This window comes from Ylistrum balloti, unplaced genomic scaffold (assembly GCF_031769215.1).
Source record: "Ylistrum balloti isolate Yb309-2 unplaced genomic scaffold, AGI_CSIRO_Ybal_v1 Utg370574, whole genome shotgun sequence".
Lineage (NCBI taxonomy): Eukaryota > Metazoa > Mollusca > Bivalvia > Pectinida > Pectinidae > Ylistrum > Ylistrum balloti.
Window position 1 is genome coordinate 583395 of NW_026782359.1, and position 61178 is coordinate 644572.

The 61178-nt window shown below is 37.1% G+C and overlaps 3 protein-coding genes across 4 annotated transcripts; 2 read left to right on the top strand and 1 right to left on the bottom strand.

Annotated features, from left to right (window-relative positions):
* The first annotated feature begins 8891 nt into the window (after positions 1–8891).
* On the top strand, positions 8892–19710 carry LOC132556511 (protein phosphatase 1 regulatory subunit 3B-like). Of its 2 annotated transcripts, none has more exons than XM_060220921.1 (2): positions 8892–8996; positions 16407–19710. In XM_060220921.1, the coding sequence occupies exon 2, from the start codon at positions 16415–16417 to the stop codon at positions 17435–17437; it is 1023 nt and encodes a 340-aa protein (XP_060076904.1). In that variant the 5' UTR covers positions 8892–8996; positions 16407–16414; the 3' UTR covers positions 17438–19710. The 2 variants fall into 2 exon arrangements, with proteins under 2 accessions (XP_060076904.1, XP_060076903.1); XM_060220920.1 differs by lacking the exon at positions 8892–8996 and adding an exon at positions 15370–15496.
* A 6483-nt stretch (positions 19711–26193) lies between these two features.
* Positions 26194–38601, bottom strand: LOC132556540 (stabilizer of axonemal microtubules 1-like). Its single transcript, XM_060220952.1, has 9 exons — positions 38552–38601; positions 33643–33733; positions 30542–30673; positions 30289–30384; positions 27950–28150; positions 27542–27683; positions 26858–27249; positions 26508–26742; positions 26194–26402 (listed from the first exon to the last, which is right to left on the bottom strand). The coding sequence occupies exons 1-9, from the start codon at positions 38599–38601 to the stop codon at positions 26194–26196; spliced, it is 1548 nt and encodes a 515-aa protein (XP_060076935.1).
* A 1022-nt stretch (positions 38602–39623) lies between these two features.
* Positions 39624–59855, top strand: LOC132556502 (GPI transamidase component PIG-S-like). Its single transcript, XM_060220909.1, has 16 exons — positions 39624–39658; positions 40372–40511; positions 40904–41000; positions 41756–41854; positions 42499–42642; positions 43082–43197; positions 44049–44169; positions 48537–48598; positions 48844–48958; positions 49657–49746; positions 50336–50511; positions 50953–51006; positions 51833–51961; positions 52878–52980; positions 53291–53348; positions 57797–59855. Exons 1-16 carry the CDS (start codon positions 39640–39642, stop codon positions 57903–57905), a joined length of 1632 nt encoding a protein of 543 aa, XP_060076892.1. The 5' UTR covers positions 39624–39639; the 3' UTR covers positions 57906–59855.
* The last annotated feature ends 1323 nt before the right edge of the window (positions 59856–61178 follow it).

The following is a 61178-nucleotide window of genomic DNA, read 5'->3' on the forward strand; positions in this document are numbered from 1 at the left end:
AAGAACTGTATCATCTAATTTAACAACCATACGACATACTTTGAAAACAATTACAGGAACACTTAACACAATACTCAAACAAAACGTAATTTTATGTGTGTTTTACAGCTTCGTCACCTCGTCAGGTGCACTTATTTACCATCTTCAGCGAAGATCTGTATTATCACATAAAACACACATACCACATATTAGTTAACAAAATGTCCATTCTGCAAAACTATACCGCACCCTGTCAAACATGTTTTACGTGTATTTTGCAGATTCGACACCTTTGCAGATGCACTTATTTATCATCTTGGGTGAAGATTTGTAATTTCACATAAAACACATACAAACACACACTAATAGTCAAATGGCTGAAATAAAACTACACATTTGTGGAACGATAAGGACCCAATACTAAACTCATAATCACAAAATATAAAAATTTAAAGATTGGAAAGTAAGCAGTTACGTGAAGCCAGAAACAGTGTAGATTTACAGAAAGTATGGACATTGATAAAGCGAACAGTTTATAAAATGGCACAGGGAAATGGAAAGATGATTTATATACATATGTATACCAAAAACAGATCAGTACCAGCACCTTACTAACTACTACCCACTAACCCACATTCCGTCGGACGGGACTTAAAATGATGGCCCGTGTCCAACTCGCCTGAAAAAGAACCCTCGATTTCGTTTTGTTTTGTTTTTGTTTTTGTTTGTGTTTTTAAAGGTAGGCGTGGTATAGCGAGTCCAGTGGTTAGGGCTAGATTAGCAATAGAGATTATTCATTAAAACAATTTGACGGACTTCTAAAACACTATCACCATATCGAAATTTATTTATTAAAGGATCATCCCTCTTTCTCTTTGTCCATAATCCAGTTCTCTTGCTGCGAAGTGCTTAGTATTGGACTAGGGCTAAAATTAGGCCACGTCGCCAGAACACTGACGTTCGTCGGTGAGACGATCCTTGGACACGGGAGGAGTCACGGAGACGGAAAACATGTCAATTAATCAATCGCTATAATTGGGCCAATGGATCTTAAAAATTATAGTTTAAGAACTTGTCAGGTAGTATCATCACTGTAACCCACTATCTCCTATTACTTTCTGCTTTTCCCTCTCTACTCATTTACCTGTCTATTTTCGTCAGCTGAACGACCGTAGTGAAAATTTAGCAAACCATTGATAAAGTCTAAATACAGTTTCGCGGATAAAGATCTACCTTGTAAGATTCCGCGTCTCATAATTACCTTGTCTGACTTAAAACCATTAAGCACATCACTGGTAAATCAATGATACATTTATTTCATAATATTCCATATTTTTACCTTTAATACTAATATAATAAAGTTGATTAAAAAGACATTTTACAATCTACATATGTAACGAGTTTCGAGAATCAACTGTCGAAAAGAAACGAACTCAAGATTATTCTTATCACATGATCGGTAAAAAGCGGACGTTTCTTCGTCAAACTTGAGGTTACATGGTATGTCCGCTCTCCCTCTTACCGAAAGATTTTGCTTCGAACACACAACCAGTGCCGTCAAGCGGAGAAAAGTTTATTGTAAAGGTAGAAACTTCAAACTATCCATTTCTATGCACTCCGTTGTTACAATGACATATGTGGATGTGTGATTTCACTTTATTACTTAAACTGGTGACACATGCTATTAAGCATGTGTATTACTCCAAAATTAACATTAGTATATCCACTGAATAAGGAGACACTACTGTGGTAAAAATAACTCTTCCAAAGCAGCCAAAAGAGGGTATAGAAAAAGGTAAGTGTTTCCAGTCAACCGCAACGAAAAAAAAAAAAGGAAGCGGGATTTCTTTTGGGCTATGATCGTCAATGTTCATTTTTGCTTAGAGAGAGAGTGCACGCGGTAATGTCTCGTCGCCGTCTTGTCAGATTAATTGATTGTTGACACGTTTGTTTTCTTGGTATGATGTAATTGTGCCCAGCATTGTCGGTGTCCCTATAGTGAGTCTCGAATGTACTCAATTGCTTCTTTAGGGCCATATCCAGAATCCTAATATCTCGTGGACAATTTATGGGTTAACGGGAGACCTTTACAAAGGTGAACACGAGATTTATGGTAAAATGACATTTAAGCAGACATAAAATTAATGGTGTTATGACAGGCTCAGAAATTCTAGTGCTCCGGGATAAAACTGTGCATCGTCCAATCATGCAAGATCCACGTGTCTACCGCCACTTGACCACGGCCATAGGTCAGATGTTTAGTGTAGGTCACCATGATACATAACACTGCCAGCTGCCTCAGTGAGGCAGAATATCCTTGTAGGTAACCGTAGTAAGCCCCGTGAAATACTAAATGTCCAAGTCGAGTAAGTTGTGGTTCCATGTTGGAACCCTACCGGAGACATTGAAATGTAACAATCTGGAGGGAATGGGGTGTCAACCCGTTAAAAAAGTCGTATTTCTTACAGATTTTGGTAGATGAGCTTGAGGATAAAGAAAAAAAATCAGACTGTAAAATCTTAGCGTATACTTAGGTACGTTTTTTAATAGTTGTTTTTATAGGATTGCAATGTTTTCCTTACGTACCACAAAGATAAACTTGTGCATCATTAAATAAAATCACGTAGCACTTATGTCACGACATTTGACAAAATCCCAAAGAATTGTGTCATAACGAACTGTTAATATATTACAACAATGATTGGTCCTGGACGCGTTGTTTTTTGGCGATATGTTGACCGGTCCATGACAAGTACTGCATGGTACCATCTTGTCAACTGATCTCTTGGCCAGGCCAGTCTGGGGCACTGAATAGCAGTCTATACAACTGTGTATTGTCATTTCATACTAACTAGCTTGTCACCAAAGTGTCAGCCTTGACCTTCTAGGGGAACACTACATGCTGACGTCATTGACTTGGCTACATCAATTCTCGATAATAGTTTAAACAAATGTATTGTCCAATAAAGTACATGAACCAATGAAATATGGCAACAGACATTACTTTTGTGACTGCAATAAGGATCATACTTTTGAATTCGAAATAAAGTAATTGAAGAAATAATATTAATTGCGCACATATTTGTGAAACTAAGTTGTACGGATTCATTTTGTTTGCTTTAAATGAAATCATCTCTTGTGCAACATACTCAGGATTCCCTTACCGCCGGGTTTTAGGATAAGGCGTATTTGGACACCGGTAAATCATGTATATCCCTCTGTGTTCTAAATATATTTGTACCAAATTTTCCACGGACAAAATAATTATTCTGCTCTGTTACATGATTACACATTTAATTACATATCACACTAGTGCTTAAACCCTGTCGTAATTCTATATCCGGAAGTCGGACACGATTACGTAATATGACCGGAAATATAACATTGTTTGTGTTTGAAGGTTTGACAGGTCGCCATGATTATGTAGCAATGTGTGGTAAAAGGTATGTTGCATTTGTAATCATTTGAAAGTATGTATCATGTTCCCCGTGGTTAGATTCGTGATAAATTGTTTGCATGCCTTTGAATAAGCATTTTGCCTTTGCACTGCTGGAACAAACTTCTGGACACTGCCGTAACGCAGAAACTCACCGTAACCTGGTTTAAAAGTAGAGTGAATTGATACAGAAGGATAGCACTGGTCAACTGTCCGAGACGACCATGTCAGCTATATAGTCGTCCCTTGTTTACACCACTGTTAGTTGTAAAGCTGTATAATCTGCATTTGTATTTAGTTTCAATAGTTATGTCGATAGTGTTATCTAATTATATGAAACATAATTTGCTGCAGACATACTGAAGTACCTGTCGGTGAATAATAAACAAGCAGGCGAGCACATGTTTCTGTTGTTCTTGACCACAGGTGCGGTCAGTGCTCACTTTGTCTGTGCTGTCAGAGGTCACTAACCTACTTAGTGCCGACTAAAGACAGGTAACTGTGTTCAAGAGTATGTGGTGTTTACGGAATGCTAATGAACTCGGACAGTCATCGACATTATGACACACTGTTGTATATAGACACACTGATGTTTACAGACACACTGATGTATACACGTATGTTCCAACGCAGGTGAGTCGTTATTTCTATATCAGAAGTTCATTAACACCCGTGCTCAAAACGTCTAAAGTCTGGTGTTGGTACTGTCAATTCGGACCCAACGATCATCTTCAGTTGGTGAGGGTTATCAAACACACACTCGTGTACCCCAGTAGTTGGTGAGGGTTATCAAACACACATTCGTGTACCCCAGTAGTTGGTGAGGGTTATCAAACACTCACTTGTGTACCCCAGTTGTTGGTGAGGGTTATCAAACACTCACTCATGTACCCTAGTAGTTGGTGAGTGTTACCAAACACTCACTCGTGTACCTCAGCAGATGATGAGGGTTATCAAAAACATTCACTCGTGTACCCCAGTAGTTTGTGAGGGTTGTAAAACACTCACTTGTGTATTCCAGTTGTTGGTGAGGGTTATCAAACACACACTCGTATACTCAAGTAGTTGGTGAGGGTTATCAAACACTCACTCGTGTACCCCAGTAGTTGGTGAGGGTTATCAAACACTCACTCGTGTACCCCAGTAGATGATGAGGGTTATCTAAACATTCACTCGTGTACCCCAGTGGTTGGTGAGGGTTGTAAAACACTCAGTCATGTAACCCAGATGGTGAGGATCTTTGTGTCGTGTCCTTACACTGTCATGTCGTCACCCTTCTACAATCTCTTCGTCACCAATCTCTGCACACATCGTTCGTTAATTTCAATTTTCCATGTCATTAAACTCTCCGTCTTGATATTTGAACGTCTCTCCGTCATTTCATCAGTCTCATTATCGAGATCTTCGTGTCCTTACGTTGGACCTTGTGCACATGTTAATCTTGCAGAGATCCCTATGGGGATTGGACCTTGTATGGTCAATCTGACCCCTGTCGTATAGGTCATCGATATCTATCTCGTTCCATTCGATTTTTCTATGGTGTGTGCCTGGTTTTTACATGTTTATCGTGTAGTCCGATGATATAAGGATTAGACATTGTACCATCACACTGTAATATCACATAACCCCTTAAGTCAAAACCGACATATTATGTAACTTCTGGCGTGTGGTTATCAGTATAACACGTTATACAAAGGCCTTAGATCGATATTCAGTCTCTGGCGTAACATTTTCAATATTTGCTAGATTTTCCATTTTTTCCATATTTTCATTAATTTGTTATGGCATGAAAGGCAACAAAATTAAATCACCTTATAAAATACTGACTTAAAAACGGCTGATAATGAAAATGTGAAAAATGAAATGATATTATAAAATAATGAAACATTGTCCAGAAACAGGCTACAAGGATCACATCAGTGGAAAATAAATCCCTTATTTCAATAACAATTGATCAACTTTGCTATGTAATATTGTAGGATTGTCTTTATATAGATATTAATTAATTACTCATATCTGTTGGCCATTATACCTGTCTATTTCAGTAAGTAGTCCGCTATATTGTATAGTTCTAGTTAGTTAGCTTGCTTGCTGGTGTTTGGTTTTACATCTCTGTGCTTTTTCCTATAGTTCTATATAATATTCAACAAAACAAAAGTATGAGATTAAGTTTCAGATATGGCTTGTTGTTACCGATAATTAACATTGAATCCACAGCGTTATCCTGATTACTAGTGTCAGATTTAGGAAGCCATCATTAGGAACTTCGTGCTTAGATCTACTACTTTAATACAAACAGGAAAGAAATGCAGCTCATCTGCGTGTGAGTTGCTTTATGGATTCCTTTTTCTTGGTATATTACAGCTAATCTTTGAGTATTTTACAACTCAATATTTAACATGAAACATTCTAGGGTTGAAATTGAATACATAAAACTGTCGGTATGTGATCAATATATTTAATCCGATACAAACGAGCCGCCGTTTCTACTTTCACGTATTCCTCCGATATACAAGGGTTCTTGTCCTCGGTGTACTATTCTTGTTTGTACCCTCGCTATATGTGGTACATAATTCGGAGTCACATTTTTGCATTGAAAATGCTCATTTCGACGTGACTGATGTAAAGATTGTACCCTTGCTATCTGTATTACAAAATTCGAAGTCATATTGTTACATCGAAAAAAAAACTCATTGTAACGGAAACGCATACCTCTTTAATCGCTTTGGTAAGGATTAAAAATGAATAACGCTGACTGTTCACCAGTAACGTGTCCGTTGGATATGTACATAGTCTATTGATTTATTAATATCTTTACCCACGCGATTCTCATATTTTGTTACGAAACCGTTAATGGCGATGTTATGTATAACGACTTATTAGTGTTTAAGGGATTATTTAGACAGTTACGCCATCTACCGGTGATCCAGTATCATTATTAACTCTGTAATCAGTATGATAATCCGAGGTCCATGCGATCATTGGGGCCGGACTACATATTTTATTGTATATAATTATCCCAAAGTGTCAGAATTCTCTAAAACAACTTCATAAACATACCTCACCTTTTTGAAATAATTTGATTTTATATAGATTTATATAAGATTATTCCTTTTGAAGATAACGAGCCAATTTGTTACACTTGTTATAATTTGCAATCACTGAATTGGTCAGTTTAGATTATTTAATTTGCGGCATTTCCTTACATGTCATGTCATAACCTATGATTGTACAGAACATGTCGATGCTCTGAATAACTTGTTTTAGAGTGGTAAAAACCGGTCACACAAACTTTTGATTGTTATGTATGATATTTATTTCTCTCGAGTTAGAAAGTTTTAATAACTTTTGAACAAAAGTAACCGGTATTATGGACTAAGATATGCCTCAGTCGGATAAAACACCAACCACAGGTTGTGTAACTTCTTTTTATTCAGTTTTGTATATCACGTGTATATGCCGATATGTAAATATCTGTTTTATATAACACAATGCACTTAGTGTTGTGACCTGATAAGCTGTACATTCCTTCGAACCTGTAGAAGTTGGCTGGCCCTGCAGTCAAGCGGTAGAGCGTACGGCTAATGACCAGAAGGTGACTAGTTTGAACCCCTTCGGTGGCAGGCTATTTCTCACTACTCCTCCCTGTTTGAAAATTGGTGCCTTTGTAGAAGTTGAGGGCTATTGGCTGGTAACATTAGTACCTCTTCTACACTCCATCCCACATCTTTTATAAATGTGGCTCTCCTACACCAAGAACTAACAGCCCATGCAGTATCTGTTCTATACCCCAACAAACAATTTACATTTTTATTACCTGTTCTGCACTCAAACGAACAATTTACATTATAGTACCTGTCCTACACTCAAACCCACTGTTTACATTGTAGTACCTGTCTTACAGTCGACACGAAAGTTCATACATAGTACATCTACAACACTCGAACCTACAGCCAGCATTCAACCTGTCCTTCACTTGAACCTACAGCCAGCATTATAACTGCCCTTCACTTGAACCTACAGCCAACATTCTACCTGTCCTTTACTCCAACCTACAGCCAACATTCTACCTGTCCTTAACTCGAACCCACAGCTCAACATTCTACCTGTCCTTAACTCGAACCCACAACTCAACATTCTACCTGTCCGTCACTTGAACCCACAGCCAACAGTATAACACCTATCCCACATTCGGCGTCATTATCTCACATTACTTAACGCGATGTCCTGTCCTATTGATCGAAACGTCACCCAGTACATATTATAAGTATATCGATGAGTTCAGAGCGATACATTCGGTTTCACAACATAGACAAATGTATAGCTATTCGATTTTTTGTTAGCAGCCAAATGATACATGGTAAATTACGCTGACTCATCACTTCTGTATCCGTATATTCCACCAGTGGCAGTCATTGGTCACCGTAAATAAGCAAAACATCACACAGATGCATCCGCGACACTCATTAATTATTGAGACAATAGACAGAGTATTGTGGGTTTTGGCAGGAGATGCACTTCGTATCAGGTACGTTTGGTGTACGTTATTGATGAGTAACTCTGTTGGTTACTTAGATCGGAAGAAAACTTTCGGTCATGTTTTTTAGTGGAAAAGTTAGACAGTACAGCAATGCTCTTCAGCTAATGTACTAAATAGCAATATTTGTCGATTTTGATTTTATGCAGCTAGGCATGGCTTATTTTCAAAAAAGCTCAAGGCATTCGAATAAGATTTGCAGAATTCATGGTATTTTACTCTTCTGTTTGATTTGTGAATTGAAAGTCCGATACGGTTTTCAAGAGTCATAACCGGAAGTTGTTTGTTGGGCAAATAGGGAGGATGATTTATAGAATGTTAAGTCATGAGTGGACATATGCATGTAATAGCAGTAACAAAAACTCAAACATTCAGAAAAGTGAAGTAAAACAATAGGAAAGTCTCTCTGTCGAGGTCACACAGTATTGAATATCGTTCACTTCCGCTCATTTGAATATAGACATTTTTGTTGATGCCACTGCACTTTTCACTGTGCAAAATGTATTTTGGTCAGACATGACTTGGCATCTAACGAACAATAAAACAAGTGTAACTCAGGCGGAAATGGTTTGCACAACATATCGACAGTATCGTGATGGAATGACGTCATTATTGGTGCTGGAGACCAATAATTATTCCCTATGAATCGTAGCTGTGATGAATACGTGGTAGTTTGGCAGCTGGTTCTCTGCAGATAAAGCCGGTTTCATTCGCAATATAAATCATATTGCGACATTTCCTAAGTAAGAAAAAGTACATGTGATCTTGTGGTGAATATTCCTGGCAGCGTGCGTGTTGTATGGACGTACTGACTTTCTGACGGACAAAACAATATACAATGTGAGAGATGTATCCTAAATGTGCACGGAAAAGTATAAACGTTGCATAAGACGTGGATTGGCCTGTTTACAGAGCCAAGTGTCCTTGAACGTACAGACCCCGGCGAGTCATCCTCGGCGTTAAAATGACTTGTGTATAGTGAATCGGTATTAGGACCAAGCGTTTCAGAGCAAGGTAGTGCGTTCTTGACGTCTCCTTCAAAAGGTACAGGTATTTTATAGACAAAGTTTATAATGTGATCGATTTATTGTTGGAAGTGTATTTGATAAAGTGCATGTATGATTATATTGATTTTTCTACTGATTACTTATCGATATATATGTAAGATACTATGTGTATACATATGTATACCCTGTTGTTAACACACGGAACAGTTTGATTCTTTAATCATGGGTAGGTAACATGTACGATTCTGAATCATTACATGAAGCTATGTATTCTAATGTTCTATGGTCCTTTTTATTGTACATTTCGACTGATTCATTTTACTGTCGGGAGCATACAATGTACTTAATTGGTACTTGTAGTTTACCACATTGGTGCATGGTCTCAAACTGTCCAAAAACTTCTAGTTGATTACATTGGTACACGGTCTCAAACTGTCTAGAAACATCTAGTTGATTACATTGGTACACGGTCTCAAACTGTCCAAAAACTTCTAGTTGATTACATTGGTACACGGTCTCAGACTGTCTAAAAACATCTAGTTGATTACATTGGTACACGGTCTCAAACTGTCTAGAAACATCTAGTTGATTACATTGGTACACGGTCTCAAACTGTCTAGAAACATCTAGTTGATTACATTGATACACGGTCTCAAACTGTCTAGAAACATCTAGTTGATTACATTGATACACGGTCTCAAACTGTCTAGAAACATCTAGTTGATTACATTGGTACACGGTCTCAAACTGTCTAGAAACATCTAGTTGATTACATTGGTACACGGTCTCAAACTGTCCAAAAACTTCTAGTTGATTACATTGATACACGGTCTCAAACTGTCTAGAAACATCTAGTTGATTACATTGGTACACGGTCTCAAACTGTCCAAAAACTTCTAGTTGATTACATTGGTACACGGTCTCAAACTGTCCAAAAACTTCTAGTTGATTACATTGGTACACAGTCTCAGACTGTCTAGAAACATCTAGTTGATTACATTGGTACACGGTCTCAAACTGTCCAAAAACTTCTAGTTGATTACATTGGTACACAGTCTCAAACTGTCTAGAAACTTCTAGTTGATTACATTGGTACACGGTCTCAAACTGTCCAAAAACTTCTAGTTGATTACATTGGTACACGGTCTCAAACTGTCTAGAAACATCTAGTTGATTACATTGGTACACGGTCTCAAACTGTCTAGAAACATCTAGTTGATTACATTGGTACACGGTCTCAAACTGTCCAAAAACTTCTAGTTGATTACATTGGTACACGGTCTCAAACTGTCCAAAAACTTCTAGTTGATTACATTGGTACACGGTCTCAAACTGTCTAGAAACATCTAGTTGATTACATTGGTACACGGTCTCAAACTGTCCAAAAACTTCTAGTTGATTACATTGGTACACGGTCTCAAACTGTCTAGAAACTTCTAGTTGATTACATTGGTACACGGTCTCAAACTGTCCAAAAACTTCTAGTTGATTACATTGGTACACGGTCTCAAACTGTCCAAAAACTTCTAGTTGATTACATTGGTACACGGTCTCAAACTGTCCAAAAACTTCTAGTTGATTACATTGGTACACGGTCTCAAACTGTCTAGAAACTTCTAGTTGATTACATTGGTACACGGTCTCAAACTGTCCAAAAACTTCTAGTTGATTACATTGGTACACGGTCTCAGACTGTCTAAAAACATCTAGTTGATTACATTGGTACACGGTCTCAAACTGTCTAGAAACATCTAGTTGATTACATTGGTACACGGTCTCAAACTGTCCAAAAACTTCTAGTTGATTACATTGGTACACGGTCTCAAACTGTCTAGAAACATCTAGTTGATTACATTGGTACACGGTCTCAAACTGTCTAGAAACTTTTAGTTGATTACATTGGTACACGGTCTCAAACTGTCCAAAAACTTCTAGTTGATTACATTGGTACACGGTCTCAAACTGTCCAAAAACATCTAGTTGATTACATTGGTACACGGTCTCAAACTGTCCAAAAACTTCTAGTTGATTACATTGGTACACGGTCTCAAACTGTCTAGAAACTTTTAGTTGATTACATTGGTACACGGTCTCAAACTGTCCAAAAACTTCTAGTTGATTACATTGGTACACGGTCTCAAACTGTCTAGAAACATCTAGTTGATTACATTGGTACACGGTCTCAAACTGTCCAAAAACTTCTAGTTGATTACATTGGTACACGGTCTCAAACTGTCTAGAAACATCTAGTTGATTACATTGGTACATACTTGCAAGGCTTCCGAGCCGTCTAAAACCCTGTAGTTGACTGCATTTGTACATGGTTTTAAGTCGTCCGCATTTGAACGTGGTTTCAAGTCGTTTAGAAACCTGTAGTTGACTGCACTTGTATATGGTTTCAAGCTGGCTAGGAACTTGTAGTTGACTGTATTTGTACATGGTTCCAAGCTGTCTAGAAACCTGAAACTGACTGTATTTGTACATGGTTCCAAGCTGTCTAGAAACCTGAAACTGACTGTATTTGTACATGGTTCCAAGCTGTCTAGAAACCTGAAACTGGCTGTATTTGTACATGGTTCCAAGCTGTCTAGAAACCTGAAATTGGCTGTATTGGTACATGGATTCAGGCCGTCCAGAAGCCTGGAGTTAACTGTATTTCGGTTAAAGCCGTCTAGATACTTGCAGTTGAATACATTGGTAGGTCGTTTTAACCCGTCTACAAACGGTGTTGTTGACTTCAATGGCACTTTGGCTTCAAGCCTTGCTGACATCAGGTAGTGCACTACATTTATACTTTTTTAATGATCTCCGACTAGACTTTTAGACTAAGTAGTTTTTCAGTAACTTTTTGTTTCAGTAGTTGCCATCGGACACGACTTCATTATTCTGCATCTATTGGGCTTGAACTGGACAGACAATTTACTACTAGTATGTAAAGTGTACTGCTTGTATGTATAATGTACACACTAGTGCATTACTTCCGGTGTCTAGTTGGAAGTATTGTCATGCTATGAAAAGTGCTATTAAAAGCGTGTTGGTCCATTATTTTTTTTAACTTTCATATGAAACCGTTTTTGGTAATTTTATCACTTGAAACAGTATCATATTTAAAGTCTCAGTAAATCAGAAAACCTATAACGCCATCCAACAACAATTCATCGCTTCACGTCCAAGCTTCCCAATTGTTGCAAGGAATGAAGCTAGCAGAACTGTATTTTGCATATCGGTGTAATAAAAGTCCAGATTTAGAAAGTATGTGATATTCAGAATTGACCATAATGACAAAATGTTGACTTCCTACATGTACATCCTTCTGGTTGTAGTTACCAATTAGTTATAACCGGAAGTAGATGTTCCGGAGTAGTTTCCGTGTACGTCAGCTGGACACTCCTGTGTGATTTAGTTATGTAGTTTAATAGTGTAGGATTTGGATGCGTCGGTCATTCTAGAAAGAAAATGTTTTAATCCAATAGTGTCACTCCTGATACAATTACAATTAGAGATATGCGAATCGAGGGTGGAAATTGGATTTCAACAACAATAAGCATCAGATTTAGAAACCCAAGAACATTGATTTAAACATATTTTATTTGTACAAAGTATACCAGCTGGATTGGGCACAAGTTTTCTAACTTATATAAAGCCCATTGAAGAACATTGTTGAACTTGGTAATTATGATACTCTGAGATTTGCGGCTCCATATCGATCGCTTCAATCCAAATCCAGATTGTTTTCTACTATAATTGGTTACAAGATTTTTTTCCGAAGCAATTAATTTGAACTAAGTTTATAATATTCTGTAGAACATATGAAAGCTCTCGGAATGAGAAATACGTTGTGCTGATTATATCGACAACGTAGAACGCGTCGAATTATATTTCCGCATTCAAAACTTTATCAAAATACATTTCCTTTTCAAAAAAGACTTTTATCATTTTCTACTTTCACTATAATCTTATCAAGTACCACCAATTTACATTTTTATATTTCGCGTTTACATCACTTTCTCATTAATACAAGAGCAGCTCCAATCAATCCTCGAACACGTAATTATGTAGTATGGATGTCTGAAGCTTCCTAATAGATTTTAACAACATTTTTGTCGGTAGATTTTAGGAACAAAAACTTCAAAGATTTTCAGTTATGAACATTGTTTGATCTATTCACCCCATTTTTAGTTTATAGTCATATTCATACAAGTTTATGTTAGTCATCTGATGGGTTTTTCGCCATGCTTGGGAAGAGCAATAATTTTTAGTTTAAAAGCCGTATTTTAGTGAATTTTGAGGATGGAAGAGTTTTCATTGTTTTTTGTTGTTTTTTTTTTTTATTTTTGTTTTTTTTTCAATTCAAATTTGATAATGTTTAAATATCTAAACATGACAACAACAGGTATATGGCGATCACATATTATTGACAAAAAATTCGAAGCAAAGTTGTCGAAATTTGCCCTTACTCAAAAATTAATTTCATTATTATTTCTTTCTTTTTCGTAGACATTAGTTAAGCGATACATGGAATCTCGATACACTTGTTTACGTCCATACACATAAAGTTGATTATACTATCCAGATTCAATAACATATAGTATTGGTATATAGCGTATAATAAAACTACCGGATGACACACTTCGGTTCTTATACTTAGTATCTAAATTCAATGTTTTACATTTGCTAATCGATCAGTATCAAATGGTTTTGTCGTACATTCTACTGTAACCATCATCAGATGTTACGAATTCCAGCAAAAGTTTTGATGTTGTTTATGACAAGGATGTATTACTTAGCTGAAAAATATGCGATATAACAAGACTAAATTTGTTAATTAAAGCTGCCAATTAGTGACAAAAAACCTTTCCGATTTTAGCAAAATTAAATTGCATATAATGACAGACTCGCCTTACTTGTCCAAGTCCGTAATATAATATAGCTAGTTCATTTAAAAATGTATCCCATATAAAATCTTTAGAAAATTTGTTCTATTTATTAATATTACTATTATTTTTTAACATGGAGTGCGGAGTGGGAGTCTGTGCCTTGTGTAAATCCTTTACTAACTAGACACGCTTTCCACACATCTACACAATTCCGACATTTTTTTCTTCTCCAGTCAGTCGTTAAAACAAAACACATTTTGAAGTAAGAATACTGTTTTTAATTATTAGAACATTGCAGTAACAATTAACGAAATAACGGTAAAACGCGACTGGGACACGAGACAGTTATACACGTTTCGCCGCTTTCAGGTGACTGTTACCTCGGCTGCTTTACTGGGTCACGAGAGCGACACAATCGTTTATACAGCATTTGACGTACATGTTTTCATAGACTTATATAATACCTATTATATAATTCTCAGTGATGTTTTATTAATGCAACTCTATAAGAACCAAAGTTATTGTACTCCATATATGACGTAACGTTGTAATATATATTTGTGTCGTGAGAAATGAATAGAGGGGAGAGAATAAAAAATTTGGAAATGAAACTTGTTTGTTGAGTTTATAACCCCCGGAAACAACAAGGATCATAATGCCACTATAAAGACTCAATTTCACGTCATCATATTAAAAGTCTGTAAGGTTTGAAACTAGTTGTGAGAATCTCGCGTTCAAAGTCCTAAACCTGGACAGAACAAATGCTATTCAGTAAATGATATCATAACATGATTCTTTTCATCTAAATACCACGGAAGAAACAGTGTTCCGTGTTTTGATGATGCTGTACTGAAAGAGATCGATCGCACACTTGAGAACAGAAATCTCAAGGCAATATTAAACAAAATAAAGATGATGACGATGTATCTCACGTGCAATCCATTGCACAGACAATCTGATTGAAATACAGATCTTAATTTACCACTCCATTACTCGTATTTTAATGAACGGAAAGTAATGGAGTGGTAAATTAATATCTGTATTTCAATCAGATTGTTGCACAGAAATATACCAGACCAGACAACATAATATATTCGAAACTCCGATGCCCGGCATGAAGACATGTCCGTACTTTGTTTATTTAACGTCATATTTAATACACAGTGACAGTATTTTAGAAGCAGATCACTCCATTAGCCTATGCTGTAAGTTACAGTTCCAATTATTCAGAAATTGGCAGGTAGATTCATAATTTTCTGAGAATGGATTATTACAGATTTTATAAAAGCATGCCACTGTCAGCTGTTTTTGTGTTACACAAATGCTGTACACATGTACACATACACACATGTGTGGTTCGACCTTCACGAGGGACTTTCCTCTTGTCGAGCAGCTGATCACATGATCATGTGGAATCTCAACACGAGAGCTACGCATGTTGATTGGCCAAAAGATTGTAGCTCTTCTGTGATTGGGTAACTTACACTGGCCTGAAAGTTGTAAACGACCTTGACCCATAAAGGCCGGTGTTTTGTACTCGTACGTATGAGGGGTAGGTCTGTTGCAACCAGAGGCAATGCAGAGAAAAGAAGTCGTTTTCCAGGATACATGTGAATGAAAGGTGGTCTGATTTTGTGTTATTTAAAAGGGTTACATTACGGTGAGTAGGAAATGTTTTGGTTTTATAGATTGAATTTTTGATTTTCGACGGTTACACTCATTTTTCGCTGTTATTGTCGAACAGTGGTGGGATAGGCCTCACTGAGCAGTAATCATTACACACCTTTGGCGAATCGTTTTGGAAAACTTCTTATGATTACTATGAACTCTTGAATTTCTGCTGGGTGTCGTCATTGATATATTGATGATTTATCTTGTTATTAAAATCACGTCTTTTGACTTGAGTTTGCCTAAGGTTTTAGATATTTTTTGCATCATAACCTACAGACACCTGTATCTGGAACATAAACAACAAAAGCAAAATGTCATTCCGCTAGGAGTCTGTGCAAAAGCTGAAGCGAATTCAAAGTCACTTTCCCAGCAATGCTAGATATAACTGCGAAATGATAGCAATGTGTGTTTACGTTATAGAAGAGCAACAAGTTGAATGCATCTTCTCGATAGCAGAGTCGGGGAAGTTAAGATATTTGATTTATATGTCAATTAGTAGAAAATAGAATAATAGCAACTTAACGATCCTCTCTTTAATTAACAAGTAGCATTTGGTATTTAATATAAATATAGCTATCTAGCCCTTGTGTCACAGGTGAGAGGCTAAGGCATAACAAAGAAATGGTTGTTCCTGTTTCCCTTTGCATTTGTTTCTTCCCCAAAATTTGTTATCGCTTATTTCCATGGAAGCACAGCTAATGTCATGATCAGCTTCCATTTTTCTACAAAACTACTAAAACAAAAAAGTATTTGGCACTATCTGTCATAATTTAAAAAAAAAAATTTTAAATGTAGCAGAAAACAAATACTACTATGTTGTAATTATTTAATCAAGTGTTTCTCCAGAAACATTTTCGTAAACAAATACAAGTATGATATACATTTCTTATATATTTCAGATACACTAATGCTGAAATCAGTATTACCTGGTTCTAATTACCTGCTGAAAACCATGCCGGTTGACCTATCAGCATATCTCCTTTCTTCCAGTCCTCCAGCATCAAGCTTTGAGTTCTTGAACTCGGCTTTTGTTACCAGAGGGGATTCATGGAATAGAGGATGTGGTTTTGAATCTAAAACTGAAGACTTGGGTAAATATGACAACACTTCAAATTACCCAAATGAAAATAAAGAGCCTCTCAAGCCAATAATTAACCAAGATAACAGCTTTTGTAGTGAACAGGACTATGAGCCAGATACATGTGACTCCTGCAGTTCCTCGAGGTCAGAATCACCATCACTGGGAAGGACTAAGAAAAAGGTCTCCTTTGCAGACCATAAAGGGCTAGCTTTAGCCACAGTGAAAATCATGACAGAACCTTCCCATATGCCACCTCGTTTGCGACCGGAAATCATCTCTTCCCTTACACAGGGAGCTACAGCAGGTGTGACAGAACAGCCTCCATTGGTCCTACAATTTCAGCAGCCAGCTTCAGACTACCTTGCATTCAGAGATCGCTTAGAACACAGCAATTTGTCTCTGGAAAATGTGATCTTGAGAGATTATAATGTTCTTGGGACAGTCAAAGTGAAAAACATTTCGTTTGAAAAGAATGTATTTGTCAGATGTACATTTGACTCCTGGGAAACCTCTGAAGATATTGTGGCAACTTACGTTCCAAATTCTTCTAAACAAAGTGGAAACCTTTTCGATACTTTCTCTTTTGAAATAGAAGTACCTACCAATTTTGATAGATGTAAAAGCATTCAGTTTGCTGTGTGTTTTGATACAAAGCACCATCAATATTGGGATAGTAATGATGGAAAAAATTATGGAATTGTATCTGCAAACTTTGAAAGTTTAGAAGATGGCTTCCTAAAGATTTCTAACAAACATCACATCAGGAAAGGTGATATTTTACAGAATGTGGACTCTTGGACTAGCTTTGCTTGTTGGAACAAAGTTGACACAAGTGTGCCATATTGGTGAAAGCACCTGTTGGTTGACAATTTTCACCATTGAAACCAAAATTGTGATCAGTAAGACATGCACATGCTTCACACGTGTGATGGTAACTGTTTGGTGATCATGTGATGGTGCTGCAGTCGGTGCATCTTACCCTATAGCACAAGGTTAAAAAATATTTATCCAGACAGGAAAGGTATGGTCAGATCTTGTGAAAGTGGTTGGTTGACTGTATATAAATAGCATTCATTGTATATATACACAGAATGTATATGCATTCAAATTACAACACACAATTTTGTTTCCTTTGTGTAATAACTGCTTTTATGCTGTATATGTAGGATCTTCTCAGAAAACTGATGAGTTTTGAATATTTCCATCAGACACAACAGATAGTACAATGTGTGTAGACCTATACTCTTTACTAAGGTATTGTGATTCAGTGGTAAAAATGACCTAAATTTACGTTTTAAAATGTTGTATGAAAATTTAGTGCCAAAATATGTACACTGTATACAGATTATTGTGAATCATCTAATATTACTTGCCATAGAATTTTGCATGCTACCAATAGGGTGGTTGCCTTGTGGGAAGGGAGATAACTCCAGAAAGAATACAGGACTTGTGAAATTATAATTTAACATTTTCACACTAAGGCATCAAATTTGTGTTGTGTATAATTGATATACTTATATGCACAGTTACTCTAAAGACCGAGTTATATCCTTATTAAATTTCTCAAAAATAATAAATGTCAATTCAGTCAATTAATAGTTACATTAGCTATTATTTATGGTTGTGATGTAATGTTTCTTCAATATGTGTTATTATATACACACATCTAACTCTTTGTTGTAATTATATCATAAAGTGGTTTCTGATATGAAAAAATACACTGTCCTTCAATTTTTGTACACAATTTGGTCTCTTTTTTTTATCAACATATTCAAGTTTGAATTGTGATCTATAATCAGAATGTTATTAGTTACTGTTGTGATCACTCAAATGATTTCCCTGATTTAATACTCTATATACCTATGTATATATATATGCAATTGATCTCTTCTGAGTTTTGCAGTATTAATTTGAAATAAAGGTTTAAGCTTTCAAATCGTACCTACATGTAAGTCATTGAACTCCGATCTAGAGTTAAGAGAGAAGCACTTTTTCCTTAAAAACATTGACATACACTTTCTAGTTTATGTGTTGATGAAGAAACTTGTACAGGATGCACTAGTCGTTTTCAGTCACTGATTTTGTCTCCTTAAATTATGGGTTTTTATTTTGCTGACTTGAAGGAACCTGCATCCTGTCAGCTGAAACCACATGATACTTAGCCTTGCTTCCAACCACTGGTTTTATGATATTACTTCTGTAACCCTCTAGGAATCTCGTACAGTGTGAATAAGTTTTATCAGTTGTAGTTTAAATTACAGGAAAATTAATTCTTTTAAAATTCATGTTTATTTAGTTTTGTACTCGCGTTTAAGATGTACATTGAAATGATTCAGTGTTAGATGTACTTATTTACATGGTAAAGTTTGGCATTCATATTGATTTATTGTATAAATTGTTTAAATTCAAATATGTTCAAACAGGTAATAAAGAAAAACTATGTTTTTCATGTGAATAATTTGATATGCTTGTATTTTTACAAACTAGATTGTACATTTTAATAACTACTTGCACTTAAAAATATCTAATTATATATCTATACATATATATACTTTTGTGATATATTCATTACTCTAGGCTGAAGAAGTGTGTATGCATGCACCACACAGCAAGCCAACTTTAATCTCTTCTTCTAATTTATACAAAAGATCTTTGATATCATATATACTTGAACTCTTTGTGATATTTAAGGTGTGCACTTGACATTGTGCATGTAACAGAATCCCTAGTTAATACCAAAGTAATTAATGTTTGATTTCACATTTAAATAGGGTCCTGAGATCACAGAAACCTGTTGTCTGTGATAAAATGTTTTTTCCTACAAATGATTTATACAAACAATGAGTTTTTGACTCCATTGTTACATTGTTATTATTTGGAGAAGTCAGGCAGATGGCTGGTCTTTGTATCTCTACATGTACTGACCAGAGAGTGATGGCCTCAAATGGGCATGCCGAAGGCGTAGCTTTAGGTCATCAGATTTTTAATTAATGAGAGTGAAAGCAGTTAAAAGCTATTTAATAGTTAGATGATTATCAAAGAGTGTGAGAATGGTCAAAAGAGTCCTCATTGTTACAGGTGTGCATCGTCAGAGAGTGTTCATTAAAAAAACTTAAATTGAAGATGATCTTGTGTTATATTTTTGGTATATCATTGGAAAAGTACAGAAAGCTGTGGCGGAGGTTATCGGGAAACAATTCAGGTGAAACATTTATATCTCATCCACAAGAGCTTCATGAGCCAATGTTAGTTGTATTTGATGGTAATTGGTGTGAACCAATTCAAATGCAAGTTGCATTTTATGATGAGCCAATGCAAGTTCTACTTATTCCCAAGAAGTGTCAATAACATTTAACTAGACCCAGATGAGACAAAAGTCATAGGATGTCGGCTTCCAGATTACCACATGAATGCATTTCAGCTCAAAAAAACTTGCATGAATATGTCGTCCATTTGTCTACTACAGAGCTCGGAACCCCCACCAATTCTGGTCTATAAGACTTTCATGATAATCACCATCTTGAAAATCTTGTTATCATTTCTGCAATTGAACAGAAAGACATTGAGACTGGACTTCACCATCAAATGATTGTTATATGGTCTTCAGATGTTCCTAACCTTGTTAAAGGGAGAGAACTATTCAGCCAGTGTGGCATTTCTAGCCCACCATCATCAGGTGATGGACTCTTCAAATTGCCCTACGTTCATGGTCTGCCCTTCCATCCGTCTGTAAACAATTTTTGCTATTTCTTGAAGTACTTGATGGATCTTTCTTAAATTTCATGTTGGTGTCCCTTGGTCCCTTGTGCCCATTTGATTTGGATCTGATTTGAATAACAAATTGGCAGACAGGCAGCCATCTTGGATTTTGACTTGAAGGTTTGTTATTGCTAATTTTTCAGAAATACTGCATAGATCTTTCTCAAATTTCATGAAAGTTTGTTATTGCTAATTTTTCAGAAACTAAATGGCTTTTGGATTTGGCAGTGAAAGATTTTTCATCTATTTCTACAAGTAATGTTCAAATTTCTTATTATTTAGAGAAAACAGACTGGACTTCACTATGGAATGATTGTTATATGGTCTTCAGATGGTTCTAACCTTGTTATCTTTACTTTTGAAGGGATGGAATTATTAAGCTGGTGTGGCATTATTAGGTCACTATCATCATATGCTGGACTTTTCAAATTGCCCTATGTGCATGGTCTGTCCTTCCATCCGTCCGTAAACAATTCTCGCTATCGCTATTTCTTGAAGTATTTGATGGATCTTACTTAAATTTCATATGTTGGTTTCCCTTGATCCCTAGTTGTGCCCATCGATTTTGAGACTGATCAGGACAAACAAAATGGCTTTTGGATTTGGCAGGGAAAGATTATCATCGCTATTTCTACAAAGGAATGTTCAAAATGTCTGATCAGTAAGAGCAAAAACAGAGAAGAGAAAAGAAGGGAAAAGACCTTACTTTCAAAGAGCAAATAAATACAGAGATAGGACCTGTGCCGCATTCAATGTGACCGCTATCTTGAAATACCGCTATTGCCGGCTCATGAATTGTTGAAAGTAATACAGAGGCATAACACTGATGAAATGTATACAGATAATCATAAACAGGTCTAGGGCAAAACAAAAATCACCATAAACAAGTTTAAGGCCAAACAAAAATCACCATAAACAAGTCTAAGGCCAAACACAAATCATCATAAACAGGTCAAGGGCCAAACACAAATCATCATAAACAAGTCTCGGGCCAAACACAAATCATCATAAACAAGTCTAAGGCCAAACACAAATCACCATAAACAAGTCTAGGGCCAAACACAAATCACCATAAACAAGTCTAGGGCCAAACAAAAATCACCATAAACAAGTCTAGGGCCAAACACAAATCATCATAAACAGGTCTAAGGCCAAACAAAAATCATTATAAACAAGTCTAAGGCAGAACACAAATCATCATAAACAGGTCTCGGGCCAAACACAAATCATCATAAACAAGTCTAGGGCCAAACACAGATCATCATAAACAAGTCTAGGGCCAAACACAAATCATCATAAACAAGTCTCGGGCCAAACACAAATCATCATAAACAGGTCTCGGGCCAAACACAAATCATCATAAACAAGTCTAGGGCCAAACACAAATCATCATAAACAGGTCTAGGGCCAAACACAAATCATCATAAACAGGTCTAGGGCCAAACACAAATCATCATAAACAGGTCTCGGGCCAAACACAAATCATCATAAACAAGTCTAGGGCAAAACAAAAATTGTCATAAACAGGTCTCGGGCCAAACACAAATCATCATAAACAAGTCTAGGGCAAAACAAAAATGTCATAAACAGGTCTAGGGCAAAACAAAAATCATCATAAACAAGTCTAAGGCCATACACAAATCATCATAAACAGGTCTAGGGCCAAACAAAAATCATCATAAACAAGTCTCGGGCCAAACACAAATCATCATAAACAAGTCTAAGGCCAAACACAAATCATCATAAACAGGTCTAGGGCCAAACAAAAATCATCATAAACAGGTCTAGGGCCAAACACAAATCATCATAAACAGGTCTAGGGCCAAACACAAATCATCATAAACAAGTCTAAGGCCAAACACAAATCACCATAAACAGGTCTCGGGCCAAACACAAATCACCATAAACAAGTCTCGGGCCAAACACAAATCACCATAAACAAGTCTCGGGCCAAACACAAATTGTCATAAACAAGTCTAAGGCCAAACACAAATCACCATAAACAAGTCTCGGGCCAAACACAAATCCATAAACAACAAACACAAATCATCATAAACAAGTCTCGGGCCAAACACAAATCATCATAAACAAGTCTAGGGCCAAACACAAATCACCATAAACAAGTCTCGGGCCAAACACAAATCACCATAAACAAGTCTCGGGCCAAACACAAATTGTCATAAACAAGTCTAAGGCCAAACACAAATCATCATAAACAAGTCTCGGGCCAAACACAAATCATCATAAACAGGTCTAGGGCCAAACACAAATCATCATAAACAAGTCTCGGGCCAAACACAGATCATCATAAACAAGTCTAGGGCAAAACACAGATCATCATAAACAGGTCTAGGGCCAAACACAAATCATCATAAACAAGTCTAAGGCCAAACACAGATCATCATAAACAAGTCTAGGGCAAAACACAGATCATCATAAGCAAGTCTAGGGCAAAACACAGATCATCATAAACAGGTCTAGGGCAAAACACAGATCATCATAAGCAAGTCTAGGGCAAGATTTCCTTGTAACTTACGCTATGGTTATAAAGGTGTGCATAAGACGAGATAGAGAAGTGAATGCACATGAAAAACTCAAAATTTTATCTAATCTCTATTTCATTCAAATTTTGTCACTTTCCTGTTGACATTGCAGTTTTCTTGTGTTTTGATAAAAACATGCACACAGAATTATAGATAGCCACAGAACAGATGGAAGGATCACAGGTTGGCAACATATTCCGTCCTTTGACAATATACAAAGTTGGGGGGTGGGGGGAATTGGTTAAAAATATGAGAGATCTCCGGACAAATTCAAATTTACGACGGACGAACGGGCGGACGTTCAGAAGGACAACGCAGTACCATAATACGTTCCGTCTAAATTTTGGGGGCGTATAAAATAATCCTGAATTAACTACAAAAAGTTTGACACCACTGGAGTACTAGTCTCATCAGGTATTTTCATACAAACGGACATGGTAATATTATTTTTAAAAAAATGTACACTGTCTCCCACCATGTAGGGACAGTAATCATTCATGTCTGTCAAAATGTCTTTTACAGCAGGCGTCAGTATGAAATATTGATAACTAATCCATCTAAATATCATAATGTAGACATAATTTAAAGGGACTGAATGGTAATTCAAAACCGTTAAAAATACCATATTTCAGGAATTTAAAGCCGTCGATATTTTGCAATTGCCAATCTGATATCGCTACTGTACAACTTTAATTGAAATTGAGAGAGCCAGTATATTTCAAAAATTAAATCATGGAGCTGCCTCAGATACAGACATACACTGTACAGCTTACACCTCCTTACTGACAGACAGGGCACGATCCTGATCTATACTGATCGATGAACCAAAAAATTACCAGGGACGTGTGATAGGATTATAACGGCTACGTGCCTGATAACAATCCGCACGGTCTTCTATCGTCTTATGGCATGGCGTTTCATTATCCTGAAAAGGCTAAGAGCTATTTAATGTCTTCGAACGGCGAACTGAAAACTGCATGGGAAAGGATATAAAAACAAGTACCGCGATATAGCATTGCGTAATAACAAACGTACATGTATGATATGATCTTTCGATATTATAATGTGGGGACACAACATTTTTTTCGCTCTCGCGCAATGACGAATCATTTCTTGTAATGTCCGTTTCCAATCACCTCTAGATCAGTGATTTTCACTATTTGGTTACACGATAAAAGTAAACCAGACCGGAAAATGTCCCTCTGCATCTAAGTCCATGTTGAAAGATAATTCGTCATGTAAAAGTTCAAATACCGCATGTACTTCATCCATAATAAAGTAGACAGAAGGACAAGCTGATTTCTACATAGTACCAAGAACAGGATAGTGCATTAGACCCTCAATAGTGTCTTTGAATCCAGAGGAAAATACTGAGTTCGAGTTACATATGTTCTTAGGTTCAATAAATAGGATTCTCAATACGATTTGGAACAGGCAGATCTTATCTCAACCCAGTTTAAAATGCATAGAGCAGAAAAGTCAAAAGTTGAAAAAGAAACCTTGCACTTCGTTTTGGTCTTGTCCCACGAATGCTCCACGTCGGGAAACTGATTTAGTAATAAAAGTGCCATTATACAAGTATTGATAAATTTCTAGATTGTTCTTCAGCTACTCTTGTTGGTGTTAATTTTACACTTATACAAGCATTGCTACAATTTCTAAATCGTTCTTCAGCTACTCTTGTTGGTGTTAATTTTTCACTTATACAAGCATTGCTACAATTTCTAAATCGTTCTTCAGCTACTCTTGTTGGTGTTAATTTTTCACTTATACAAGCATTGCTACAATTTCTAAATCGTTCTTCGGCTACTCTTGTTGGTGTTAATTTTTCACTTATACAAGCATTGCTACAATTTCTAAATCGTTCTTCAGCTACTCTTGTTGGTGTTAATTTTTCACTTATACAAGCATTGCTACAATTTCTAAATCGTTCTTCGGCTACTCTTGTTGGTGTTAATTTTTCACTTATACAAGCATTGCTACAATTTCTAAATCGTTCTTCAGCTACTCTAGTTGGTGTTAATTTTTCACTTATACAAGCATTGCTACAATTTCTAAATCGTTCTTCAGCTACTCTTGTTGGTGTTAATTTTTCACTTATACAAGCATTGCTACAATTTCTAAATCGTTCTTCGGCTACTCTTGTTGGTGTTAATTTTTCACTTATACAAGCATTGCTACAATTTCTAAATCGTTCTTCAGCTACTCTTGTTGGTGTTAATTTTTCACTTATACAAGCATTGCTACAATTTCTAAATCGTTCTTCGGCTACTCTTGTTGGTGTTAATTTTTCACTTATACAAGCTTTGCTACAATTTCTAAATCGTTCTTCAGCTACTCTTGTTGGTGTTAATTTTTCACTTATACAAGCATTGCTACAATTTCTAATCGTTCTTCGGCTACTCTTGTTGGTGTTAATTTTTCACTTATACAAGCATTGCTACAATTTCTAAATCGTTCTTCAGCTACTCTAGTTGGTGTTAATTTTTCACTTATACAAACATTGCTACAATTTCTAAATCGTTCTTCAGCTACTCTTCTTGATTTCAATATCACCTTTACATAGACATTGGTACATTTCTCAGTCGTCTTTAGATACTCTTGTTGGTGTTAATTAAGATTTTGCTAACTGTCACTCCCAATTTTTTCCCTCCTTAGAGTGCTTAATCGTGACTCTTCCCGTCAACTTTCTTCGGAAGTAATTTTCCACTGTATTTCCACGATCATCTGACCACACCATTCGTTCCTGGCCCATGGCAGTATCCCAATTATAAACAATTTTGTCAACTAACTTGGCATTCTACATTTTTGCTTCCATCATTGTACGAATTCCTTTACTGTGTTGAACTATTCAGTGAAGGATCCAGGATTTTGAAAAAGAGTGACGCAAAAACATTTGTCTATCAACACGAAAACAACCATTTCACGCTTCAAGCAATACTCGAAAAAAAGTTGTAATGTACATTTCATAAAATCATTGTACGATCCTCTATGTCATTCTAGCACAGGTTATAGTAACAGTAACATAGATTTGTCGATTTCTCTCGTATTTAAATCGTCAAAACAAAAACAGGAAAAATGGCTAATGTTTAATTATATAATATGGAAAAAGGATGTAAATAAAATTTATCATGAAGAGATCAAAACAAATCTCGAAATCTGATGTTTGTATGGAAATAGCGATATAAAATGAATAAGAATAGAATATAAATATAATAGAATATAAAAAATATACTGAAGGTAAATCATTATCAGGCATAAATCCACTTTAAAATTTTTTGGAAAAAATATTCATATTCTTTATCATTCCTCCGGCTTCTGCCCATCCCTGCTATCTTCTCCTTCAGATTCCACGCTCTCTAGTGACAATTTGACATTAGCAGGACAACTTTTAGGCCTGTTATCCTTGTAGGTGTCTCTGTATGTGGTGCCGAACTCCATAGTTTGATTCTTAAACAGGGTACGGTGTTCAGAAATCTGCCGACAGAGTTTAGCACGCTCAGAGTGGTTACCTGCAAAGATAAAAAGATAAAGGTGCAACAGCAGCAGTATGACGTAGACTTAAGACAGTTTTCTTGTAAGAAGGATTGTGGTATGTCCACTTGGCCTAGACATACCTGTATAATGCGCACGCTGTGTAGACTGACATATCATCCGCTCTTTAGGGGGCTCGTACTCCTGCTTGAAAAGAAAGGATTTGGTGGCCTCCTCCAGTGGTATGCCTTTGAAGTTGTTCTGGTAAGTGGTCTCCTGGCCCGCATCTCCAGACGCTACATGACGTATAATATCTTGGTTATGCTTATTTTTAATCAGGGACGGTGGTAGATTGCTACCCGGATGTTTGAAATCGACCTGAAATAAAATGAAGATCCATCAGTTTTGTTAGTTGACTTGAATGGTGTTTCATTAGGTGCATAAAAATCTTAGTTATTTACCACCGGAAAAGAATTAATGTAACAACGTTTACCGCATATGTGCTATCTGTCTGCATAAAGGTCTGTGGGCGTTTGTAGGGAGGCTTCACAGTCCAATGCGGCTTCTCGGGAAAGGCGACAGGCCACACCTTGTAGGCAATGCCGGCCGTCGTGTTGCCGTCAAAAGGAGCATCTATAAAGTGATAATCTGACTCGGGAGGTTTACACATTGTGCGTCGACGAACGTTGTAATGAGGCCGAAAGTCGGCCATGAAAGTTGTCATCAGTCCTTGAACAGGTGACTCAGCGTTGGTTTCTTTGGTTTCCGACTCGACCGCCGGTGCGGAATTTTGGTCACCACTGTCGCCCGTGGTTTCCGTCTTGGGTTGGAGGGCCTCTGGAAGCATCATCTTGGTAACCACACAGTTCGTGTTTATCACCTTTCCTACAGTCAAAGGAATACTGTCAGTTCAATTGCAATTTGACTATTTTGTCATATTTTAGTTATAATATCTTCCCATGACTTTATTTCACCGACATCTGATCCGTACACTACGTCGTACCGCGACCCTTAAAAATCCCCATATCAGTAACCATTGGACGAAGCGTTATACACATGTCATTTGTAGACCAATGTTAAAATAGAAAAGAAAGGTAACACGGGTAGCGAATCAACGGTACAGAAACGAGTTTGACAGAGTTTAGACGGAGATGAAAATTTTAACAGGATTACTAACTTGAATATGTGGGGAGCTCTTTTTTGGTGTAAAATTCTTTGTAGCTGGTGGTACTTTCCAGGGGCTCAGTGGATGGTTTGTTGTTCTCCTCTTGCTTGATTGGTTTTCTCTTCACTGTATTCTCATGCTTCTGGTAGTCGTTCTGGAATAAAGAACGCAAAAAGATGACAACAAAAACATTGTTCTGTATTGAAGACCAGGCGAATCCTGCTATAAACGGTTAAGATTAGTAAATATGCTACATGTACGTGGAGATACGAATAAACCGGGTATGTCTTATGGTAAAAACAATACTTAAATTGGATGTAATGTTGACACATATTCATATGCAAGCGTGTGAAATCGTCATTTGGAATATACTGGAGGTTTGTATTCTGTCGTATCTAACATGAGAAATAATGGCAGTACCCTGAATGTAGAGGCGGGAGTTGCTTTATGCTCTCCGCTCTTGAGGGCTTCAGCTGGACGGATGGGTGAGGGGCGACATTGCTTTGCCAGGTCCGGCTCAAAATGCTGATAAGACATCTGGTATATGGACTTGCCCTTGAACTTAGTAACGGGGGCGCTGTACTCCTTGTATGTCTTGAAAGGCTCAGCCCGGAGCGCCACCTACAACAAAACCATTTCCAATGTAGAAAAAAGTCACTATTAAACGAATAGATACTAGAAATGTTCTTATAATTTAGACCAATGCTGTACAGAGACTATTCCTAAAAATATTTCGATGTCGGTGCTTTGAAGTGTGGTACTTTTTTACCAGTATATGGCATACGGAAGGAAGGGAATGAAATCTGATAGAACGACAGTAGAAGTCTTATCCTGTTTGACCAGCCAGTTTATTCTACATGACACTCCTGAAAAGTACAAGGAGTAAAAGACCAGGTGTTCCAGATGTCACGTTTTCAAATGAGAACACCGTATGCAACAACAGAACAAAGAGGCAAACTAACAAGCATCAAACACGAGCAAAGAAATCATTTTCATCAACCTGCATCGTGATAATGGGAACAAGCCCTTGAATATCGAATCAACTGCGACATGTAACATCATAGGTTTGGTATGCAAAGATTTTGCTATCAAGAAATGTGAAATTCACAATATGGAAATTGAAATCATCATGCTTATCACACAGATTGATGGACAGCTGTCCATGTTGGTTTCGTTTAGGAAATGATGAAGATAAATGACTGGTGTAGAAGATCCTGTCGTGTCCTTGATTTCCAATTCTTGTGGGTATATACGATGTACATGGTCGATAAATGTCTTGCTTTTCCAAGTCGTCATCAATATATATCTGAAGTGAAGGTCTTCTGTGACCTGTTTTGATCAGCTCTTCGGTAAATCCAGGCTCGTATGAAAACAAAAGGTAAGTCAGCCAACAGAAGGACAAAATTAGTTCCCACGGCTATGCCAATATTATGTTGGAAGATCTTACTACCACACTCAACGAAGATGTTGTCAATCAATATGTTAGCGTCCCTCGTATATTTCTTATGTTGAAACATTTTTCACGAAATCCACTTCAGTAAAGTTCCCAACCATATGTTTGCACCGCCATTCACTTTTCTTGGGAAAGAAGTTCCAAAAAATGCAACGAAGGCGTTTTTATCAGTTTATAATGGAGTATGGTGATGTACAGATTTGAAAAGCAAATGTTCTCATAGAAGAAATGCTTTCAGAAGAGGCTGTTGTAGATTAGTCAAAAGCCATTTTGAGTTCTTTAAAATCCGCATAATATTCCACTTCTAGACAGACGTGCTATGTGCTGGGGTCAATTTTTGCTAACCGGAGCTCTCCATAGATGACCCAAACCTGGCAGTACCTCATGGGAATTGTGTCTTGACTTGCAAGCGGTGCGCATGAAAGTCTGAGATGCCCTCGGCCAAATTTGCAATATGCAAATCTTATGGATAAGTCGGGTGAGTTTGCCCGAAGAGGTCCACGAAGAAAATTGGGGAAAGCAGGTTGTGACCTTGTCACGCCAGCACGTGTCAGTGGTGGGCATTTTACGGTCATTCTCTCGCATGTGGCGAGATATACGATGAATGTGGAGACATATTTCGGGTCTGTTACTGTTTTAATTGTGATAAACTGAGACTGAGAAGTTGTTGACTTTCTGTTCTCACTTCTGCATAAAGATAGTCCCAACAGAGGAAATTCTACAGTTGTTACTCTTGTCATACATGAACACCGTTGCTCAGGTTGTTTGTTGTGTTGTGACCGGCTCTCAGAAGACGCCTACGAGTCGTATGGGTGTTCTTCATGGATGACTTCCCGCAGCTTTTATAGATGGCCCGGACCTAATACGTACCTGTCTGAATGTTCTCACACGTCAATCCAAGGGCCTGGCACACATGTCACACGAAACACACGTACATGTATATGTTAGTTCCACACAGTCACAAGCAAAGTATTCGCGAAATTCATCCAAATATCGGCCCGTCATCGGAAATTATCCTGTGCACTGCAAAGTCCCCACATGCACGAATCCCATGCAACCTACCCGGAACGGTGTGACTAAGTATCATTGTATTCGATCGACAATACATTTTCTGGTTACAGTTTTATCTGGTGGTGGTTTGCTCAAGTTCTTCAAAGAAAAAATGTCTACTGTTATCATAACATGCATATATATATATATGTCCGTGTATGGAGTTATCCCTCCTTCAGTCATGATGAACTAGATGATAATACAGAAAGATGATAATGTTTTCTGCGAGTGGAAAGCCTTGATCCAGCTGACCTACCTTTGGCGCGAAGTCTACTTTGTATGTTGTATCCGTCAGCAGAACGCCTCCTGCTGTTCGGTACACATATTCTTTTTTCTTTTCTCTCTTTGATGCCTACAGTAACAAGGGAAAACACTGTCAGTAAACAACTATTGTTATTTGTTTTTATCATCATTAACTCATTCCTGCAAGCGAAACTAATTCCTTATTGAGAAATGCGAAGTATATTTTTTTCCTTCAGGTGGAACATGACGACAAAGATATGACAAACCTCGTGGACGACATAATCCGTTCTGTAGGTGGTGTCCATATCCATGTCACATATGGAGGCAGGTATCTCCAGGTGGTTGCTCTCGGGTTTGATGTTGGTTCTTGGCCGTTGGAAGGGCCATTTCGTGTACGACTAGAAACAGCAGACATTAACATTAATAACTGGATATGGTTTTATTTACAGTCAGAAATGCATTGAGGAAATTTAGACAATTATACTAGGCAGTCCATCTGAATATAAGGTGTGTAAATGAAAACTAGTTGTAAGAGGCGAAAACACAAGAAAAGGACAAACATGTGTAATTAGATTCTCCGAGACAACACGATCAACTATAGACGGCGTGTAGTGAAAACGTACGGGTAATTTTGATTAAAATAATTTATTTCTGAATCGTTGAGAAAATAATTAATTCATGATAGGAATAAATCAATGACAGGGAAATTGTCAAACTGATCAAACATATCGCCTAAAGTTGTTATATATCGATAAAGGAATGGAGATATGGTACCGGACACGACCGGGTAGAAAGAGATGGGTCGTAGATTCACATCTTCATCAGTGGATGACAAGGAATGGGACGGATGTGGTGAGGGTAGAGTTAGTGAGTAGTGAGGGTGCCTGTAAGGGCGAAGTTGATGAGGGTACCTGTAAGGGCGAAGTTAATGAGTGTGATTGTTAGGGTGGAGTTAGTGAGTGTGACTGTTAGGGTGGAGTTTGTGAGAGTGCCTGAAGGGCGGAGTTGGTGAGTGTGACAGTTAGGTTGGGGTTGATGAGGGTGCCTGTTAGGGCGGAGTTAGTGAGTGTGACATTTAGGGTGGAGTTAGTGAGTGTGACAGTTAGGGTGGAGTTAGTGAGTGTGACAGTTAGGGTGGAGTTAGTGAGTGTGACAGTTAGGGTGGAGTTAGTGAGTGTGACTGTTAGGATGGGGTTGATGAGGGTGCATGTTAGGGTGGAGTAAGTGAGTGTGACAGTTAGGGCGGAGTTGATGAGGGTGTCTGATTGGGTGGAGTTAGTGAGTGTGACTGTTAGGGTGGGGTTGATGAGGGTGCATGTTAGGGTGGAGTTAGTGAGTGTGACAGTTAGGGTGGAGTTAGTGAGTGTGACAGTTAGGGTGGAGTCGATGAGGGTTCCTGCTAGGGTGGAGTTAGTGAGTGTGACAGTTAGGGTGGAGTTAGTGAGTGTGACAGTTAGGGTGGAGTTAGTGAGTGTGACAGTTAGGGTGGAGTTAGTGAGTGTGACTGTTAGGATGGGGTTGATGAGGGTGCATGTTAGGGTGGAGTAAGTGAGTGTGACAGTTAGGGTGGAGTTAGTGAGTGTGACAGTTAGGGTGGAGTTAGTGAGTGTGACAGTTAGGGTGGAGTTAGTGAGTGTGACAGTTAGGGTGGAGTTAGTGAGTGTGACAGTTAGGGTGGAGTTAGTGAGTGTGACAGTTAGGGCGGAGTTGATGAGGGTGTCTGTTTGGGTGGAGTTAGTGAGTGTGACTGTTAGGGTGGGGTTGATGAAGGTACATGTTAGGGTGGAGTTAGTGAGTGTGACAGTTAGGGTGGAGTTAGTGAGTGTGACAGTTAGGGTGGAGTTAGTGAGTGTAACAGTTAGGGTGGAGTTAGTGAGTGTGACTGTTAGGGTGGAGTTGATGAGGGTATCTGTTTGGGTGGAGTTAGTGAGTGTGACTGTTAGGGTGGGGTTGATGAAGGTGCATGTTAGGGTGGAGTTCGTGAGTGTGACAGTTAGGGTGGAGTTAGTGAGTGTGACAGTTAGGGTGGAGTTAGTGAGTGTGACAGTTAGGGTGGAGTTAGTGAGTGTGACAGTTATGGCGGAGTTGATGAGGGTGCCTGCGTGGAGTTGATGAGGGTGCCTGTTAGGGTGGAGTTAGTGAGTGTGACAGTTAGGGTGGAGTTAGTGAGTGTGACAGTTAGGGTGGAGTTAGTGAGTGTGACAGTTATGGCGGAGTTGATGAGTGTGACAGTTAGGGTGGAGTTAGTGAGTGTGACAGTTAGGGTGGAGTTAGTGAGTGTGACAGTTATGGCGGAGTTGATGAGGGTGCCTGTTAGGGTGGAGTTAGTGAGTGTGACAGTTAGGGTGGAGTTAGTGAGTGTGACAGTTAGGGTGGAGTCAGTGAGTGTGACTGTTAGGCTGGAGTTAGTGAATGTGACTGTTAGGATGGAGTTAGTGAGTGTGACTGTTAGGGCGGAGTTGTTGAGTGTGAGTTAGGGTGGAGCTAGTGAGTGTGACAGTTAGGGAGGAGATTGTGAGAATGAATTGGTAAGAATGATTGATCGGTGAATTTTGTGAGTGTGATTGTTAGGGTTGAGTTAGTGAGTGTGACTGTTAGGGTGGGGTTGATGAGGGTGCCTGTTAGGGTGGAGTTAGTGAGTGTGACAGTTAGGGTGGAGTTAGTGAGTGTGACTGTTAGGATAGAGATTGTGAGTGTGAGTGTTAGGGTGGTGCTGGTGAGTGAGACTGTTAGGATAGAGATTGTGAGTGTGACTGTTAGGGTGGTGCTGGTGAGTGAGACTGTTAAGATAGAGATTGTGAGTGTGACTGTTAGGGTGGTGCTGGTGAGTGAGACTGTTAGGATAGAGATTGTGAATGTGACTGTTAGGGTGATGTTGGTGAGTGTGACTGTTAGGGTGATGTTGGTGAGTGAGACTGTTAGGATAGAGATTGTGAGTGTGAGTGTTAGGGTGATGTTGGTGAGTGAGACTGTTAGGATAGAGATTGTGAATGTGACTGTTAGGGTGATGCTGGTGAGTGAGGCTGTTAGGGTGATGTTGGTGAGTGAGACTCTTAGGATAGAGATTGTGAATGTGACTGTTAGGGTGATGTTGGTGAGTGTGACTGTTAGGATAGAGATTGTGAATGTGACTGTTAGGGTGGTGCTGGTGAGTGTGACTGTTAGGATAGAGATTGTGAGTGTGAGTGTTAGGGTGGTGCTGGTGAGTGAGACTGTTAGGATAGAGATTGTGAGTGTGACTGTTAGGTTGGTGCTGGTGAGTGAGACTGTTAAGATAGAGATTGTGAGTGTGACTGTTAGGGTGGTGTTGGTGAGTGAGACTGTTAGGATAGAGATTGTTATGGTGGAATTGGTGTGTATTACTTACAGCCTGGTACTCGGATCTCCCGTCACTCTGGGTCTGAGTAAGCTTAAGCCCCGAACGTCGCGCGTCCCATGCCGGGATCTGACTTCGATTTCTGGGAGTTTAGGAAAGAAAGCAAATGATAATTTTCCTTCTTAACTCCTTTTACTCTTAATTTTTATTTAGTTATCATTGTTTGTCAGTTTTTCTGTTTGTCGGACTCCAATATTCAACGACAATAATCGTAATTTGTGATATATATATGAACATCATGATACTTTGTATGAAATATGATATTAGTCGGTGTTTATAGTATCCGATGATACAATAACAAATATATATCCTTACGTGGCAAATAAACCTTATCATTTATGCATCACCAAAACATCAAAATATTTATCATTCTAGTGAAATATATCCATGTTTTTATGAAGGAACTTACCTGGGAATATCCTTCAACATACTCGAAACGCCCACAGTTCGTTGATAAGGCTGACAATACTTGTGGACATTACTTATTAATTAGTACATTGTAATTTAAGGCGCCAAAATATCATTCATTGAAGTATCTTTAGCTACGAAATCACAGGAAGAAATTTCAATAAATATTCACATATCTTATATGCGACAAAACGTGTAAGTATGTCATACGTAACGTCATTATGTATTTTTTTTTTTTTTACATTTTTTGCTCGAGAAGCTGTGTACAGACTGAACGTTTGACCAAATGATATACCTGAATATCAAATGTGCTGTTGTACCACAATAGAAATAGAAAAATCGTAATTTTCCCAAATGAACGCGTTACCTATCTTTTTTACTGGTAGAAAAAATGTCATAGACAGATAATATATAACGACTTCAAGAGGGATACTTTTAGATTATAACTGTATTTCCATATTTTTAAATAAGTGTCATATTCACCTATGTGTTTGACTCATTTACCATTGCTAACCATTTGACGGAAGTGATAAGTCACAAGACAATCAACTGTAAAGTCACCTGATCAGCAGCCATTTGAGACATGGCGCAGATTACAACAAATGTAGCGTTTTTTGTTTTTTTTTTAATTCTGTTGTTTTATATTTCTATACATTTTGATAAATTGTACACGCACATTTCCGCTAAATGTAATCTATGGATCGGTTTGATCTGATATAGGGTTTAGTTTGGAAATATTGGATGAAGTCAGCAACTGGCAATGACGACACCAACATTTTTAAAAGCCACATGTCGGACCAAATTTGTATGAAAATTGTTTAAAAGATTCATTAAATTTAAGCTACATATGTCAAGACGAATTAAAACACAGAACCTTACTGCAAACACAAATTCGATGAAACGAGGGAAACATGCGGACAAAGTAAGGATTTACGCAGAGACTCGTGAAAGAGTACTCCAGCTGTTTCGGAAGGTTTAAGCTTTCACGCTTCATCGAAGACGCGCCGTTCAAATCATAGTCAAGGAAAAAAAGTAATGTCATGTTCCTAAGAAAAGAACAAGGTTAACAACAACGTAACCACTAGGCATACTAACGAGAATCAAGCACGTCCAGCTTCATATCGCGTAAGATTCTCAATGAGATCACTATGACGACTGTGAAGCTTTACCATAATCTCCATCAACAGGCATCGTCTATCAGATATCGATATCCTGCACTAAAAATGGTTATATTGTGATCAAGCCTTTATATATCGAATCAACTGCGACATGTTAACACCATAGCTCTCCATATTTGTTTCGTTGTAGGCAAAGAGATAAGCGACTGAGGCAGAAGAGTTTATCGTGTCCATCAATGGACATCGTACAGTCAATAAAGTGTTATCTAAAGAGAAGACAGTATTAGATATTAGATAAATAGCCATATATGAAACAGCAAAACAATCTAGCTAAAAGAAGGACAGTTTGTTCCCATAGGTGTCACAATATTAACAAGTCTATTAAAGATGTTTTCAACAAGGAATTCGATCATTTTTAGGCTAAACGTACTCAGTACGCATAGCCTATTGCTACGGCCTTTCAGACAAAATTTACCGATTCTGGCCTTCTCATTGGCTGAAATATCGAAAAGAGTTAGAGCCCTCTAGCGGCAATTTTCTGCGTAAATAATGCCGCGATCTTTCAAATCACTATTTTAAAAGAATCCAAAATTAGTTTATTTTTTAATAACAATACAATTACTATATATTTAAAAAAGAAGCACAGTGTGGTTGAACTATTGATAAATTTTGAACAATATATTTTACGGAATTCTCGACATGACGTAAGCGTACAGAACACTGTACGTGCGAGTTGATAAAAAGCTAGTCTGGGTGCTTGGTTTGAATTATCAACTAACAGCACTTATAAACAAACAAAACTTACAAACAGAACATCAGTTTTGTTTTAATCCTTGTCGCTGTGGCAAGATCGTCTTAATATATAACATCACTTTACCTCAGTAGACGTCACCGAATTGGACTGTTCGTCCCACGCGCACACCCGCCGATATGACACCTTTTTCAGGTTTTTCACACCCACCGCCATGACACCTTTTCAAGTTTTTGAAGATAAAAAGTTTGCGCTTCGTAGGCAAGGTACATTTGGTGCTCATGATTTATGAATAATATATTTTTAATACTGTACTGATCATGATGTTGACTCTGTCATAACTTATATTTTTTGTCTTTTAGTTTTATTTGATGAAGGTTGCTTGTGCTGATTTCTCAGGGTTTGTTATGTGTATCAAAGTTCCTTGAATTGAAAACATTTCTTCAAACAAAGCGCGTATTAAAAAAACAAAATATTCATGTTTATAATTATCAATTAACTAGAACGAAATACTTCCATAACATATTTATTCATTTAGCGTGTCATGGTGACATTATCTAATGCATTGGAGATCAGAAATAGTAGTAGCTATAGTGAAAATATTGTAAATTTTGTATATATATGGAAGTCTGGTTTAATCTCAAAGAACTATGTCTTTATAGACATAATTACTGCAAGAAAAGTCTAACCATGATACTTCTAGGAAGATAGGCATGTAAATACATCTAATGTAATTACTTACACTTTAATCTACATGAAATGCTGTGTACACCTTATCTACTTTCCTCAACTACAAATATAATTACAATAAGTAAGGACTATTACTTTGCAATACATTCAAAATAAAGAAGTAGGTATAAAGTCCTTTCGATTTGTCTAAATCCTCATATTGATAGGATAGTAATTGCAACATCTTGGGTATTTCAAAGGTTTTATTTAGTCAACTTCATCATAGAGCTATTTATCATTTGGCTTCTTGGCGATAAATATATGGTTGTGTGTATTTTGTTATTTTTTTACCTATTTTGATTTGTTCACATTATTGTCGTCAAATTTGAAATAAGAATTAAAGAAGATATAAAATCGCTTAAAATTAAGAAAAATAGCCTCTGGTTCTCTTATTTTAGTAATTTTTGCATTCCAAAGTGTAGGAGTATGGGGAAAGTAATATAGCTTTGCGGTTATTTGTGAACATTTTTCAATACGTTTAACCTTTCAGTACTTTCAGTACTTTGATTACATTTGGAAGTCCATATATTTCCTCTTTGGTTTTCGCGTATCCTTCACGAAATACGCTACAGTATAGTTCACAACTTCGCAGCATCGTTCATCTTTCCTTGAATACAAAACTTTCTGAACAAGGGAACGAAGGCGCTCCTTCAGTGTGGAATAAATTGTGGTAATGTCCAGAGTAAAACAGATACTGCTCTGACAGATAGGTTAGCTAGAATAAGGTAGTCACTTCACTAGCAAACAGTATCACAATAAAACTGCATTCTGATTACGTAGTACTCGAATGGTAATAAGAAACTTTGGTGAAGGTGTGACTGATCTAAACGAGCTGATAGTAAAATTATGTTTATATGGATTCTTGCGAACTTAAAAATCCAATATAAACGAAACTACAGTTTTAGTGTTACTGCATCCGGTACAAGGCAACTCTGAAGAGTCGTTACGGTCATCACAACCATATATGGCGCAGAAGTGTCAATCATCTACTATAACGCTCTAATGAAGTAATAAGAACAGTTCTACAGATCTCTAGATATCATGTTATCTTGTTTAAAACTGTATTTTTTCTGTACAGTCATGGCAAACCAATTCAAAATGTCACTCAATCAAGGGGTAATATAAATGTTGATCCTTTACTTCACAAAATCATAGAATATTTTTCTTTTATGTTTGGTTTTATCACTTAAGGTATATCTTACATAATCCTTATTTCATATGTGTTGTATTTATGATATCTTTTCGTGGTATGTCTTACTGTAGATATGAGCCTAAGATTACAGGTTATTGTATATATATTATACAAAGATATTATATATAGTTATTCGATGAACATGTAAGATATCTTATGTGAACATACATAAAACAAATCATAAACCGACACGATATCTTATATAGAATATACTAATTTTATAGCACAGGTTTACATTTATTCACGAAGCAGTCGATCCGATATTTAACGGATTTATTATGAGCCATCATCAATCTCTCCGCCCTTGTCGGATACAAACCATTTCAGTCAAGTTTTCGAGTGCCATTAAAAAACTGTAGGGTCGTTACATGTTGCTGCATCTGAAAACCCATTCATATTGACGATGGAACCGTCATCTTGAACATGTAGTCTCAGCTAGAACAACAAACCTTTTCAAAAACAGAATTGAAAAGCTTTGGGACAACCACCCTCTGCGGTTCGATTTTACAGCAAGCTATGGACCAGATACCGAAAGGATGACAATTCATTACACTGCGTTTACGGACAATTCCGAGCTGCTTATGGTGGTTCAGTAGATAATGTAGGCGAAAACAACATAGGGTAGCATAAGGTAAGGTAAAACCGTGTACTCGATGGTCTATGAACTCGACAATTTCTTTTGTGATATATTTCATTACGTACCTTGCTTTTTGTGGCCTTTTCGACGACGCTACTGCCGTAGCGACAGACATGTTACTAGTAAAACAGAGTGAATATCAAGATCCAGCATACCCAGCGGCCATTGTTGATTTTGTAACTATGTGACATGACGTCATAGGCATTACTGCGTCATAAAAGGTATCACGTGATGTCATTTTAATCAGAATGATGATTTCAAGTAATTATCAAGAAGATTACACAAATGGGACGTACATATATGTATGAATGGTCAGTCAAACGTCAGAGAAGTCTCGCTCATTCGATAACTTTGAAGTAAAGTGATCAAAACTCACAAAATATTTTTTGTCGATGTGCCTTTATTTCCTGATAATGATTAGATCTTCAGTTCCCGGAAGTCATATGGCAATTTATTACAATTTTTTTCGTATCGAAGATTATTAAATGCCAAGTTATAAGACATAGGACATAAATTTCTTAACACTTCGCACGAAGCAGTGATTATTTCTCAAAGCATGTTTCAACAAATCTACAGCTATTACATGATAAAAATGTTCCCTTTTTTGTTTAATTCATATTTGAGACCTTTGACTAATCGTTTGTTAACTATAAACAAACTTTGGACAGCCATGCCAGTGATTTAATTAAAACGTCGATATTAATAAAAATAACTGAAGCATCTCATATCTGACGAAGGTCACCACTGGACTGGCGACATATACCATCGATCACCCACCAATAACTCAACAATCGTTTAAAAATATCGATTATGTGGAAATTTTTTCAATAATATATACATTAAAGATATTAATTGTCTACCGAATGAGCTCAAAATATGTAATTTTGTTTGGAAAAAAACCCACTTATTTTACTTATGGTATAACGCGCAACTGTTCGTGGATTTCTATCATCTTAATACATTTACATGATCGAGTCTTGACTTGCAAACGCGAAATTTTTAAACAAGAAATTTCTTTATTGTTGATAAATACATGTATAGGATGCTAGAGAGAGCGTAATAAGGGAGTTAACTACCACTACGATCCATCGGAATTCTTCTGTGTCGTGAGTTAGAAAGCAGTCACTGTTTACTTTCTGCCGGTACTGCAAGAATGCCGAGCAATAAGGAAGGTAAGTGTTATGGACCAATTTTCAGGATGAACTTATTCATAGCTATGGCCAGACGAAAATGTGAGCATTAAGCTCTTCTCTAGTAAACGACTCCTATCTGGAATTTTGAATAACTGAACTTTTTTCACATCATCATCTGATCATGTTACGAATGCTGTTTTCAACATGTAGCCTTTGTAGTAGGGTCCCGAACCTCCCTTCCGTTTTATATACAACATGTAACATGCACATGTGATCTACGACGAACAGAAATACGGAACGTTATTGACAAATGTATCTTCGTGTACAACGTAAAATTACTTATGATCAGTGATGGTTCGCATGGCTGCAAACTACTTCCATCTAGTCCAGATGATCTCTGACTTTCTATATAGCTATCTGCATCAAAATATCTTTGCCTGTAGATGGTCCATGTTGTGCATTCACAAAACACTTATACTACAGAATGAGAAAGATAAGCATGGACAGAATGTTTTTCAGATTAATATGATTTCTTGTGTTTCACACTAAATTGGTGGAACTGTACAATTGTATTAGTGTCATGCTGATGGTACAAGTACATGTATGATGGTATGAGGATTGATGAATAAAAAAACTTTCATAAATGACACGAGTCCTGACCAACAAACAGTTCTTTAATCTACAGTGTACTCTACTACCATCATCAGATTCATTGTTGACAATTTTTAAGATATTGTACTGTATTGTTATAGAGCGGGCGACCCAGATGTATGCAGCCCTAGGTATAGGGTTTGTATGTGTTGTGATTGGGATTCCATTGTGGTGGAAAACAACAGAAGTTTACCGTGTCAGCCTGCCTTATAGAGAAATTGCAGATATTTCAAAAACAATGGTGAGAAAATCATCTGAAATTTTGAGTCATATGATATTAATTTGTATGATATATATTTGAAGTTGATGCAGCGTAGCAAACATTTGTCATTCTATAACAAAATGTCATTGTAGGCGATGTAGAAAATGAGATATTACAGAAAGATTGCTTGAAAATGACGCAGACTGAGATCAATTGTTCTTGAGCATATACCAGAAACAATAAAATTTTATTGAAAAAAAAAGAGGTCAATATCAGTTATTTTTATTTTCTAAATCTTTGATTTTCGACCATAGATCAGGATGAAGAATGAACATTCCATATCATAAATCTATAGAGTTAACTTCAGAAAGAAATGTTGATTTAAATAAAGCAGTTTTCTTTCAAAAATCGTTACTGATTAACTGTTACAGATTAAGTATACAGTGGATCTTGATATCATCAATGGAGACCAATCTCTGTCAGGAGACCATATCACACAACTTTCTCGTCTGTTGTCAGATAAACTGGGTAAGTCACATGTGTATCACACAACTTTCTCGTCTGTTGTCAGATAAACTGGGTAAGTCACATGTATATCACACGATTCTCTTGTCTGTTGTCAGATAAACTGGGTAAGTCACATGTATATCACACGATTCTCTTGTCTGTTGTCAGATAAACTGGGTAAGTCACATGTATATCACAAGATTCTCTTGTCTGTTGTCAGATAAACTTGGTAAGTCACATGTGTATCACACAACTTTCTCGTCTGTTGTCAGATAAACTGGGTAAGTCACATGTATATCACACAACTCTCTTGTCTGTTGTCAGATAAACTGGGTAAGTCACATGTATATCACAAGATTCTCTTGTCTGTTGTCAGATAAACTTGGTAAGTCACATGTGTATCACACAACTTTCTCGTCTGTTGTCAGATAAACTGGGTAAGTCACATGTATATCACACAACTCTCTTGTCTGTTGTCAGATAAACTGGGTAAGTCACATGTATATCACACAACTCTCTTGTCTGTTGTCAGATAAACTGCAGTTGGCAGTTATATAATACTTGGTAAGTTTTATAGACAGAAAAATGCTCAAATATGTCATTCATTGTTATATTGTTAGTAATATCACTACAGGTTCGCTCTGTGACTACAATAGGTCTTTTCCTTTTCTTTCACTTTCAAATTTCATATTTCTTATAGAAATCTATAATATGTTGGATTGTGTTCATGACAATGATGCAGTACTATTTAACAGAAATATTTTATTTTCTTAAAGAGACAAGAGAAGCTGAAGTAGCACCATATTACCGCTTGAATATACGTGATGCTACAGAAAAAGAGCTGGCAAAGGTCAAGGCCATGACCTCTACATCAGGTAGGTTAAAAATATACATCATTAAGATAATTTTGTGTTCAGATTTTTGGTTGTGTCAAGGTACTTTTTTGTGAATTCAAGTACAATTTAGTACCAGAATGATCGTTTAAGTGCACAACAGTATCAGAAGGATCATTTTAGTGATAACAGTACCGGAAGGATCATTTTAGTGATAACAGTACCAGGAGGATCAGTTTAGTGATAACAGTACCAGAAGGATCAGTTTAGTGATAACAGTACCAGAAGGATCAGTTTAGTGATAACAGTACCAGAAGGATCAGTTTAGTGATAACAGTACCAGAAGGATCATTTTAGTGATAACAGTACCAGAAGGATCATTTTAGTGATAACAGTACCAGAAGGATCAGTTTAGTGATAACAGTACCAGAAGGATCAGTTTAGTGATAACAGTACCAGAAGGATCAGTTTAGTGATAACAGTACCAGAAAGATCATTTTAGTGATAACAGTACCAGAAAGATCATTTTAGTGATAACAGTACCAGAAGGATCATTCTAGTGATAACAGTACCAGAAGGATCATTCTAGTGATAACACTACTGGAATTATTGTTTTGTTTTATTTATTTCATGTTATTGGTTTAATTCTGAGGCCCTCTTGAGCTCTATGATCTTCTCTGTAACAGATGTGGATGGTCAGTTTGTGTCTGGGGAAGATGGCATCAACAGGTACCAGGTGGTGATAATCCCGAAGATATCTCCTTTGTCATTACAAAAGCCATTCCTTAGTCTTGGTAGAACAGTGCTGGTAAAGTCTGCAGGATCTTCAGGTAAGTACAGCCAGTCACATAAACCTACCTTACTCTCAGTGGAACAGTGGTAGTACAATCTGTGCCATCTTCAAGAAGGTTCAGTTTATCACAACAAAACTTACCTCACTCTCAGTGGAACTGTGTTAGTGCAGTCACTGGGATGGATAAGACATACTTCAGTCATTATTGGACATAGTCTTACAAATATCATGCCTGATTTTCTGAAATGCATATTTGTTGTAATTGCCATTTACACCGGTTCCATTATATTTGCTTTGACAGCATCCTTTGTTTGACAACTGTCAGCTGTGTGTAACTAGTACTTTTGTATTCTACTATCTGAAACATGATAGTGCAAATTTCAATGGCAGGTTCCATCTTGAAAAAAAGCCTAGTCTTATTGTATAAGGAGTTTGCCTGGGACCTTTTTCTCAGAACATTTTCTTTATTTTTACAGATATTCAAAGTTTGGCTGATAGGATATCAAGAGTTACTCAGGACAGTTTGGTAAAGGAAGAATCTCTAAGTAAGGCTTTCCATACTGGAAAAGGTACTGGGGACAGAACCCTAAAGGTAGGTATTGAGACAGAACCCTTAAGGTAGGCACTGGGACAGAACACTTAAAGTAGATACTAGGAACAGAACCCTAAAGGGAGGTACTGGGGACAGAACCCTTAAAGTAGGTATTGGGGACAGAACCCTTAAGGTAGGTACTGGGACAGAACCCTTAAAGTAGATACTAGGGACAGAACCCTAAAGGTAGGTACTGGGGAAAGAACCCTTAAGATAGGTATTGGGAAAAACCCTTAAGGTAGGTACTAGGGATAGAACACTAAATGTAGGTACTGGGGACAGCACCCTGAAAGTAAGCACTAAGAAGAACAGAACCCTTGAAGGAGGTACTGGGGAAAGAACCCTGAAGGTGGGTCCTGTGGACAGAATCCTTAAGGGAGGTACTAGGGACAGAACCCTTACAGTAGGTGCTGAGAGCAGAACCCTTAAAAGAGGTACTGGGGACAGAACCCTTGAGGTAGATACTGGGAACAGAACCCTTAAGGTAGGTACTGGGGACAGAACTCTTAAAGTAGGTAACAGGGACAGAACCTTTGAGGCAGACACAAGTACACAAAACCTTTCAGGCAGACACAAGTACACAGAACCTTTCAGGCAGACACAAGTACACAGAACCTTTGAGGCAGGCACAAGTACACAGAACCTTTGAGGCAGACACAAGTAGATAGAACCTTTCAGACAGACACAAGTACATAGAATCTAAAACGTTGATATTGATATTTCCCCTTGATAGTAGTTAATGGCACACTAATGATTAACAATATTTATGCATTTTGTTTGGGAAAATGATCATTTAAAATCATTTTGAATTATAATTTGGCCATATGTGCATTTCTTTTTGGTTCATCCAGCCAGAGAAGTCAAGTATGAGATCTGTACGGTCAAATCCAAGTTATGACATCACTTTCACACTAGTCAATCCTCAGCCAGATATCCTTGATGTCCAGTGGGATATAGAAGAAGCTGTCAAAGGTAAGTATCACAGATTTGTAACTCTTGACAGGTAAGATTATATTTTATCACAAGACTGCCACGTTTCCACTGTACAGATCTGTGTCATCTTTTGGTGTAAGAATTCTCCTGTACAATCCTATATATATCATCTGTTTTATAATGACTGTTATACAATACTTGTCCAGTTTTGCCTAGAATGATAAATATTTCTTTTAAAACAGAAAAAAAAGGGATGGAGCTGCAGGTCAATGTCTCAAAAAACTAAAGTACCATGTGACACACATCTTAAGTACCATGTGACACACATCTTAAGTACCATGTGACACACTTCTAAAGTACCATGTGACACACATCTTAAGTACCATGTGACACACTTCTAAAGTACCATGTGACACACTTCTAAAGTACCATGTGACACACTTCTAAAGTACCATGTGACACACATCTAAAGTACCATGTGACACACTTCCAAAGTACCATGTGACACACTTCTAAAGTACCATGTGACACTCTTCAAAAATACCATGTGACACACTTCCAAAGTACCATATGACACACTTCCAAAATACCATGTGACACACTTCCAAAGTACCATGTGACATATTTCCAAAACACCATGTGACACAAATCTACAGGACCTGATGACTCCTATCTGTAATACCATGTGACACAAATCTACAGGACCTGATGACTCCTATCTGTAATACCATGTGACACACTTCTAAAGTACCATGTGACACACTTCCAATGTACCATGTGACACACTTCCAAAATACCATGTGACACACTTCAAAAGTACCATGTGACATATTTCCAAAGTGCCAGTGACACACTTCCAAAGTACCATGTGAAACACTTCCAAAATACCATGTGACACACTTCAAAAGTACCATGTGACATATTTCCAAAGTACCATGTGACACACTTCCAAAGTACCATGTGACACACTACAGGATCTGATGACTCCTATCTGTAATACCATGTGACACACTTCTACAGGATCTGATGACTCCTATCTGTAATACCATGTGACACAATTGTAAGTACCATGTGACACACTATCTGTAATACCATGTGACACACAATACCATGTACAGGATCTAAAGATGACTCCTATCTGTAATACCATGTGACACAAATCTACAGGACCTGATGACTCCTATCTGTAATACCATGTGACACACAGGATCTGTGACTCCTATGACACTGTAATACCATGTGACACAATTGTACAGGATCTGATGAAATCTGTAATACCATGTGACACAAATATACAGGATCTGATGACTCCTATCTGTAATACCATGTGACACAATTGTACAGGATCTGATGACTCCTATCTGTAATACCATGTGACACAAATGTACAGGATCTGATGACTCCTATCTGTAATACCATGTGACACAATTGTACAGGATCTGAGGACTCCTATCTGTAATACCATGTGACACAAATCTACAGATCTGATGACTCCTATCTGTAATACCATGTGACACAATTGTACAGGATCTGATGACTCCTATCTGTAATACCATGTGACACAATTGTACAGGATCTGATGACTCCTATCTGTAATACCATGTGACACAATTGTACAGGATCTGATGACTCCTATCTGTAATACCATGTGACACAGTTGTACAGGATCGGATGACTCCTATCTGTAAAACCTTGTGACACAGTTGTACAGGATCTGATGACTCCTATCTGTAATACCATGTGACACAATTGTACAGGATCTGATGACTCCTATCTGTAATACCATGTGACACAATTGTACAGGATCTGATGACTCCTATCTGTAATACCATGTGACACAAATCTACAGGATCTGATGACTCCTATCTGTAATACCATGTGACACAAATCTACAGGATCTGATGACTCCTATCTGTAATACCATGTGACACAATTGTACAGAATCTGATGACTCCTATCTGTAATACCATGTGACACAAATCTACAGGATCTGATGACTCCTATCTGTAATACCATGTGACACAAATCTACAGGATCTGATGACTCCTATCTGTAATACCATGTGACACAAATCTACAGGATCTGATGACTCCTATCTGTAATACCATGTGACACAAATCTACAGGACCTGATGACTCCTATCTGTAATACCATGTGACACAAATCTACAGGACCTGATGACTCCTATCTGTAATACCATGTGACACAATTGTACAGGATCTGATGACTCCTATCTGTAATACCATGTGACACAAATCTACAGGATCTGATGACTCCTATCTGTAATACCATGTGACACAAATCTACAGGATCTGATGACTCCTATCTGTAATACCATGTGACACAATTGTACAGGATCTGATGACTCCTATCTGTAATACCATGTGACACAAATCTACAGGATCTGATGACTCCTATCTGTAATACCATGTGACACAAATCTACAGGATCTGATGACTCCTATCTGTAATACCATGTGACACAAATCTACAGGATCTGATGACTCCTATCTGTAATACCATGTGACACAAATCTACAGGATCTGATGACTCCTATCTGTAATACCATGTGACACAAATCTACAGGATCTGATGACTCCTATCTGTAATACCATGTGACACAAATCTACAGGACCTGATGACTCCTATCTGTAATACCATGTGACACAAATCTACAGGATCTGATGACTCCTATCTGTAATACCATGTGACACAAATCTACAGGATCTGATGACTCCTATCTGTAATACCATGTGACACAAATCTACAGGATCTGATGACTCCTATCTGTAATACCATGTGACACAAATCTACAGGACCTGATGACTCCTATCTGTAATACCATGTGACACAAATCTACAGGATCTGATGACTCCTATCTGTAATACCATGTGACACAAATCTACAGGATCTGATGACTCCTATCTGTAATACCATGTGACACAAATCTACAGGACCTGATGACTCCTATCTGTAATACCATGTGACACAAATCTACAGGACCTGATGACTCCTATCTGTAATACCATGTGACACAAATCTACAGGACCTGATGACTCCTATCTGTAATACCATGTGACACAAATCTACAGTAATACCATGTGACACAAATCTACAGGATCTGAGGACTCCTATCTGTAATACCATGTGACACAAATCTACAGATCTGATGACTCCTATCTGTAATACCATGTGACACAAATCTACAGGATCTGATGACTCCTATCTGTAATACCATGTGACACAAATCTACAGGATCTGATGACTCCTATCTGTAATACCATGTGACACAAATGTACAGGATCGGATGACTCCTATCTGTAATACCATGTGACACTGTAATACCTGATGACTCCTATCTGTAATACCATGTGACACAAATCTACAGGACCTGATGACTCCTATCTGTAATACCATGTGACACAAATCTACAGGATCTGATGACTCCTATCTGTAATACCATGTGACACAAATCTACAGGACCTGATGACTCCTATCTGTAATACCATGTGACACAAATCTACAGGACCTGATGACTCCTATCTGTAATACCATGTGACACAAATCTACAGGACCTGATGACTCCTATCTGTAATACCATGTGACACAAATCTACAGGACCTGATGACTCCTATCTGTAATACCATGTGACACAAATCTACAGGACCTGATGACTCCTATCTGTAATACCATGTGACACAAATCTACAGGACCTGATGACTCCTATCTGTAATACCATGTGACACAAATCTACAGGACCTGATGACTCCTATCTGTAATACCATGTGACACAAATCTACAGGACCTGATGACTCCTATCTGTAATACCATGTGACACAAATCTACAGGACCTGATGACTCCTATCTGTAATACCATGTGACACAAATCTACAGGACCTGATGACTCCTATCTGTAATACCATGTGACACAAATCTACAGGACCTGATGACTCCTATCTGTAATACCATGTGACACAAATCTACAGGACCTGATGACTCCTATCTGTAATACCATGTGACACAAATCTACAGGACCTGATGACTCCTATCTGTAATACCATGTGACACAAATCTACAGGACCTGATGACTCCTATCTGTAATACCATGTGACACAAATCTACAGGACCTGATGACTCCTATCTGTAATACCATGTGACACAAATCTACAGGACCTGATGACTCCTATCTGTAATACCATGTGACACAAATCTACAGGACCTGATGACTCCTATCTGTAATACCATGTGACACAAATCTACAGGACCTGATGACTCCTATCTGTAATACCATGTGACACAAATCTACAGGACCTGATGACTCCTATCTGTAATACCATGTGACACAAATCTACAGGATCTGATGACTCCTATCTGTAATACCATGTGACATGTCTTTTATTGTTACAGATTACCTTGATCCTTTTCTACAACAGTTGAACAAGTACGCTGAGATCAATGTTAAATCTCAGGTAAGGCAAAAATGTAATTATGAAATCAAGATAGTAATGACTAATTCTCAAATATTGAATCTCATCCAAATGTTCCTGTATCTATATGCACTAGCTTTACTGATGTTGCGAAAGCTTTTAAGAATTGTTTATTTCAACCACCCACCCCCACCTCCAATTTATTCAGACTTATAATTTCTAGGTCTTTAACCTCATTTTCTGTTTATTTGTTGTAGTATAGTTTGCTGTTCTTTGTTTTTATACAGGTTCTCTACTTCACTGGGTTTCTCAAAAGGATGAAGAGAGACAGTAAAAAACAGGCATTTCTTTACACAGACAAAGACCTACCTCATGTCATCAATCCACTGGAGGCAAAATTAGGTAAGATATCTCATAGATTAGGCCAGATTCCACATAAATTAGATATTAACTCACTAGAAATTAGTCAGCTTCATCATAAATGAGTTCCAATTTCTCACAAAAATATTTCATTTACTCATGCATTAGGTCAGCATCTCTTCATTAAAGGTCAGGTTCCTCCTGAATGTAATGTGTTCCCTCATTAGTAAGGACATGCTTCTCCCAGAATAGGTCCTGCTCCTTATAAACAAAACTGTTCCCTCATACATTAGGTAAGGTTCTGACCGTTACCGTGAAAAGACTTTGATAGCTTCTGATTGGTTGAAATTAAGATATTATCTGATCAGGTTGAATATTGGTATAAAAAGGTTTAGAGGAATGACAAAATTACAATGACAATACTGTTGAGAAAAAAATATCTCCATTTGGTTGCCATGGTGACCAAATGAAGACCCATTGGAGGAATCTTGCAACAATTCTAGTTTGAATTGTGTCAAATTCTTCATTAATCAAATAAGCTTCCTCTTGAATAAGGTCAAGTTCATTATGAATAACGGTATGTCCGATGCATTAAAACATAAAAGCTTGTTACTTCACGAATCAATTGTCTGCACATTTCTTAATAGAGTGATGATAGTACATGTAAAAAATGTTGTTTGTTATGTATACCAGTGTGTGTTAAGATTTCTCAGTTGTAGAAGGGATGTTCTGTGTTCCAGGTTCACACACCTCCAACAACCCAGCCTTGAACTTTCTTATATATGTACCAAGTCGAGACCAACACCCAATCTATATTGTCGACAGTAAGGGTGAGTACCCTCATCTTGTGGTGACTTTCTGGTCTGTGATGTCACTTTCTGGTCTGTGATGTTACTTTCTGGTCTGTGATGTCACTTTCTGGTATATGTACTGAGTCATACCAGCATCTGATCTGTACTATTAATAGTAACAATGAGTACCTGCTTCTTGGGGTCTTTGATGTCACTTTCTTATATATTGTTGTGAAACAGAATAATTATACTTTTAAATCTACTTACATTGTTTCATATATATATATGTATATCGAAAACATAATTTCTTTAGATAGCTATCACAACAGCCTCGGAGTGTATGATTTTCGATTTTATTCAGTGCTTGTCGACGGGTTTCGCCCTCTCAGGTTTCTTCAGGACTTTTAATCATAATCTCTTTAGATGCAAAAGACTTTTGTGCTGTAAATTATTCTTAGAAATGTGCCGCACTTAGTCTGTTGCTCAAAACTACTACTAAAATCATTTCTGAAAAAGATTAAAAGCTGCAGCTTGTTTTTAACATTATAGGGTATATCAGTAATGCATGCATGATGTTTGTAGAGGATAAAATGACACCATGATATACTGTTTTTTACATCCATACTAGGTGTAGAAGTGGAGTCCAACTCATTCCTTAGTCCCCAATGGGGTGGTATCTACATTCAGAATGCCCCCAGCCCCTCGGACAATGACACTCTGCCTGTTACTGTGGAGCTTGACATGCGTCGTGCAATGGAAGTTTTTATCTCCCAGCTTCGCCTCCTCCTCAACTTCCAGTCACAGGTAAAGAACAGCTTATAAGTTCTGATAAAGTTTTGTAAAACTAGTTGGTAATGTTTTTGGGTTTTTTAAAGCCGTAGCCCTGATTTATGCACAGTTCCATGAGAACGCAAAATTGACAAGCCATATTCTCACATGTAAACCTGTCCAAACTTTCTTGATACTGATGTTTTTCATCACTTGATATTACGAGAAATATAATTACATTGCCAACAAAAAGTTGATTTCACAACTTTAATTAATCTAAGCTTTGAAATACAATTAGGATGTTTTTCAATAAGCGTAAATTTCTCCACCGTTTTCTGAATGTGTGTAATAGTTGTACAGATTTTAAGTGTTATTGTGTAACTAATAAACCCAGGAGAGTGTAAAGATCTTACTATCTGAAACTTTAACATAAGTAGAAAGTAGAAGGATATTTTTATATTATTATGGATGTTTCAGAAAAATGGTGATGCTCTTGTTGCTGATGTTGGCAATCAGGTCATTTCAAAGTGGGTAAGTGTCATTGTTTCTGCTTTTAATGTTAAAACTTTGATGGAAATTAGATATAATTTCACAAGTAATGTGATGTCATTGACACTGATATGTATATGTGATTTTGTCAAAAATCTCTCCTGTTGCTCTGGAGTCGAAAACACTTCTAATATATTTCTCTTTTCCTTGACCTTGGCCCAATGTGAGTTGACTTTGACTTTGTGCGAGTCATCATTGAGCCAATATCATTTGACATGGATCAGTGAATTGACCTTGTTTCTATACAAGTTGACCTTGGCCCAATGTGAGATGACATTGATCTTGTTTGATTTGACTTTGACCTTGTGCAAGTTGTCATTGAGCCAATATTATTTGACATGGATCAGTGAATTGACCTTGTCCCTATACAAGTTGACCTTGGTCCATTGTGGGTTGACCTTGATGTGCATGAATTGACCCTGACCTTATGCATATTAGCCTTGATCCAATATGTGTGTGAGTCAACCTTATATCAGCCTTCAGCCAATATGTGTGTGAGTCAACCTTATATCAGCCTTCAGCCAATATGTGTGTGAGTCAACCTTATATCAGCCTTCAGCCAATATGTGTGTGAGTCAACCTTATATCAGCCTTCAGCCAATATGTGTGTGACAACCTTATATCAGCCTTCAGCCAATATGTGTGTGAGTCAACCTTATATCAGCCTTCAGCCAATATGTGTGTGAGTCAACCTTATATCAGCCTTCAGCCAATATGTGTGTGAGTCAACCTTATATCAGCTTTCAGCCAATATGACTTGATTTTGATCTGTGAATTGACCTTTCTCTTATATTACCTTGTTTGACAGGAACTTGATGGATGGCTGAGAAGTCGTTGTTTGGAGAACCTAGGAACATCTTTAGCAACACTTCAGTCCCTAGCTCAGTTACTAGGGGAGATAAGTAACATCGTAATACAGGATGACATCGGACAACAGGTATTCACTGGTTTGGTGCTACTATTTTTGTTTTTCTTTATCAATTACACTTTCATATTATTGACTAGTATCATTCTAAACATTGAAAATATCATTTCCATTGATCATCACAGGAGTATCAAAGTTTTTGTGCGACTATGATATCACAAAGGATATGATTATGGGAAAAACCATTTTAGTGATGATGTAGTGGAACGAAACACTCAGTCTGATTAGATTTCTATGACCATTGCATTATTAATCAGTCCTTGTTAGGAATTGTGTTGTTTTACTGTTTGATAGTCTGATTAGATTTCTATGACCATTGCATTATTAATCAGTCCTTGTTAGGAATTGTGTTGTTTTACTGTTTGATAGTCTGATTAGATTTCTATGACCATTACTTTATGAATCAGTCCTTGTTAGGAATTGTGATTTTACTGTTTGATAGTCTGATTAGATTTCTATGACCATTACTTTATGAATCAGTCCTTGTTAGGAATTGTGTTGTTTTACTGTTTGATCATAAACCTAACAATGACGGACCTAGTTTTTATGTGGTATTTGCAGGAAACATCTGTCCAGAGATTTTTTTCTTCACACTTTCAAAAACTGTTCATTGTTGAACTCTTTCTAAAATATATGAAACACAATCTTCAGCTTTAACACAAAACTTAAGCTCACATTCGTTGTCATTCTGTGGGCCAAATGGTAGACGAGGGAAAAGTTTGTGGTACAAGCTTAACCATACTTTTCTTATCTTAATGGTATAACATTCACTGACAAATGTCCAATCATAGAATTGTTATCAAAGAAAATCACGAACAGAGCAAGTTTCTATTTTATGTTAGTATCAGGATAAACTGAAGAATGTTTAAATGTTAAAGAACCGAATTACATTCTTGTGATTTAAGTTATCAATATGCTCCCATCATAGGTTCAGGATGCAGTAGACAGTATACGTGAGAGTCAGCACCATCTGGTGGAGGGCAGACTGGAGAAGGCATTCCTGGAATCTCGAAATGCTATTGTGTGTTCAGGTAGGAAACATTGGATCAGATGCTGAATAGAATCTCTTCAGAAAAAAAGGAATGTTTGTATTTTAATGCTAACAATTTTCAATGGAACATTTATGCCTGAAGGTGTTTCTACCAGAAGGCCTTTGTTCAGTCAATTCACTTCAGTTGGTACAGCAAAACAATCAAGACCATAACAGATCCAGTAGAAGTTACTACTGTCTGAAAGGAAAGCATCACATAATCATGTAGCACATATTTGTAAGAGTAATATTTGATCACATTTAAACTAAAACTTTTAATGTTTTTTAATTTCTCTTACTCTCTTTTTTAGAAAAAGCCTTTTTTGATCCCTCTCTTCTGGAGCTACTGTATTTCCCTGAAGATCAAAAGTAAGTTTATTCCCTCTCTACACTATTTCCCTGAAGATCAAAAGTAAAAGTAATCCCTCTCTACTGTATTTTCCTGAAGATCAAAAGTAAGTATAATCCCTCTACTCTATTTCTCTGGAGAAGTAAGTATAATCCCTCTACTCTATTTCTCTGGAGAAGTAAGTATAATCCCTCTACTCTATTTCTCTGGAGATCAAAAGTAAGTATAATCCCTCTACTCTATTTCTCTGGAGATCAAAAGTACTCTAGTATAATCCCTCTACTCTATTTCTCTGGAAAGTAAGTATAATCCCTCTACTCTATTTCTCTGGACTCTATTTCTCAAAAGTAAGTATAATCCCTCTACTCTATTTCTCTGGAGATCAAAAGAGTATAATCCCTCTACTCTATTTCTCTGGAGATCAAAAGTAAGTATACTCCCTCTACTATATTTCTCTGGAGATCAAAAGTAAGTATAATCCCTCTACTCTATTTCTCTGGAGATCAAAAAGTATTAAGTATAATCCCTCTACTCTATTTCTCTGGATTGGAGATCAAAAGTAAGTATAATCCCTCTACTCTATTTCTCTGGAGATCAAAAGTAAGTATAATCCCTCTACTCTATTTCTCTGGAGATCAAAAGTAAGTATAATCCCTCTACTCTATTTCTCTGGAGAAGTAAGTATAATCCCTCTACTCTATTTCTCTGGAGATCAAAAGTAAGTATAATCCCTCTACTCTATTTCTCTGGAGAAGTAAGTATAATCCCTCTACTCTATTTCTCTGGAGATCAAAAGTAAGTATAATCCCTCTACTCTATTTCTCTGGAGATCAAAAGTAAGTATAATCCCTCTATTTCTCTATTTCTCTGGAGATCAAAAGTAAGTATAATCCCTCTACTCTATTTCTCTGGAGATCAAAAGTAAGTATAATCCCTCTACTCTATTTCTCTGGAGATCAATTTCTCTGAGATCAAAAGTAAGTATAATCCCTCTACTCTATTTCTCTCAAGAAGTAAGTATAATCCCTCTACTCTATTTCTCTGGAGAAGAGTATAATCCCTCTACTCTATCAAAAGTAAGTATAATCCCTCTACTCTATTTCTCTGGAGATCAAAAGTAAGTATAATCCCTCTACTCTATTTCTCTGGAGATCAAAAGTAAGTATAATCCCTCTACTCTATTTCTCTGGAGAAGTAAGTATAATCCCTCTACTCTATTTCTCTGGAGAAGTAAGTATAATCCCTCTACTCTATTTCTCTGGAGAAGTAAGTATAATCCCTCTACTCTATTTCTCTGGAGAAGTAAGTATAATCCCTCTACTCTATTTCTCTGGAGATCAAAAGTAAGTATAATCCCTCTACTCTATTTCTCTGGAGATCAAAAGTAAGTATAATCCCTCTACTCTATTTCTCTGGAGATCAAAAGTAAGTATAATCCCTCTACTCTATTTCTCTGGAGAAGTAAGTATAATCCCTCTACTCTATTTCTCTGGAGATCAAAAGTAAGTATAATCCCTCTACTCTATTTCTCTGGAGATCAAAAGTAAGTATAATCCCTCTCCTATTTCTCTGGAGATCAAAAGTACTCTATTTCTCTGGAGATCAAAAGTAAGTATAATCCTCTACTCTATTTCTCTCTACTCTATTTCTCTCTATTTCTCTGGAGATCAAAAGTAAGTATAATCCCTCTACTCTATTTCTCTGATCAAAAGAAGTAAGTATAATCCCTCTACTCTATTTCTCTGGAGATCAAAAGTAAGTATAATCCCTCTACTCTATTTCTCTGGAGATCAAAAGTAAGTATAATCCCTCTACTCTATTTCTCTGGAGATCAAAAGTAAGTATAATCCCTCTACTCTATTTCTCTGGAGATCAAAAGTAAGTATAATCCCTCTACTCTATTTCTCTGGAGATCAAAAGTAAGTATAATCTCTCTACTCTATTTCTCTGGAGAAGTAAGTATAATCCCTCTACTCTATTTCTCTGGAGATCAAAAGTAAGTATAATCCCTCTACTCTATTTCTCTGGAGATCAAAATAAGTATAATCCCTCTACTCTATTTCTCTGGAGATCAAAAGTAAGTATAATCCCTCTACTCTATTTCTCTGGAGATCAAAAGTAAGTATAATCCCTCTACTCTATTTCTCTGGAGATGAAAAGTAAGTATAATCCCTCTACTCTATTTCTCTGGAGATCAAAAGTAAGTATAATCCCTCTACTCTATTTCTCTGGAGAAGTAAGTATAATCCCTCTACTCTATTTCTCTGGAGATCAAAAGTAAGTATAATCCCTCTACTCTATTTCTCTGGAGATCAAAAGTAAGTATAATCCCTCTACTCTATTTCTCTGGAGATCAAAAGTAAGTATAATCCCTCTACTCTATTTCTCTGGAGAAGTAAGTATAATCCCTCTACTCTATTTCTCTGGAGATCAAAAGAAGTAAGTATAATCCCTCTACTCTATTTCTCTGGAGATCAAAAGTAAGTATAATCCCTCTACTCTATTTCTCTGGAGATCAAAAGTAAGTATAATCCCTCTACTCTATTTCTCTGGAGATCTATTTCTCTGGATCAAAAGTAAGTATAATCCCTCTACTCTATTTCTCTGGAGATCAAAAGTAAGTATAATCCCTCTACTCTATTTCTCTGGAGATCAAAAGTAAGTATAATCCCTCTACTCTATTTCTCTGGAGATCAAAAGTAAGTATAATCCCTCTACTCTATTTCTCTGGAGAAGTAAGTATAAGTATATTTCTCCCTCTACTCTATTTCTCTGGAGATCAAAAGTAAGTATAATCCCTCTACTCTATTTCTCTGGAGATCAAAAGTAAGTATAATCCCTCTACTCTATTTCTCTGGAGATCAAAAGTTAGTATAATCCCTCTACTCTATTTCTCTGGAGAAGTTAGTATAATCCCTCTACTCTATTTCTCTGGAGAAGTAAGTATAATCCCTCTACTCTATTTCTCTGGAGATCAGTAAGTAAGTAAGTATAATCCCTCTACTCTATTTCTCTGGAGATCAAAAGAGTATAATCCCTCTACTCTATTTCTCTGGAGATCAAAAGAAGTAATTTCTCTGGAGAAGTAAGATAATCCCTCTACTCTATTTCTCAAAAGTAAGTATAATCCCTCTACTCTATTTCTCTGGAGATCAAAAGTTAGTATAATCCCTCTACTCTATTTCTCTGGAGAAGTAAGTATAATCCCCTCTATTTCTCTCTATTTCTCTGGAGAAGTAAGTATAATCCCTACTCTATTTCTCTCTAAGTATAATCCCTCTACTCTATTTCTCTGGAGATCAAAAGTAAGTATAATCCCTATTTCTCTCTATTTCTCTGGAGAAGTAAGTATAATCCCTCTACTCTATTTCTCTGGAGAAGTAAGTATAATCCCTCTACTCTATTTCTCTGGAGAAGTAAGTATAATCCCTCTACTCTATTTCTCTGGAGAAGTAAGTATAATCCCTCTACTCTATTTCTCTGGAGATAAGTATAAAGTAAGTATAATCCCTCTACTCTATTTCTCTGGAGAAGTAAGTATAATCCCTCTACTCTATTTCTCTGGAGATCAAAAGTAAGTATAATCCCTCTACTCTATTTCTCTGGAGATCAAAAGTAAGTATAATCCCTCTACTCTATTTCTCTGGAGATCAAAAGTAAGTATAATCCCTCTACTCTATTTCTCTGGAGATCAAAAGTAAGTATAATCCCTCTACTCTATTTCTCTGGAGATCAAAAGTAAGTATAATCCCTCTACTCTATTTCTCTGGAGATCAAAAGTAAGTATAATCCCTCTACTCTATTTCTCTGGAGATCAAAAGTAAGTTAATCCCTCTACTCTATTTCTCTGGAGTAAGTATAAAAGTAAGTATAATCCCTCTACTCTATTTCTCTGGAGATCAAAAGTTAGTATAATCCCTCTACTCTATTTCTCTGGAGATCAAAAGTTAGTATAATCCCTCTACTCTATTTCTCTGGAGATCAAAAGTTAGTTTAATCCCTCTACTCTATTTCTCTGGAGAAGTAAGTATAATCTTATGTCTTATGAAATATTACATTCTGATATATTTGTTCATCTGTAAACAGTTGTAAGTCATCACTCTATTAATATTCAAATGTTATCAGAAAACCTGGTTACCAGAGCTGAAGTTAGCAGGCCAAAATTTATCAACTGTAGATCAGTCTGTTTCTCTCTATTAATTGGTAGATATTTTATTATGAAGCAAAGCTAATGGGTACTCTTTTACATATAAGAGGTCTTAGTCCACTTGATTGCATTGACAGATCTGCGTCACGGCACCTATCAAAAGTTTCTTGCTATGTTGAACCTATAATATCATTGTAGTTAGTCCAGTGGCTAAGAGTCCAGTAAACAGATCTAAGGTGACTTTCTTATTAGTATTAATCATTTCCGGTAGACACACATGTAACAACAGGAAAGATGATGTCTGGTTTTACTTTGTTTCAGATTTGCCATCTATATCCCACTGTTCCTTCCTATAAGCCTCCCAGTGTTAGCGTCACTATGGAAGGCATTTAAGTGGATGAGAGAGGACAAAAAACAGAAGAAAGAATGACATCATACACCTTGTGTATTACAATAAACCTGATAAGGATCTGAGGAGAGCGAGGACGGAAAACAGAAGAAAGAATGACATGTATATCATGTGAGACCTCTAAACCTGATTAGGATCTGAGGAGATAGAGAGAGAACGGAAAAAAAAAGAAAGAATGACATGTATACCATGTGAGACCTCTAAACCTGATTAGGATCTGAGGAGATAGAGAGAGAACGGAAAAAAAAAGAAAGAATGACATGTATACCATGTGAGACCTCTAAACCTGATTAGGATCTGAGGAGAGCGAGAGAGAGAGAGAGAACAAAAAAAAGAAGAAAGAATGACATGTATACCATGTGAGACCTCTAAACCTGATTAGGATCTGAGGAGAGCGAGAGAGAGAGAGAGGACGGAAAACAGAAGAAAGAATGACATGTATACCATGTGAGACCTCTAAACCTGATTAGGATCTGAGGAGAGAGAGAGAACGGAAAACAGAAGAAAGAATGACATGTATACCATGTGAGACCTCTAAACCTGATTAGGATCTGAGGAGAGAGAGAACGGAAAACAGAAGAAAGAATGACATGTATACCATGTGAGACCTCTAAACCTGATTAGGATCTGTGGAGAGCGAGAGAGAGAGAGAGAGGACGGAAAACAGAAGAAAGAATGACATGTATACCATGTGAGACCTCTAAACCTGATTAGGATCTGAGGAGATAGAGAGAGAACGGAAAAAAAAAGAAAGAATGACATGTATACCATGTGAGACCTCTAAACCTGATTAGGATCTGAGGAGAGAGAGAGAGAACGGAAAAAAAAAGAAAGAATGACATGTATACCATGTGAGACCTCTAAACCTGATTAGGATCTGAGGAGAGCGAGAGAGAGAGAGAGAACAAAAAAAAGAAGAAAGAATGACATGTATACCATGTGAGACCTCTAAACCTGATTAGGATCTGAGGAGAGCAAGAGAGAGAGAGAGGACGGAAAACAGAAGAAAGAATGACATGTATACCATGTGAGACCTCTAAACCTGATTAGGATCTGAGGAGAGAGAGAGAACGGAAAACAGAAGAAAGAATGACATGTATACCATGTGAGACCTCTAAACCTGATTAGGATCTGAGGAGAGAGAGAACGGAAAACAGAAGAAAGAATGACATGTATACCATGTGAGACCTCTAAACCTGATTAGGATCTGAGGAGAGCGAGAGAGAGAGAGAGGACGGAAAACAGAAGAAAGAATGACATGTATACCATGTGAGACCTCTAAACCTGATTAGGATCTGAGGAGAGAGAGAGGACGGAAAACAGAAGAAAGCTTAGACTGATGCTGTGTTGTTTGAGTACAAAGTGATGTGTGTGAACATTGTTTTACTTTGGGTACATGGTGATATATGTATGAATGCTGTTTTACTTTGGGTACATGGTGATGTGTATGAACACTGTTTTACTTTGGGTATATGGTGATATGTATGAATGCTGTTTTACTTTGGGTACAAAGTCATACATGTGTTGTATGCAGTTTGAACATTAATGAGATTCGGTTTCTGTCCATGTTTGAGGTCAAGTCAGAGAACAGTAGAATAAGTAATAAGTATGCATGTAGGAAATACCAGACTGTTGGGTTCAGAGATTGTATGCCGTATGGAAGTTAGGTAACACAGTTTCAAATGTATGGAAAGAAGAACCCACCAGATATTGTGAATGTGTATGTGTTTATTTGACATGTTTACTAATTATATAAAACATCTGATAAAACAGTTATTGACCAGTTGTTAGGTGAATTAGGAAATATCACTTTCTCAGGTGATAAATCATCGTATTCACCTAAAATCAGGTCAATAATTGCATTATATATTATACAGATATTGACTTATTTACAGGGTTGTGTTATCATATGATTACGATCACAGACTCTGATTGGTCTTGTGTTATCATATGATTACAATCACAGACTCTGATTGGTCTTGTGTTATCATATGATTACAATCACAGGCTCTGATTGGTCTTGTGTTATCATATGATTACAATCACAGACTCTGATTGGTCTTGTGTTATCATAGGATTACAATCACAGACTCTGATTGGTCTTGCGTTATCATATGATTACAATCACAGACTCTGATTGGTCTTGTGTTATCATATGATTACAATCACAGACTCTGATTGGTCTTGTGTTATCATATGATTACAATCACAGACTCTGATTGGTCTTGTGTTATCATATGATTACAATCACAGACTCTGATTGGTCTTGTGTTATCATATGATTACAATCACAGACTCTGATTGGTCTTGTGTTATCATATGATTACAATCACAGACTCTGATTGGTCTTGTGTTATCATATGATTACAATCACAGACTCTGATTGGTCTTGTGTTATCATATGATTACAATCACAGACTCTGATTGGTCTTGTGTTATCATATGATTACAATCACAGACTCTGATTGGTCTTGTGTTATCATATGATTACAATCACAGACTCTGATTGGTCTTGTGTTATATGATTACAATCACAGACTCTGATTGGTCTTGTGTTATCATATGATTACAATCACAGACTCTGATTGGTCTTGTGTTATCATATGATTACAATCACAGACTCGGATTGGTCTTGTGTTATCATATGATTACAATCACAGACACTGATTGGTCTTGTGTTATCATATGATTACAATCACAGACTCTGATTGGTCTTGTGTTATATGATTACAATCACAGACTCTGATTGGTCTTGTGTTATCATATGATTACAATCACAGACTCTGATTGGTCTTGTGTTATCATATGATTACAATCACAGACTCTGATTGGTCTTGTGTTATCATATGATTACAATCACAGACTCTGATTGGTCTTGTGTTATCATATGATTACAATCACAGACTCTGATTGGTCTTGTGTTATATGATTACAATCACAGACTCTGATTGGTCTTGTGTTATCATATGATTACAATAACAGACTCTGATTGGTCTTGTGTTAGGATATGATTACAATCACAGACTCTGATTGGTCTTGTGTTATCATATGATTACAATCACAGACTCTGATTGGTCTTGTGTTATCATATGATTACAATCACAGACTCTGATTGGTCTGATGTTACATTCACCCATCAAAGTTTTTGACGGTTATATTCACCTGTGAGGCACCTGACAGGGATTTGGACTTATATTCACCTTACTTCCACAGATTCTGCCCGTTTTATTGTAACATTATATCACAGCCTATGGGAGAAAGTTTGACCTATCAGCATATAGGAAAACTAACAGT

Excerpts from the sequence above, each read along its gene's own strand:
- LOC132556502 (XM_060220909.1), top strand. Across the intron at positions 48,959-49,656 it reads TCCACTGGAGGCAAAATTAG|GTTCACACACCTCCAACAAC; the intron begins GTAAGATATCTC and ends TCTGTGTTCCAG. Across the intron at positions 49,747-50,335 it reads CTATATTGTCGACAGTAAGG|GTGTAGAAGTGGAGTCCAAC; the intron begins GTGAGTACCCTC and ends CATCCATACTAG.
- LOC132556540 (XM_060220952.1), bottom strand. The coding sequence starts at position 38,601 with ATGTCTGTCGCTACGGCAGTAGCGTCGTCGAAAAGGCCACAAAAAGCA. Across the intron at positions 27,684-27,949 it reads CTCCCGCCTCTACATTCAGG|AACGACTACCAGAAGCATGA; the intron begins GTACTGCCATTA and ends TCTTTATTCCAG. Across the intron at positions 26,743-26,857 it reads AGACAGATAGCACATATGCG|GTCGATTTCAAACATCCGGG; the intron begins GTAAACGTTGTT and ends ATTTTATTTCAG.
- LOC132556511 (XM_060220920.1), top strand. The coding sequence starts at position 15,451 with ATGAAAGGTGGTCTGATTTTGTGTTATTTAAAAGGGTTACATTACG. Across the intron at positions 15,497-16,406 it reads TTTAAAAGGGTTACATTACG|ATACACTAATGCTGAAATCA; the intron begins GTGAGTAGGAAA and ends TATATATTTCAG.